General features: G+C 38.8%; 5 protein-coding genes and 2 long non-coding RNA genes across 8 annotated transcripts; 3 read left to right on the forward strand and 4 right to left on the reverse strand.

Moving 5' to 3' along the window:
- Nucleotides 1–8,307: 8,307 nt before the first annotated feature.
- On the reverse strand, nt 8,308–15,336 carry aqp3a (aquaporin 3a). The gene is made up of 6 exons (XM_008418918.3): nt 15,142–15,336; nt 11,478–11,604; nt 11,170–11,307; nt 10,923–11,038; nt 10,598–10,815; nt 8,308–9,774 (listed from the first exon to the last, which is right to left on the reverse strand). The coding sequence occupies exons 1-6, from the start codon at nt 15,247–15,249 to the stop codon at nt 9,567–9,569; spliced, it is 915 nt and encodes a 304-aa protein (XP_008417140.1). The 5' UTR covers nt 15,250–15,336; the 3' UTR covers nt 8,308–9,566.
- LOC145552783 (uncharacterized) lies at nt 14,074–22,824 on the forward strand. Its single transcript, XR_014088894.1, has 2 exons — nt 14,074–14,313; nt 15,084–22,824. It is a non-coding gene; the product is annotated as an uncharacterized LOC145552783 (long non-coding RNA).
- LOC145552782 (uncharacterized) lies at nt 21,052–23,820 on the reverse strand. The gene is made up of 2 exons (XR_014088893.1): nt 23,345–23,820; nt 21,052–23,253 (listed from the first exon to the last, which is right to left on the reverse strand). It is a non-coding gene; the product is annotated as an uncharacterized LOC145552782 (long non-coding RNA).
- A 1,569-nt stretch (nt 23,821–25,389) lies between these two features.
- On the reverse strand, nt 25,390–42,803 carry nol6 (nucleolar protein 6 (RNA-associated)). The gene is made up of 26 exons (XM_008418917.3): nt 42,634–42,803; nt 41,685–41,897; nt 40,768–40,884; nt 40,484–40,663; nt 40,200–40,368; nt 39,923–40,057; nt 39,161–39,324; nt 38,947–39,067; nt 38,790–38,848; nt 38,581–38,682; nt 38,375–38,490; nt 37,777–37,954; nt 37,571–37,693; nt 37,046–37,194; nt 32,649–32,724; nt 31,867–32,007; nt 31,646–31,763; nt 30,679–30,833; nt 30,328–30,491; nt 29,972–30,124; nt 29,769–29,866; nt 29,483–29,607; nt 27,153–27,242; nt 26,824–27,024; nt 25,916–26,017; nt 25,390–25,778 (listed from the first exon to the last, which is right to left on the reverse strand). Exons 1-26 carry the CDS (start codon nt 42,670–42,672, stop codon nt 25,629–25,631), a joined length of 3,438 nt encoding a protein of 1,145 aa, XP_008417139.2. The 5' UTR covers nt 42,673–42,803; the 3' UTR covers nt 25,390–25,628.
- On the forward strand, nt 32,732–35,294 carry LOC103470454 (E3 SUMO-protein ligase ZBED1-like). The gene is made up of 2 exons (XM_008418916.3): nt 32,732–34,361; nt 34,447–35,294. The coding sequence occupies exons 1-2, from the start codon at nt 32,898–32,900 to the stop codon at nt 34,993–34,995; spliced, it is 2,013 nt and encodes a 670-aa protein (XP_008417138.2). The 5' UTR covers nt 32,732–32,897; the 3' UTR covers nt 34,996–35,294.
- A 4,325-nt stretch (nt 42,804–47,128) lies between the features above and the next one.
- c20h2orf81 (chromosome 20 C2orf81 homolog) lies at nt 47,129–51,213 on the reverse strand. 2 transcript variants are annotated; one of them, XM_008418914.3, is made up of 4 exons: nt 51,102–51,213; nt 49,932–50,174; nt 49,280–49,456; nt 47,129–48,231 (listed from the first exon to the last, which is right to left on the reverse strand). In XM_008418914.3, exons 2-4 carry the CDS (start codon nt 50,157–50,159, stop codon nt 47,386–47,388), a joined length of 1,251 nt encoding a protein of 416 aa, XP_008417136.1. In that variant the 5' UTR covers nt 50,160–50,174; nt 51,102–51,213; the 3' UTR covers nt 47,129–47,385. The 2 variants fall into 2 exon arrangements, with proteins under 2 accessions (XP_008417136.1, XP_008417137.1); XM_008418915.3 differs by lacking the exon at nt 51,102–51,213 and adding an exon at nt 50,885–51,066.
- Nucleotides 51,203–56,396, forward strand: wdr54 (WD repeat domain 54). Its single transcript, XM_008418912.2, has 10 exons — nt 51,203–51,355; nt 51,553–51,816; nt 52,481–52,543; nt 52,657–52,723; nt 53,136–53,192; nt 53,264–53,391; nt 53,548–53,648; nt 53,939–54,101; nt 55,475–55,549; nt 55,995–56,396. The coding sequence occupies exons 2-10, from the start codon at nt 51,592–51,594 to the stop codon at nt 56,124–56,126; spliced, it is 1,011 nt and encodes a 336-aa protein (XP_008417134.2). The 5' UTR covers nt 51,203–51,355; nt 51,553–51,591; the 3' UTR covers nt 56,127–56,396.
- Nucleotides 56,397–67,280: the final 10,884 nt, after the last annotated feature.

Below are 67,280 nucleotides of genomic sequence, written 5' to 3' on the forward strand. Positions count from 1 at the left end.
TGGAGGAGGTTGTCAATTATGGAGCAAGTTGGGACCGCAGACACCGAAACCGCCTTTGGTAACACACGATGGAGGGAAATACTCCAGCCCAGGCCAGGCCAGGCCAGGCCAGTGAGCCTGGGCTGCAGTAAAGTTACTGACCACACCTTCCTGCATATTTGGAGTATACTGATTATTGATGTCAAAACTTTACATACGTAGCACATTAATGTTCCACAAAGATAATTCATCGGAATATGTTAAATTATGAATTGTTGGTGCATTTCCAGTTTTTGTTCCTGCGAAAAGAGGGACAGTGAGAGCCAATTTTACTGTGGATGTCAAGACAAAAATCTTTTAAAGTAACCTTAACCAGGAATGCAATGTTCCTCAAATCATTCCTGGTTAAAGTAATTATTTAATAGTTTGGTTAGGCTTTTGTTTGCAAGATTATTAGATTTGGAGGAAATGTGTATGCTCACAGTTATGATGACTCATTCATTTTTCACGCCTTGGGATTGTCTTTGGTCCAAAAACGTGGGAAAGATGCAGAGTAGGCTGAGCAGGCTAAAGCATGAATTTCCAAACAATTTCAGGACAACTAACTTGAATTTATTACTAAAACGTGGTTTTCTCACGTTTTTGTCACTATTTCAACAAAGTTTGTAAACTGGACAGAGGCAGTTGGATGATGTTATTTAGGGACATAAGTGTAAAGCGGGCTGATCACGAACACACAACATATTTTTCACATTTTAATTTGAATAACAATTTGAATATCATACGTAGACGTGTGGTAAATGCACGTTCCACATAAAATTCCAATAAAATATATTGAAGTGTGCGGATATAATGAGAGAAAATGTGAAAGAATTTCATTTCAGTATTTTCCAAAATGACCAGCCCTGAAACACATCCAGGTTATTTTACAGTACTGCACATTGTTCCGCCAGTGAATTTTTATCAAGTATGTTTTGATAACATGTGTCTAATTCCCTGTTTCGTTTTTTTTGTTATCTGATTTCTCCAAGACACCTAAGTGGTTTATGTAGCTGTCATTTTGTTTGGATTTGCTTGGATTTTTTAGCCTAAATATTTGGAAATCACACATGACCTGCACATGGTGCAAACTCTTCCCTCAAGTGTTTCCTGCTTTTTGTTACAAAACAGCCTACTAGCCTTCCGGTCTGTCCTTTCGGCTATGCGAGAAACTGTTTATTGCTCTATTAAAACAAAGAAAACATTTCATGGTGCTAAACAGTAAGGTCAATTGTAGTTTTCTTACTCGTTTTTCTGTGTTTGTCAGATTAGAAAATTATGTTTTGGGTTATTTTTAACCCTAATTTATCTGATTTCTTTTTCCATTTTGTGCTGGTTCTTTATGAAAATAAATTCAAACAGCCAGAGTGTCAGGGTTGAGGTTTTGGTGAGGTGAGGGAGGACGCAGGCAGGCCAGGATGAAGATGACGATGATGATTTTAATGACAATTATAGAATATTTCAGCAATCTTATTGTAACCTCAAAGAAGGCTTTCGTCACTATTTAGACAAATAAAGATGCGAACTATGCAGGACAACTTATTTCTTCACATATATGGAAGTAATGCATATTTTTTGTATGTATAAAAATATGTATTTTTATACATATTTTTATGTATAAAACATAAAAATATGTTTTTTTATTTTTATAGAAAAACATACCACGACGACACATGGAAACTGGCTGGTACACACAATGAGGATCTGACAAGAGACAAAGACAACAGGTGGGACTAAACACACTGGGAGGGTAATCAAAGAAACGAGACACAGCTGGGAACAATCAACAGAGAAGACAGAGACTCACAGGGGAACAGGCTAATAAACACAGAAAAACCTCAACATAAATACACAGAAAACACAGATCAGAACTGACATTTGGAAGAATCTTAACTACCTTAACTAAAAAAAATCAGTTTTATTTAGAGACAAGTAATGCCTCCACCACCATATTTACTTTTGGTATGGTGCATCTCTTTGTGCAGTGTTGTTTTTGTGCATAATCATCTTCTTTTTTTTTTTTGGCCACAGATTTTACAGAACATTATTTCTCAAGAAAGAAATATTTTTTGCCAGATCTTGGGGTTTGCGTTGGAAGAAAAGTCTTCTGTCGTTCCATCCAACCTACAAATTATTACAGATTACCACTTTACAGGAGAACGCCGACACATGACGAGCACAGCCTGCCAGAAATCCCTGCAGCTCATTTGATCTTGCTGTCTTGGATAATTTTATATTCCTCTCCTATCTTATTTATGTATAAGGAAGTCTTTTGAATCTTTGTAATCTGGAAACTGTTTCACCAGTAAACAAATGGATCTAAGGAAATATGAGTAAAATCCTTCCTCGACAGGTGGACTTTATTTGATGGTAGATTTGAACTTAAGACAAGATCCTGTAAAATAAATCTGAAAGTATTTCAGCTGTAATTAGTTTAAGATCACACACAGTAATGTAGCAAAGTTTGGCACACTTTTTTTTTTTTTTTTTACATTCTCTGCAGCATTTTACTTGGGTTGTGTACAATTTGAGAAGTCAGTCTGTGTAATTCACATTTCTTGATTAAAGAACGCTGGTTTTATTTTTACATTTGCATCAGCTTGTTTTTCCTCTAAAAACATGTTATGCAACACTAAAACCTGGCCAGGTGTAAATGCTTTAGACGATAGTTTGACACAAGTAATCTCAGCTGATAAACTGGAGGCTTCCAGCCTTCCAATGCCTAATAAGCCAGATAGGTAAGATTGTGTTTTAAATATATTATTTTTACAGACAAATGAATGTTTTCTGATGACATGATTCAGTCTTTTTTTTTTTTTTTTACAACCTGAACCCTTCATGGAGCAATAAATAAAAGCACAGGCATGTTGGCCTCGCCTATGTGAATAATATAAAGGAGTCGTATTTGTTGTTCTTGTAAAGCACCTGGACCTGCTGAAACAGGAATCACTTTCTTCTGTGTTAGTTTGCTAGAGCCAACTTGTTGGCCTGTCTTCACCCTAATATATAAAAAAATAAATAAATAAAGGCATGAACAAACAAACATTTGTTCTTCGCAGGAAAAACATAAAAAATAAAAATAAAATAAACATTATACATACAAAAAATATGGATTACTTCCATATATGTGAAGAAATAAGTAGTCCTGCATAGTTCACATCTTTATTTGTCTAAATAGCGACAAAAGCCTTCTTTGAGGTTACAATAAGATTGCTTATAAGATAGCTGAAATATTCTATAAAAAAGTGCTAAAGCCATAAAGTACCCCACATAGATTGCTATTTATGCTGGAATAAAAGTGAAAGTCCAAAGTTTATATGAGAAGAAGGCCTCACAAAAAATAGTTTTGGAGCAGTATGTTTCTGTTGATCTTTGTCCTTTCAGAGTACCTCAGAATAACTGTTCTGGCACGTTTTACCTTTACGTCTTTGGTAATGTTCGATTATCTGATACTACATGGAAGTTGTCCCTCCAGCCACTGCAGGAAGCTGTTGGTTTTTCCCCATTTACTTTGCATATAATATTAATTATGTTGCTTACTTCATAAAAACCAACAGACAGAAACCATTGCCTTTTATTCCATTTTCCAACAGCATAACAGTCAAGAAAAAAAAGTGCATCAATATAAAGTGTTACATCAATGTTCATCCACACCCAGAATATTCAAAAGGTTCACAGAGTCATACAAAAACGTTTTTTTCTTCTTTTGTTCCAGTAATAGTTTAAACAGGGTTTAGCAGTGTGGCTCATAAGAAGCCGTTTTGTCGTCTCAGTTCTTGCGCTCGGGGTCCTGAACCTGCCAGAAGGAAGCTTTGGGAATAAGGTGTGACCAGGGCGTGGCACCAGTTCCACCGCAGATCATTTAGGCTGGTCAGTGAGAAACCAACAATTCATTTGAAAGTCATGATTATTCCATGATGTCCTTTCTGGTCCCAAGCAGTTTTTTAAAAAAGATTATCTACACAAATTTTGTTGTGCAACAAGATTATGATTTTGAAAATGAGCTGGTGGATTTGATTTTGATGAGGTACGCCATGTTCAAGGTCCAACACAGATCTTTAACTCTCAAGAATTTGAAAGGACTGACATGTCCCTCCTCCTCTTCATCAGTGTTGTTTTCCAAAGGTCAATTACTGTTTATTTTTCTTTTTAAATCAGGGTGGTCGGTCATTGTTTCGACACCATGTTTAGGATGATGAGAACTTTCTATACTTCTGGTAAAACCCAGGATATGCCATAGATGCTGTCTGGGCTGTGGAGTTTGTCAAGCTTATATTTCTGCAAGACGATTAGACAGTGTGCTGAGGACACAACCCTGAGAAATGCCAGTGTTGAGTAGCTCTTTTGAAAATTTCGTTCAGGCGAATATCCAAAAGAAAGAAATTACAGGTCACATAAGTTCAAAAGAAATTCTACTTATGTCTACATTGTAAACATCCCTGCATGTAAATTCCACTGCTTGGTTAAGAACCACACAGAGGATGTCTGGGACATAAAAAGAAAATGTCAGTATTTTGCTGCTAAATCCTGTCCACTTCCAATACAGGCACAACTTCTAAACATAAAAAAAAAACTATTCATTGTCGTTCTTTGACAATAAGATTTATTTTTTTTTGCAGCCAAAACATTATTATCTGTAATTTCATTCCTTTTTAGGCAGTTAAAACATATACGCATATTGCTACATCTGTTTCTGAAGCTATTGGTTCACATATCTGTGCGACCTAACGTTCAGTTTGTCATGAAGCGCACTAAAATATAAAACCACAATCTGCCAAAACTCTGCGGTTTTACTTATCCAGCACATCCATAGTTTATGAGACTTGTCAGAAACTGAAATAGTTGAGCAAGACAACTGAAAATGTATGCATAAAACACCAAACGCACAGCATCTGGTTACTAATAATTATACTCTTGACGACTTGTTTACTTTCAGAGCTTCTTGCATAATGAAGCCCTCAGTAGAGGTTAAATCAGCTCAATATCCAAAAGCAAAATGTTGCTGAGAAGCACTTCTTTATATTAATCTCAAACGTGAAACAACAGAATTTTACCCACTGGTGTATAAGATGCTCTGTCCCCAGAACAGTAGCATTACCGGTACGCACGTCTTTGATTTTTTATTTTATTTCCTATTCTATATTACAGGATTTTTCTCCTCTATTTAAGTATCACACCAAAACCACACTAACTAAAATGAGCCTCAGGGGAAATGAGGCAATGACTCCCCCTTCCTTTTAGTTGTTTAAGTTGACGTCCCTTGTATCTTTCTATATAAGACCAACGCAAGTGTTGCCATTGCGTGTTTCAATGTGTGAACGGCTCTGAAACCACATGGGGTGAGGAGAAGGGGGGGGGGGGCTGCAGTGGAAGTGTCTGATAGGTTTACCCTGAGCGACTACTCTACTGCTTAATGCAGGTTATTCATGTTTTACAGGAATGTTGTTTTTTTTTCATGCCTACATTTATTTACAATTAGTTTAAGATCACACACAGTAATGTAGTGTGATTTTACACATTTTCACTTGGAAAGAAACCAAGTGAAACCCTGAACTTCTCACATTTTATGAATAAGCTTTAATGTATTTCAGTAGGATTTTTTGAACCAACCAACCAAGAAAAACAAACAACCAAAAATAAACATACTTAGGAAAGAAAATGTTTGGGGTTTTTTCAAGCTAATTTTTTTCACATTTATTATATAACAGCATAAAAACACTTTTGCTATGTTTTAGCTTTTCAATTTGTTATTATCTTGATTTTTGATTAAGAACAAAAAGCTCTGCTGGTCACAGATTCTTTTTTATTCGAAGCCCAAATAACTTTCTGGTTACGCAGTGTAATAAACAACGCTTGTATGCAAAATGGTAACCACTGTTACTGTTTTTAGATAACAGAAGTAATCTAAAAATTAAGGAATCCAGTCTTCAAGTCTTAATACTAGTAGTCACATAAAATATTAAAACACACTACTCTGGCTGAAGGATCTCTGTCTTTTTTAAAACTAGAAAAAAAAAAAAGTTTCGGCTCAAAGGGAATGCTGGTACGTTTTTCCAGATATGAAAACCGTTTATCATGTAGTTTGACTGACTGAAGCGGCTGTGACTGAGAGGAGTGCAAGCACAAACATGTTCAATCAGATGGGAAGAACATTTTAAATAAGGTGGTTGTTAGTAATTTGAACCCCAAAATATCCCTTACATTTTCCTGACAGCCTTTTCATGAAGTGTTGTTAGATATTGCTGCGGATTGAAGAGAATATTTTTGTAGAGAATATTTTTCCTAAAGCAAAGCAAAGCATGCTGGTAGGTTTCCACTAAAGCCTGGAGCAACGAGCCGTTCTCGGTCTAGATGGGAGCCACATGTTTACGGCCATAAGGTTGCAGAATGTTGTCTGCATAATGTCTTTAAAGAGTTATACTGGTGACGTTAGTGGTTCTGCTAACGTCACTACACACTGGAGAATGTTGCATTACTGCTGATGGAGAATCTCCACCATCAGTCAGTCAACTGGTTCACTTTTCTTTACGTGAAATCCTTCACGTAAGGAAATCAGGTCATTTGACCTGGTTTAACTTTTTGCAACCCACTTGTTTTGACTAGATTACCTTAGATTAATCCAAAGGAAAACGCATGAGAAAAGCTTTACAAGTTGGGAAAAGTACTCCCACCACACCCTCAGTTTTGGACTCCGCCCTCTCCTGTGGTAAATATCAGGTTTGTACATGGGTTCAAGAATTAATTGCTACCTCTGCCTGTCAATTATATGATATTGGGAGCTTGCGGATTAATTTGACACTGAGAACAGCTGTCTTCAGCGGGTATTAATACTTACTTACATGTCTTTCAGGAAGCTATACTATATATGTCATTAACCCTTTCAGGCATGAATTATGATCCTTTGTGTCAGAATTTTTTGGATTTTCTGAAGGCATAAAAAAATAGTAGGAAAGAAACCTTGTGAAAAAAACTTTATTTTATATTTTTTAGGTGTTCAATTGTAATTTTCTCCAAATACAAAATTGTTAGTTAAAAAATACATCAGTAGTATTGTTCTTTAGGGGTAATCTGATGTCACAATATGTTTTTTTACCTGCAAGAGTCGTCTATAGTAGAAAGAGGGACCGGGTCGGTCTGTCGGCCATATTGGATTTAGCTAAAATAATTTCTTGCATTTGCAGCTGATGGCTAGTAGTTGATAATGTATTTTATGATGCATTAGTGTCCACTGCAGTGCTCTGTGTGCATTTATAACATAAAAATCCACAAGAAGCACAAGAAAATGGCTTTTAGACAGCTGTCCACGGTAGTGAACACTATGCATGAAAGGGTTAATTCGCATGTATTGTGTATCGGAGCAAAATTCTCCTGGAAAGTGAAACCAGTAGCTTCATAAAGCGAGTCAGATAAACAAAGAATGAAATGCGGCATAAAATCTCTGTTAGATGGCCGATCTGACTCTGGAACTGATAAAACCCGGTGATCCACCATGAGCAGATGACACAACATCTCTGCAGACAAGCATCTTGGATTCTGTGCCTCTCCACTCTTCCTCTGAGCTTTTGGATATAGTTATTGAAATAAATGAAATTTCAATTATTTTCTAATTTAATGAGATGAATTTGTAAAAATGTAACAGATGAAACTATTTTTTTTTTTCCCTTGCAGAGACAAACATTCTGAAGCTACCTGTTTTAACAGTGATGTAAATTGAAAAGTAAATTGGGCATTGCTGGATTTTGGGATCTATACCAAACAGAAGGCTGACCTGCAAATACTCCCTTGAAGCTGGGGAGGATTTGCACTCATTTTCTTGTGTCTGTCGATACGGTATGCACATCAGCAGCTGGATAAAGGGCAAGGATGTTAAATCCCCAATATTGTTTTTCACAGATTTGGCAAGACATTTTTGCAAGAGGAATGTTTGGCATGGAGTGCCAAGGTCTGAGATGATTTGTGCATATGGAGAAAGCAGAGCTTGGAGATACTGCTGAGAAACAGCCATGAAATGGGAAGCTTAAAATACCGCAATGTCAGCTGTTTTTTACCCAGTGCCTGAAGGAGTTTATCCTTTGTTGATTTTCCTGTCTAGTCTTGCTGTTTGTTTCACTTCACTTCTGCAAAGGCATGTTTTATTTGTGGAATAATAAAGCTCTAAATATTTACTTGAGAAGTAAATTATGTCAAAGTGTAAATATGACCAAAATAATATAGTCTAACTACTGTGTCATCCACAAGAAAATCTTCCATGATTTGCAAAAAAAAAAAAAAGTGTACAGAATGGCACGGTAAGTTTATACTTTTTAAAGTTATTTTTATTTTATCGAATGTAATCTGACTACATGCACCACCTGATGCAAGCAAGAGAGTAATACAAGCTGCTTTCAGGCTACAGCATAAAAACAGAACTTCATTGTTTTGGTATCAAAGCATTTCCTCTCAGCCTTTGCACAAAACACAAACCAGAAACATTTTAGTTTTACACCCAACTGCAGTTGCACAATATGCGAAAACATCAACAGCTGTTAAAAAAAAAACAATAACAATAACAAAAACCCCATCAAAAGAAAACAAACAAAAAAAAACATTTATACAAACAATATGTTTAATAATTTCTGTATTAGCACCAAACATTCTTTAAAAGGGACAGTTTTAACCTTTTTCAAAAAATGCATTTGTTTCACATAGAAAAGGACACGTGGGGTTTTTTGTAAAGGATTTTTGGTGGACTGAACTTGCCTGAACACCAGCTGAAAATAGTTGTTTTAAAAGAGCAGTGGCTAACCTCAGAATGTAACCGGAAACCTGCTGTCTGCTCAGCTTAACACACATGATTTGTTAGCTGAGGTTTACGGGTTTCCGTCCTTTTTTTTGTTGTTGTAATGTTCTTCCAAATACATACTTTCATTGGTTGGCATTTTGCTAAATGTTATGTTGAATTCATCTTTTGAAACAACCAATACAAAAAAAAATAAAAATCTTAAATTGCCATATAAAGACTCTTTACAAGGAAACTTACTTGACAGACAAAAAAGTATAAAAAAAATATCAAGAAAAACAATGTCAAAGTATAAAATACTGCTGAAAAAAATGAAGTGCGATAAGACACGTTCATTCAGATTTACGTCTCTGAAGTGAAATAACGTCCATTAGAAATAGTGTCTCTACTCATACTGTACACAGAAATTCCTCTACAATGTAATACAGCTACACAACAATGTAAAGAAAATGTATTATTAGGACTGTCTCATAACATATAAGTGGCAGGAATAATATAGCTTTGCTATGTCGGTATTTACGCGTGTAGATTTTGGAGCCGCCGGTATAGTCAGAACACCGGCTGCATGTCTAACATTCAGGATAAATCTCTGTGAGCCTAGCTTTAGCAGTTAGCCTCTGTGAGTCTAGTTTAGCAGTTAGCCTCTGTGAGTCTACCTTTAGCAGTTAGCCTCTGTGAGCCTAGCTTTAGCAGTTAGCCTCTTTGAGTCTAGTTTAGCAGTTAGCCTCTGTGAGTCTACCTTTAGCAGTTAGCCTCTGTGAGCCTAGCTTTAGCAGTTAGCCTCTTTGCCGTTGGATTTAGATTTGGGGTTGGAGTTGACGGTGAGTTGTAGATTTTCCTCTTCGTTCTTGTTCTCTTTCTTGTCACGCACTTCGCCCTCCACATGGAAGCCGACCATTAGCTGGTAAATCATCGTGCCAATAATGGCACCAAGGAATGGGGCGAAAATCGGCACCAGAAACCAGCCATTTCCATACCTGAGGGGAAAAAGAGACGATAATGTCATTAGGAATGATATAAGAGATATGAAGAGGAAGAAATATAGCATTTCAGAGCAATAAAACCTACATTTTGAAAGTGTAAGACATAACCTTTTATTGTTTTTTCCTAATAGGGCAGAAAAATTACTTTAGAAGTTATTTTTGATGACAAACCCCTCTTGCCTGGTCTTTGCTTTGAAACAGAGAGTGAGCTCTCTATATGATAACATTTCTTCCAAATCCATGGAAAACAGAAATGAGACTTCTTTCATCATTTTTTTATTATGTTGACTGATACATAATAAAAAAATCATATATCAGTCCTGACAGACCAAAAGAGAATAGAGACAGAACACTTTGTGCCAGAGATAAATCTTGGTAGTGCTCCATGGAAGTGAACATGTGAAAATGTCACCAACTATAAAGAGTTTCTCATTTGAAACACCCTTTTCCAAAGATAATGGAGAAAAAAATATAGAAATATAAGATTTTAGGGATTTCTTTCTCATCACTTGTTAAAAAGCTAATAAAGTTCAGCTCAAGTGGCAGACTGCTATCGCCTATTTTTGACTTGGGTAGCCATTGTCTCTAAGCTTGGTGAGCCAAATGCCAACTTGTCAACTTTTGAATTGACACCGAAATGAACATAAATATTAAGAGAAACAATTCTTAGCACCTCTGAAAGGTAAAAGCTATGACCATTATGATCTACGCTGTGGGGTAAATGTAAGTCTAAAGGCTTCTAACATATCTAGATCTCACATGGAGGCCACTTTCCCCCTAATACTGGTCAAAAAGAAGCCAAGAATTTGTTCATTACGTGAAAACTTCAGATCCCCAGCCAGCGATAGCAGTGAAAAGACGTGGTCCGAGATCTCTGGCAGGATTGACAGCGTAACCAGAATTGAAGCCCATTGACAGTCCAATGACCAGAACCACAAATCCCACAGTGAAGGCCTCCAAGCCCTGCGGGATCGGGTTGTTGTATGGGTCCACAATCGCCAGAACGCAAACGATGAGGGCTGCCGTGCCAATAATCTGTGTCAAAAAATATAAATGAAAAATAGACGTGGGAATGAAAAAAATGTAGATTTCATGATGATATGAAGTTTTCTGTTAACACCTTTTTTTTTTTTTTAAAGTACCTGATCAAAGAATCCATTCACAATAGTGAGATGTTTTGCAGGATAGGTGGCAAAAATGCCAGCAGTGGAAGAATCGCTGGTGAGATTGAAACATCCTGGAAAGTCCCACAAGGCATCTAAAAGCAAAAGAAGGAAAAAACAATATTTACTGTGTTCCTGTATGATTGATGGTCAGCGCAGTCTGACACAGAAAGTTTTCTGAATGTGATAGGATAATTGTTGAATCCCCATAGGAGTCATTACTTACCGTAGTACATGGCAAAGATAACGGAAGCACCAAAAAAGGCTCCGATTGTCTGAAAGAGGAAGTACATGGGGAACTTTCTCCAGCGGTCTCTTCCAAGCAGGCAAAGTGAAAAGGTCACTGCAGGATTCAAATGTCCACCTACAGGGAGCATCATGCAAACATCGTGTGAACTACAATGCAGGCATGACATGATGTAAAAATTTATATTAAGTAAAATTGAACTGATCATATGGTCATCGACAAAAAAAGAGCAGGTTAAAGTGATTACAATTAGCAAGGAGTGTGGGAGTGTGCTTGAGTTTTCTTACCTGATACTTGGCCGCAGACCAGAATGCCTAATGTGGCAGCAAAGCCAAAGGCAAAGTTGACAGTGAGGAACCTGCCGTGGGTACCGTAGCTGAGCACACTTTGGGCCACGGCGCCGCAGCCAAACATCTAAAAGGCAGAAAATCAGGTTGACTTTAAATAATATCATATTGTTTTCATATGCTGAATCATATCTCGATGTAAACTCGATGTAAATATTTGCGAGGAGCAGTAATGAAAAAAACACAGTTGCTGTCAGTGGAAAAGAACAAAAATGCACTTTGTTAAAGTTGCTTCTGATAATGGATTTTTCAGTGTGGTCCCAGCACACAGCTGTCTTGTTGGTCATTTTAACACATGAACAACACTCCTTTTGTCATGCATCAAGGTCAAACTGAGAGATGAAAATGTTCCTGGACGATTGTTATCAGTGAACCCCGGTCAACAAAAAGCTATTGGAGCTGGAAAAAAATGAGCTCTATTGTGGTTCTGAAGTCACAGAGGACTAGAATGATCTGTATGTGTGAACAGGTCACTGAAGTTCCCTAATTTTGAGGGGAAATCTGCAAGAAAAGCTTCAAAAGGGGAACCAGAAGAGGGCTATTCTCATACATTGAAAGCACAAGTTACATAATCACTATATTAAAGTTTGTCTGTTCTGTTAAATAACATGTATACAACGACAACAAATAACTACAAATGAAAAGATGCACATTTAGAAAAATCAATGTAAGATATAAAATGGAATGTCTAAACTCACATAAATTATAGATGTAGAATTTATATACAAAATACATAGAATGGGAGCCAGTGGGGGCAAGAAAAGAATGTCTACCACTGTCTACTTCTTTGAAGACAGTGGTCAAAAAAGGATTTCACTGAGGAAAACATAAAGAAGAATTTACAGCTTTGTTGTTTTGTTTTTGGCCTTTTCAACTGTTTCTCCCCCTTTTTTTATTGCCATTCTTCTTTTCTTTTCTTTTTTTTAGATGCTTGGCTTAACAGATCTGTGTGATCCATGTTTAGGCTTTGACTTTGTGAGCCAAAGGATGAGCATGCTATTCAGCAAAACCACACCGCTCAGAAGTTGAGGTTAGGCTTGGGGCTAACCAAAGTGAGAACTGGCGCCTGAGTGGCCAAAGTCACTGAACTCGGTAGTCTGAACCACCAATCCTGCCTTTGTTTTCTTTTGCGCATAGGCTTTGATAAATTATATGTAAAAAAAACAAACTAACAACAACTTAAAAGTCTTTCCAGCTGTGGCCACTATGGCTGGGAGAATTATGTTTACAGCTTGGCCGAAAGCGTGTGCATTCCATTTCAGTAGCAGATGCATCTGAAGAAGACCTTCACTATTCACCAGGAGATCACTAAGGAGATTTAAGACTCACTCACTTGAACTTTCAAAATCCCTCATCAGATTTGACACTGTCAAAGCCCACAGTCATCACTGCCTCATGTTCATACCAGGATTCAACTGCATAACCATGTTGTTCATAATACCAATGTTAAATTATTTAACATTTAAAGGGAAATATAGTTACATCTGCAAATGTGTATTGTTCACAGATGAAGGACTAATTAGAAAACTCTGAGCTAAAGGATAAGAAAATCTTATTTAAGAAAAAAAAATGTACAGAAAAAAATCCTTTTTGTGAAATGGAGGAGATGCCCTCGAAAATAGCAAACACACCACTGTCATTATTGCTAAAACCATAAGTCAAGAAAAGAAGAAAAAAAAAAGAAAGAAAACTATGGGAAATGTGCCTGCAGACAAGTGTATGCAGCCCCAGCACTGCAGCGTTTCGTCCTTAATGTCAGGCGCATTAGATTACAAATGATGAACCTTCAGCTTGGAAGTGCATGCTTCCTTACTCAGATTGAATTCTGTTTAAAAGCTCTACATTTAATTGAACATAAGTGTGACAAAACATGATATTATCCTGCTGTGGTTCGCTTCGGAGAAGCAAACGAGAGTGAGCCAGCTTATGCATCTAATCACAGCTACTGTAGAACTTTGAACACAGTTGGGGAGCTTGTAAAAAAATCCTCTGCAGCCAGCCAACTGAGACACACACTTGGCAACTGTCTGAAGGAAAAAACCCTCCTGGCCAGATCCCTTTCTCTAAATCCCCACCTGTGTGGCATCTTTTCGAATTCAGCAGGAGGATCTCACAGGGCCGTGGCAATACTGCCACATGCTTTGATGGAAAATTCTGACCTGCTGCATTATAATAACAAAAGTCATTACCTTCCTGCATTTCACGTTTTCATCAAGATGAGTCAGTAATCAGTTCTGACACATTGACATGAAAATGTCTGGCAAAGGATGATTCCTTTTAGATTATTTCTCCTCACATGGACTGAAGTCATCGTGTTTGATGACGCAACAATTTAAAGAGACCAAACCAATGCAAGTATGCAGATACACACCCACACACTCACGCACACACACACACACACCCTAAAATGTAATTTATCACTATTAATTGTTCTGTATTTACCAAATAGTTTCATTTAAAATCTAAATAGTGAAAATTACCAAATCATATGAAATAAAATGAAATAAGTTCCTTTAGGAGAAGTAAAACCCTCATATGACATGTGTTGAATTTACTGAGGAAGTAAAATCCTGTCAAACATGTCATTGTTGTAAAACCTAGATATCTATTGTTACAGGTACGGACATGTGTCACCTATCAGGTAACTTCGACACACCCAGTTACATCACATCAGTCACAATTTAAGCTTTTTTACTTCAAAACTATTTCAGTTTGGAGCTGTTTTGCCTGAAGGATCATGAAAGGGAGACTGGGTGATACTGATACAAAGTAAATGGTAAGTCAATGATAAAACTCTGCGATCTCCTGCTTAACAGGATGTTGTAGCAACATTCAAATGAACAGCTTCAAAACTAATTTTATCCAAAGAATCAGTTAAACAGTGCCTGAAGTAAACCAGAACTCAGTGAGTTTTACACTGCTGTCGTGTTTGAAATAAAATAAATAAAAAATAAAGTTATTGTTGCACGGAAAGCCAATTTGAATCCCTAAATTATGACTTATGAAAAGCAGAACATAAAATGTATTTCCCATTGGATTTACTCTAGAGAAAAGTAAATATTTTGATATACATATTCTAATGCAAACACACACTTGTCACACGATGAAAAATAAAATGAGGTTTACTTTGTTTTTTTGTTTTTTTTGGCTCCATTAAGTTGATTAAACAAATAATGATTTTTTTTAACATGTGACCCTGAACAGGGTGTTACTTTGCCGTTTGACCTCAGTTCACTTTGACTGAGTAAGCAACATTCGTCAACCCTTTTTATCTCACTGTCATCCATCACTTTTCTACATTCAAAGATGTCAGATAAGAAGGACTGCTATGTTTACGATTTAGTGATTAGAAAGACAAAATTATTCTCTGGTGCAGAGTTCATGTCTTATCAGAAAATAGAGTTTACCTTTCATTAGATTAAATATGGGCTGCTCATATAATCGGTATAACGTGAGTGTATATATGACTTTTAAGGATTTACACTGAGTCCCTTTAAAGTACATAACATCTCTTAAGTGTTTTTTTTTTTTTATTGCATACCACAGTTCATCCCTCTAAGTGAGCATCTTAAGTAGCATCTGGACCACATGTACACCGACTTACCACAAGGATGAGAGTGCCAAGGCACTCTGCCAGGGCCTGGCGGAGCAGCAGGTTACGGATCTGAAAGAAGCGGGCCAGTTTGTCCAAATAAAACTTCTGTCGACCCATTTTGTTGAAGGCTGGTGAGCTGGTGAGTAGATACAAACAAATACACAGGATCTTCCTGAGTGGCTCTGAAGGTGGAGGGCCAGTTCTTCTTCTTAAATAGCAGAAATGGGCTTGGATATGCAGGACCTGCCCACTGCACCTCCCGTCATGTGTGACTCACAGACTGGTTTCTCTCACCAGGCTTTTTTTTTTTCTCCCCCTCCCTAAAAGTTACTAACATGCAATACATAAATGCTAGTTTTCCCCACTTCTAGGAACGCTTCCTTTAATCTTTTCCCACAGTGTGAGAAAATGAAATATGCATTTTGGTCTCTGTAAGAATGATCATACAAACCACAATTTATAGTTCTAGGTACAGCACTGGAAGAGCAGAAAACCTGTTGCAGATCTAAATCACTTCTCTAAAGTTATGGGTGAAGTGCAGCATTGGCCTCTGTAGCAAAAAACTAAACCGGTATAAATACCTAAACAAGCATAGTGTTCTGAAGTCGCAGAGTCCCTGTTCGGTGCTTCCTCTAACCTACAGAGAACCGGATGTTCAAGTTTAGATAAAAAGTGGGATGTAAATAATAAATTTTAAATGGACTTCAGCAATCACATTTATAAAAAGAAAGTTTAAATCACAACACTTGGTGTCAGACTCCACTGTCTAATGACACATGCCAGCCACGGTTTATAAACTGGTAACATGGAAATATCAAAACAAGGGTTGTTTTGATCCACTCATTGAAATCTGGTCCTTCATTAAGCTCAACTTTCACTATATCCTGTCAACCTACTGTGTGTGTTTATGTCAGTACTAGTGAGATATATGTAGCATTTTGCATACCTGGTAGTTACCAGACTTTTTTTTTTTGGCATGTCTGTCAAAACTGTATTGTTGTTTGTGCACATTATGCTTTATCAAATCTGTATTTTCTGGTTTTAACCTACAGCTTTTTATTCCTTTATAATGACAGAGTGGGTGACAAAGAGGTTTTCCATTGGTCCCCTGTAGCCTAGCTGTTATGTGAAGAGCTTTGCTAGCTGTGCTCACGTACACACAGATTGTGAGTCATCAATTTATGTGATTTTACGTTCTAAGCATAAACTTTTAAAGTAGGTGAACAACTTTTTCTGTAAGTTGTGGCAGCACAGAATTGAACAGAAAAGCAAATTATCAACAAGTCTGATCAAAACAGAGTATACAAGCAAGCAGCATGCAGCCTACCTACATGAAAATAGGGAGGCTGCATGCTGAAAATATTAACTGTAAATCTCCTTCCTCCTCAATTCTTAGTCTTCACCACCTGTAGAAGCCCAAGTGGATTGATTTGTGTTAAAGTAATGGAGCGAGTCCACCTGACAAAATGGTCAGTAAGCAAATACAAATGTCTGTATAAAGTTCCAAACATTTTTATTTGTAGGAGTTAAAGTTATAAGCATTCTTATACACTTTTGGTCGATAACTAAATTGAGTAACATTGTACCTAACATTAGTTGGTTCCTCCATCCCCAAAGCTATTTGGTTATAAGGTTAGACTATGATTAAATATTTTTTTCTAAATAGGGCAACACTTTTGTAATCCTAATATGGCACATCCTCAGTCAGCTTTGACTTGCTAAGTTTCTGAGCTCTTTGCAGTGATGCTCTAAAATCATCTGTAATGAAATTCATGCCTGTTTTATGCATTTGCATAACCATTGCCACTTGTTTTCTCTCCCAACATATTTATCGGATCAGTTCTTTTGAAAGCTCATCAGCCCCATGTTGTCTCATTCATAAGCAATGTGGTTCCAATTAAAACCAATCAGACATGCCCATGTCATTACTCACAGGCGTATCAGTACCTTTTCCGTATTTTTCCCATTCATTTTGCACCATTTTACTCAGTTGAACACTTGAGTTCCCTGACTCAAGTTTTCTGATCTTGCTAAAGGATGGTGTGAAAAAAAAATCTGGGAAAATTTTAAGTTCCGCTGCAACTTAAAAAAAAACACGATGCTGAGTCAGCGTGTCTGAGCATTTTCAATAATACTTCTGTTGGATTACATGGCGATACTGACATGGGGAGTCTTACCAAAAACATGTTCTTTCAATGAATTGTAAATTGACATGTTGTATTGCTGAATGGAGTTTGAGTCACGACACAACTGCCAGGCGTTTGTCATTAGAGTTGAAATTTCTTTTTCTTTTTTATTTTTTGAAAGAAAAAAAAATTCTGCTATGAAATTTAGCAGGAAATTGAAGTGAAGGGGTAAATCAAAACTCCACACACCCCATTTATTGCCATAACATGTAATTTGAACTGATTGCACAAGTAGATTTTACCAACAAAAAAAAACGATTGGAGTTACATGGAAGGTCCCCCAATATTCGGGAAAATATATTATTATTGTGCTAACAATTTAGTGAAGCAGATTTGATCTTTGAGCTTACACAATTTAAGACTTATTGCTATAATGTTGGATTTAAGCTTACATTTCACAGATGTAACCGCTAGAGCGTAAGACACTGCATACGCTGTTGCCCTCACGTGACCCTGCTTCCGCAGATTTTTTACTCCTTTGTATTTATATCCAAATATCTTTCATTGGGCAATGAGTTACTAAACACTGTATAGCTGATTTAGTTTTAACTTCAACAAACATATTTTGGCGGTTGCTTCTTAATCTTAAACCAACAACTAAAGTTTTTTTTTCTTACCCATAAGAAAAAAAACAAAGAAAAACACTTTTCTTCAGTGTTTTTCTCCCTGCAGCATACTGCCACCTTCTGTAAAGGACACTTAGTGTTTGTTTGTGAAGTTTAATTTCTTTATTTGAATAAATATTCTCTTTGCTTTCTAGATTTTTGTTGTGTTCTTATTTCATATTCAATTCTCCACAACTTAAACCTGAGGCATAAAATTTGGCCCAGATTGGTCTCTCTAGATCAGTGTTTCCCAACCCTGGTCCTCAAGGCACACCGATCTGCATGTTTTAGATGTTCCCCTGCTTCAACACACCCCATTCGGATGATTGCAATTCAGCAAAACTCTGTTAATCAGCCATCAATTGAAATCATGTGTAAACATGCAGGTCAGTGTGCCTTGAAGACCAGGGTTGGGAAACACTGCTCTAGATGATAAGTGCATTTTCTTAAAGGTGAGGGGGACCTCAAAGCGTTAAAGGTACATTTAGGTTCTGGTTCTGACTTGTCCACGTGGTTTTACTTTGTGAGTCCATATTTTTCGGCTTCTAGAGTGATGTCAAAATTAAAGCAAGAGTTGCATTTTTGAGCCACATGTTTCTAGGTATCTTTTTCCTGGAATAGCTTGGCTCACCAGAAAAAAAAAAAAAAGATACTAGGAAAGAAATGGTACACAAATTCCCAAAGAGACTTCTGCCACCTTCCTTCCAAAATAATGAGTCATTAGAATAACAAAGCCTCCATCTTGTCTTTTCCTTGTATCTTGTGTCTTCCATCTTTAAAGGTTGTTATGGGTGATCCAGTAAACAATGTGTCTACCAGATGTGTACGACTGTTACTGAGAGCGCCAGTGTGCATGTTGTTTTCCATCATGGAAGACCTAACAGGCGATGAAAGGTAATGGAAGATTTATTGAGGGATGGGGTCATAACTTTTAGTCAGATGTGTCTCTAAAACTGTTCGCTAACATGATACACGATCTGGTTGTTTACAGCATCTGCACATTTCATCAGGATGACAAAGGAAAAAGTAACATGTTACTTCTTCCTTTGTCAATCTAGGAAAATTAAGACTTTGGGAATCATATAGTGTTATTACAAAGTGATCAGCCTTTACTGTTTGCTACATTACAACTACCAGCTTCACACATTTTGTAAGAATTGCATGTGATAGACCAAGACAAAGTACCAAAGATAATTCAAACCTTTCAGTGATAAGTAAAATAAACAACACAAAATGTTTATATTACTATGCCGTAGCAGGTTACAGATTCCACAGAGGTCTTGTGTCCGTGGGAGTTGCAAGAATACCAAGCGGTTCTCTTGGGACATTTATAGAAGGTTCCTGCCCGTTCCATCAAAGTCAACTAGTTACAACATTCATTTCACAACAAACAAGTGCAAACAGTAGGTCACAGAGCAGTTTAAATACTAACCAAGGCAAGGGAAATTGATTTAAATAGCATCTTTCAGCTACAGATGCCTCAAAGAAGTTAAAAACAACACACATTATGAAAAAAGCACAAGCAGGTTAGGATTAATCAGATTCAAAAAAGCTTAAGACAAACAAAAAGCTTTTTAGCCTTGTTTTAAATGAGATCAGGGTGGGTGCAGTCCTACAGTGAGTCCTACAGGAAGATTGTTCCAGATTTTTCATGCATTAAAAACTAAATGCTGTTTTAGCACGTTTAGTTCTAAAGTCTGACAAAACTATCGTATTATATAAAAAGGCACACATCATTATATATTTATTAAGTTATTTTTCAGTTTTAATAAATTAATGACATTAAAAAAATTTTTTTATATAGATTTAATTATTGTAATTTGGCACTCTTCCCTCTCCATAGTCTTTCGAGATTGGCCTGTGTTTAGTTCCATCTATTTTTCCATCAACATCCCCGTATCATAATGCTGGTTCGGTGGGGTCAGGTAAAAAAAAATTGACCTTTGTTTTTTTTGGCTTTTTTGTCAGCAGCAATTGGGAAATGCATAGTGGAACTGCAAGTCTGATGAGCTTATCATAAAAAACACTTCTCAGTGCAACGCTCCTGAGGACAGCTGTAAATGGCACAATGAGAGGCATTGTTGTGATGAAGTGCTGAAGGCAGTATGTCGGAAAAAGTAGGAGCTTCTTAAAGAGACAAGGCATCAAATGTTTGATACAAGGATTTTATAACAACTGAAGGTGTCGTATACAATGCCAATGTTCCTGGAAAATACATAATACCGCCCCTTTAATCAAGAGGTTTTTCCTGCCTGGCCTGCTGGATTTCTCAGCCTTCCTGATGCCGTTTGTTTACTGATGTTCTCTAACAAACCTGTAAAGCATTAACGGACCAGGTGTAAAAGATTAGATAAATCACACACAAAATGGATACTAATTACCATTATGGAGGCAGTTGCTTGTCCTGGATATAATTTAGGGGCACCCAAATAAAGGGGCTGAGCACATTTGCAAATCATACTTTTCAAACATTAAGTTTTATGAAAATGTGAAAACCGTGAGTCCTTGTCTTTCATGTTTACAATTTCGTGTTTGGTCACATTTCCATTCAAATACATGATTGTAATATGACAAAGAAATCAAAATGCTTGTGAATTCATATTTGGGGTGTGGGGGAGGAGGGTTGGGGGGACTCGACTGTTAAAAGATAAAAACGGACTGTCTTCACTCAAAACAAAGAAACTGCTGTGTTGTACCTGAATGTAGATCTGCACCAGCAACATGCATTTGAAATAGATCTTACCCTTCTAATATTCGGGGTCACCTGAAGTTGATTTAGTTTTCTAGAAAGGAGAATTAAACAAAAGCCTCGCTGTTCAGGGCTCCAAAACCTCACAAACAAAGGTTTCTGTCATGATCTAATCACTACCTGTGGTGCATATAGGATTGTTTATCCTTTCACTCAAATGTGGAACCAGCCCAACTGAAATCCTAGATAAATCTCTGCAAGACCCCGACAGGCAGATTGTCGTTCTTCACGGATTCCAAAACACACAAAAAATAAGGCTGAATCCCAAAACATGGGGCACGCTCATTAGCATAAAGGCAAAGTCCAAGTAATAAGCAAGTTGTAAATTTATTCCTCCCATAAAGAACATCAAGAATTCAGGCAAAATGACACAGGCGAGTTATCTCTTTGCATATGTTGCATATTTATTGCAGGTGTGATAATAGTCCAGAGCCACATTTTCTGCACAGTCTCAGTTCTTGGAAAAAGCAAGTTCAGGCAGCAAGGAGTGGGATTGGACGCTGACATCTAGTCTTAGCAAGAAAGAATACAAACACACGTCAGTTCTTGGAACGTCAACGGAACAAATTCTCGGAACTGTGTACAACTGAGGATAGACAACAACGATAAGGATACATTAAGTACGACCATGTCTTGTTCTCCAGCAAAGCATCTCAGTGCCATCGCATTGATTTGTTTAGGTTACAATTTCGTGGTCAAATTTGTACTGTAAAATAATATATATATAAATCCTTATTTGAAGAAAAACCGCCAATTTTGGTAAAATAAAGAAAAAAACAACAAAACAAAACAAAAAATTGCTATGTACAATTTTAAAGAAAACAAAAACAACAAAAAAAACATTTGCACATTGAATAGTTACAGTAGTTGGAACCTCACATTGTGAAATACTGGTGAAATTCAGTTAGTTGATATCAGTAAAACATAAATACCTTTACTTAAAGTTTTAGTACACACTAACAAAATGAGTAAGGACTTTTTATTATTTCTAATATGGCGGCTCTTTGAAGCTGGGTAAGACATTTCTTTGGTCTATTTTGAGCCTTGTTTCATTTGGGAAACGTCCAGAATGTGTCCTGATGAAATATTGGAACCCATTTAGATGACCTTTTACAAAGCAGAACACCGACTGTCATTTGATTCCCTTTTCAGATAACAAGATCACTCTCGCACCAGAAGGTGTTTCCAGGCGTGCTGTGAACTCCCCTCTCCTGTTTTTCCAAGTGTTGTTGTTCAGATCTTTAGTTATTCTATAATTAACTAGTCATTCTCCTACCAATTTCTTCATGAATGGGGGCCAAAACACATCTCTTGACGGTGTACGTAATTTATTCTAAGTTGGGAGTTACCAAACTCACCTTATAAGGGACAACAGCCTCAGGCTTGGACTTGCTGATTCGCATCCTGGTAGCAAATTGCGCTTGTGCCTGCTGGAGTTTTCCACTGGATGGGGCACAAAAGCAAACACAGAACCTCATAATCTGTGATGTTACAAAACATACTTACCTGGTCTTAGCTCTAACCTTCAAAATTTGAGTCTGAGTGGTGAATCAAGCCCTCACTGTCTGTAGATTGCTCCCGCATTCTAGGACAATGAAAAGCCCATTGCTTCAAGCTGGCAGACCCTACTGTAGCGCACCGCTGGCTGCAGGAAACGTCCAAGAGACACTAAGAAGTGACCCACCAGCATTTTGTCTCACCAGCTGTCACAACAGCCATTTTCAGAAACCAAACACCACACTGCTTAGACCTTTGCCTAAGACCATTGCTCAGTCCACATATTTGAGTCCAATGTTCATGTGAGACACAACAATTCTCGCACCTGTTCAACACTCAGCAGAATAAATTCTCCTAATACGATTAATGTTCAAAGTTTAAGAAGGAATGTGGTCGTTTGTTTACATGTGGTACATTCCAGAGTCCTCCTGCTGTAGAGGAATGTTCTGGATTATGCGAATGTGTGTGAATCGTCTAGATCACCGTTGCATTTTCTCCCCGGGGAGAAATCTCTTTTGAGACTATTAAAAACAGACCTTATAACACATGTCTGGGTAATTCTTCAGTATTGTTAAGAGCTTCAAACCCTCATTGTGGGAAAATTCTGTTGGAAATCAAAGTTGAAATAAAAAACAACCAAAAAACAAAAAACAAACAAACAAAAAAAAGAAGTCTAGAATAATCCATGTCAGTCTCTGTTAGGAACTTTTAACCTCTCCGATTTACTCCTAATCTTTGCCGCCAGTCATGTCACACCAGACAAATGGGAGGTGCTGCTTTGATTAGCTGAGCAACACACATGGACAAAAAAGTTAGTACCCCTCTGTTACTGACAGAAAAGCCCACAATAGTCAATGAAATAACCTAAAATGCAAAGAAATGATAAAAATGCAGTAAGAAAATAAAAACAGCATATCCTCTCTACACTGCTTTACAGCTATGCTGACTTTTGTGGTGGTGTATCAGCATATGTACATATTGCATATGTACAACTTGTGAGACCAACTTTACCCAGGTTTCGACTCCCTCTGTCTCCAGTCTTCAAATACAACAACGGGGTTGTTCTGTAAAGGTGACGTCTCTCCTTTCAAACAGCAGCAAAACGAGTTCAGTTTAAAAAGTTGACAAGCTTTCATCTGACCGTGCTTGAAAAAAACCTGCAGCAGCATTTTTACCTGTCTCAACCAAAAACACGTTAATCAGGTCCAGATGGTGAGGAGCTCAAGGTAGAGTTTTTTTTTTTTTAGCCAAGGAGCCAGGAGATGTTGCTTTTATTTTAGTCTGTTCACTCTGGTTCCAACAGTGTCTCAGAATCAATTTTCCACACGGAAAGCCTCACTCCAGAGTAAGGCTCTCCATGGCCCTTCTCGGCTCTGACTCCTTAATGCTGCACATGAACATACTTTGCAAGCTGCGTCCAGGAGTTTGATCCATTTCTCAGAGGTCAGCTAAAGGGTTGAGAGTGTGAAGTCTGAACCCTCAGGGTTTGAGATGATGAAGCCCATTTAAGCAGAGACCCTCCTTGGGTCCCTTCTCAAAACCCACCTTTATTGGAAATCCCAATAAAGGGCTTAGTTTAGTATTAATTTCCTTTGAATCTTCCCCCCCTTTTGTCTAAATCATCTGTGTCCTGTTAAAACTTTATTTAGGCTTTCAGTCTTTGTGATACACCTATTTAGTTTTTAATAAGATATTTAACCCCCCCCCCCCCAAAAAAAACTAAACGTAAACATTTCCCCCAAGAAGAAACCCAGCCTTATTATTCACAAGTCAGCATGATTTTGTAGGATGAATAATATGATGGTTGCACGATCCTCTGCCACATTTAGAGTCATTTCTTGGAAATGCTTGTCAAACTTAATCAGTCTAAAGCCAAAATAGATCTTTCGAAGTTTCATTCATAAGGGCATTAAAGCCGTCTTGTGCTTAAAGATTAAAGCTAATGACCCAGAATGATAGCTGTGCCTCGAGGGCTGTGGCTGTTATCTACCTTGATATTTTTCCGAGAAAGCATGCAGAGGGAGCAGCCCTTTCCACGAATCCCATACAGCAACAGACATCTAAAACCGCCATCTACACATGTCTCTGCTTGACGGTGTGTTGACTACAGTTTCTGATTGAAACGACGTGTATCAAAAACAATGCTCAACATAATGCATCACCAAACAGAAACAAAAACCAGTTCGAGTTAGAAAATTACACGCTTCACAGTGAGCACAAGACTTGCAACTCAGTTGACTAAAGGTCAGCAGGGTGTTTGCTGCCTTACTACATGCTCTTTTTTTACAGTTAACTGAATCTAAACAATAATGTTAATAATAAAATGACAGTCTTTATAAATTAGATTTTTGATGTAAAATGATTCCATAGTCTCACAATGAGAAATGCTCCAAATAAGTTGGATAAAGATCAAAACTGGCCACATTTCTCTCAATTGGCTTTTATTATTGCTTGGTATATGAAACAATAAAAAAAGCTAAAAATCAAAGAAGGTCTGAAACCGTCGAGGTTTGTCTCTGAATGTACGTTTAACGGGCCTATCGACATAAAGTTAGCACCATATGCATGTAATAAATGATCTACTCTAAGAAATCCACACAAGAACCGACTTGTGTGATTAATAAAGTGGAATGACAGGGAACAGATGTTGAACGCTTTAAGCAAAGAATGTGCAAAAGTCTTCACAAGGTGGAAATTGAAATAAATAAATTAAAAATCTGCTCCCCATCAGCTTTTGGTCAATAATTGCCAAGGAACTGCACAAGAAATGCAGCATGATGGGTAAAAACAATGAGCTCTCTGAAGTTCTTACAATCATACTGGCGCAAAACATGTACAGATGCATTTCTAAACTTCCCAGTATTGCACCGAGCCTCGTCAGGGTCATAATCTGCTCAGATAAATCAAGGGAGTGATCAGAAGAGGCGTTCAAGGTCTACTTGTAAAGAACATTAGGAATGTAGGTGGAATTAGCACATAAGGTTCTCCCCACGTAAACATTGAGTAATGAAACTGCATTGGTCTGGGCACTTCTTGCATAAGACTCCACCCTGGAAGAAAAAGCCTGGATGTCAATGTCAACATCAAGCTTGGAGGACAAATTGTCCTGCATATTACCCTAAAAACACCACACAAACAAAGCTGCTAGGATGGCCCCGACCAATCCCTCAACTTGAATCTGAAAGAAAAGCCAATGTTTGAAATGGTGACAAGAGTCTCATTTAAAGCCAAAAGATTGACATACATTTATTAAAACATGAAACAGCCTTACAAAAAACAAACATGTAGGTTGTCTTTCTGAGAAACGGAATTACTACGTCGGCTGCTAAGGAGACAAAGTTCACTCGCGTGTTGCTGGGATGGCTCTAAATCTCATTGGGAAGTAAGAATTTTGTGAAAAACGCCATGTTTAGAAAAGATATTCAAAAAGAAACAAAGAAAAAAAGGTGGCACTTCAGTCTAAAACATCCATTTCTCAGTTCTTGCTTCCACTGATTTCACCAAGCCCTTTCCCATCACACGGAAGTCTTCCAGGATCGCCTCCACATTCGGAATGGTTTTCACTTCCTCCCCTGTCACCTCCACGCTGCGGGCAGTCATGTGCGACGTCTGAGAGGAGATGTCAAAACATCAGGCAGTCAGGAATGATACAAATTTTAACACAAAGATGACTGCAAAAAAAGCTTTTCCAACAGTTGAAAACAATGCTACTCGTTAGTGGGAGATATGAAGGGCAGGGTTCTTACTTTGAAAGGTGCAGGGACAAAAGCCTTAGGTTTCCATAAGACTGAGATCACTGTTCCACCATATGGATCACAGAAGAAGAGGACCAGGTCTCCAAACGCCTCCTGGAAAAGCAGAATGGAATAGATGAAGAAATGTGGTCATATTTTCCACAAAACTAAAACAACATGTTAAAACATGTTTGTTTCTCTTTTATTTTTAATACGAGGAAAGGTGTAATGCATGCAGTCTGAGAAGCATGACTGAAAAATCACCCTCGGGTTTCTGGAAACAACGGCAAAAAAGTATTCATACCCAAATTTGGACAAAATGTAACTAAAAAATTATTCATTAGGATTTTATATTTAACATTTATGGCCTTGGTGGAATCTGTTACATTTAATTGCTGTGAATAAACAAAAATTGTAAGTGTGGTGTGTTTTCGATCGCTCTACTTGGATCCCCTAAGATATGTTCTAGTGAAACTAAATACCTTCAGAAGGTACCTAGTTAGAGTAAGCCAAGCTGACGTGTGTAATTTAATCTCAGCATAAACACGGCCGTGTTTATGCTGCTCAATCAATTGTTAAGGGCAAAGGTTGTTCACCACAGGAGAACCTAAAATGTTAAACCGATAAGCTGTGAAGGAACAGTATAGATAACGGAAACAGGCAAGAGGCTCATGATGACTCTGGAGGAGCTGCAGAGATCCACAGCTCAGGTGGAAAAGTCTACTGACGACACAACTTTTAATCAAAAACTCCACAAATACAGTTTCTATTGAAGAGAAAGAGGAAGAAAGTCATCGTGTTTCTACAAAAAGCACCTTTTACTTGAACTATTTTGTTTTGATCAATCCCATAATATCTCTGGGTTTTCCCATCAAAGTCAAAGGGGAATAAATATGTCTGCAGGGCAGTTTAGGACTCACTCTGAGCTCTGTCAGGTAGAGAGACACAGGGTTGTAGTCGACGACAGGGAACGCTCCTCCAGCCTGATCGGCAGCGTTACTCATCACTCCCCTGCTGAACGTGACAGCAGGAGGGTCCACAGCATGTCTGAGCAGAGGAACATGCTTCGGGTTCAGGTAAATCAGGACATCATAGGCATGAAGTGGAGGACGCATAATAACCTAAAGCACAAGGGAGAACGAGAACAAAAAGAAAAAAGCATTAAGAGGGTGTGCGTCTCTAGTCAGAACTCATCCATTTTAATAACCATCTATGAGGAGTGTGTTTGTGATGGAATCCAGGCACCCACCCTGACATCTTGGATCTGGCTGCCGTCCATTAGCTGATGTTCCAGGACTTTTAGGCTTTCAGCCGCCACCGTCATCACACGCTGAAGCATCTGAACTCACATGAAACAAAGACGTTCTAGACTGAAAAGAACTTCTACTGAAATACATCTTTTATCAGTTTCCATAAGAGTTGATTAGCACTCAGATTTACAACTGTGCAAAACTCACACAGAATGATAGATAATTGGACACTAAAAAGCAACACAAGCAAAAAAAAATCATCACATTCTACTTTACTGCTGTTCTAGACTGTGCGACTCTTAATAAATGCAAAATGTCCCTTTAATAAAACATATGTATACATTTTGAAATTAAAATATAATTATTTATCAAACCAAACGATACAAACAAGCTTAATGCTTCCATTCCACCTCAGCAGAATATTTCTCCCTCAAAAATAATTTTTTTAAACACTACAAAGCAAGATTTACAAAAAAAATCAATCAGCTTTGAAGACAGAAATTCTGTCTAGGTGAATATTTTAGGTTCCGATATCTATGGTATGTTTAAAACTAATGAGCCATTTAAACATTTCTGGATTACTGAATAATTTGTTCATGAGCTCCCCCTAGTGGTGTTTTAGAAAAACTGCAGAAACCTCTGGGTATCAAAGAGTTTTTCTAGTTTTGAATGAAGTCACATGGGCATGTGTAAATCAGTTTGGGAGTAAACAGGCTGCTCAGTCTGTTTGTTTTTTTTTTGGAAATCTGCAACAGCGTGGCTTTTAATAAATAGACTTAGAATCTCACTTTTTTGTTTAAAAGCTGCATCACTTTTGAGAAACTCTGTAGTATATATGCTCTCTATTACTAACAAAGATGTAAACCTACAGTCACAGGCTTGGACCTGCACTTTAAGCATGCATGTTGCAGCATATCCTTTCCACATTTGTGACTTTAATGTATAGAAATGTTTCTATACACATTTCTACCACAACAATGGAGTTCAATATCAAAATTCTAACTGCCAGACACCACTTCCAGAAAACTGTAAAACAGCTGAAACACGGGGTGCTTTTAAATCTCAACTTAAAACTCACCTGTTTAGAGTTGCTTATGGCTAAATTAGGATTAGAGTGCGGGTTTTGATGTCTTCCATCTTTTTATGTCTTTAATGTTTTTAATTTCTTCTTCTTTCTTTTCGACGTTTTAATGATGTAATGTTTTTTGTTTTATTTTTATTTTTTTAAATCTCTCTTTCTCACTGATTATTTCCGTTTTTATTTTAATTATGTAAAGCACTTTGAAATGCCTTGCTGCTGAAATGTGCTATACAAATAAAATTTGATTGATTGATTGAATAAACATGTAAATAAAACTGCAGTACCAGGGAAATGGCTAGGCAGTCTATCTAAAATGATCAGTGTCATACCATACTAAAGGGATATTCTGCAAACCTCTTTGTGAGACTAGATGAGGATACCTCACGATGACGTCACTGTAAACACGTCACAGCTCTAAGATCCTGCTCTTTTTTGCCAGCGGTATAAAAGAGAAGCTCACTTATTAAGACTGCATTTGTTGGAGGGTCAAGGTTGGAGAGCAACAGGAAACCTATCTGGGTCACTATGGGAGGCTGCTGGGCGCTTTTCTTTTATGTGCAACTTTGTGCCACTGGACTCGTCGCTCAGACTCGAGCACAGGAGTACAAAACGAAATATTTAACTCACTTCACTACGACAGAGGATGGCAACGAAAGGCAACTGGTGAGCTACAAGTTTTGCTTTCGCCTTTATTTGATGCTCGTTACTTTGGCATAGGTTCATGCCATTACGAAGAGGGAAGTAATCTTACAGCTTAAATGATTAAATGATTCAATTCTGGTTTTGCAGATCAATGACTTGCATCAGGTTTTGGAAAGACTTCAACACAATCAATTCCCAGCTCTAAGAAAAAAACACAGCTATCTGCCAGCGGTAAGAAATGCAACAATTCAGTCTTATTAAAAAGCATTTACTAATGATTCATGTTTCCCCTTGAGGATCAATAAAGTATATTCTATTCTAACTTGTGTTGCTTTATTTACAGTGTGATCCGGGAGAACAGTGCGCTTTAAGAAAAGGATCCAGGATTGGAAAACTATGTGACTGCTCACTTCCCAGGACGTGCAACTCCTTTCTCCACCGCTGTTTATAATTCTCAGCATATTAAAAAGTCTAATGAAGAAGTTGTACACTGTAAAAAATGTGAAAAATAACTAAAATATATACATGCATTTTAAGTATCCAGCCTGGCCTGACTCATTTCTTTTCAAGAAACCTATTAAATGTTGCAGTAGTGTTTTAGCTGACCTGCACGCTGGGTGCCCGTCTGGTCCACAAAGACGTCTTTTTGTCTTTAGGCGTTGCTATAAACATGACGGGCAGAGACTCTCTGGAGGCCATGAAGTCATTCTTGATCTCTGTGTACTCTGCGGCTGCACGTGACAGAGAGGCCAACAACAATTCAACTTGACATAGAAATATCGGCTCATATAGGCAGGATGTGAAAGCATGCCGGGAGTGTAAACAGAAAGAGGTCGGCCGGGGGTTTGTTTTGTGGTTGAGAAACGGGGGGGGGGGGTGAGGGAGAACCTGCCTGTGAGCTGCTTGTTGAGGTTGACTACCAGCGGGTTGTTCCTCCAGTCAAAGGCAGAGAGCAAACGAAGGAATCGGAGGAAACCCGCCTGCGGAGAGCTGCGGAAGAGGGAGAAATTCATTCACATGACCTACTAAATAAAGCAGGCCAACTGCTGGGAGACAGACTTAGACCAATGATTAAAAAGTAGTACTAGCATTTACCCTGGAGGAGTAAAGGGGGCAGGCTGCAGGAAAAGCGATGCCACCAGCAGATCCGCCGTGTCCTCTGTGATGTCTTCGCTGAAGAGCTGAGCCGCGAGCCAGCGCTTAGCCAGGCGACACACGGCTCCAAAACATGGCTGCTGCTGCTGGAGACTTCAAACAACGACAACAACAAAAGAGATGAAAAGCAGATACACGTGAGCATGTAGGACAATAGTGAAGAAACTGGAAGGAGAAATGACCTACAACAACCACATAACCAATTCAAGAGACATTTAAATAATAATAATTTAAAAAAAAAACACACATGAAAGATCTCTAAACTCGAGTTTCTAATGCAAACTCAACGAACGTACCCATGCAACGTGCTTGTAAGGAGGGGCTTGTGAATAGTGGTCATCTCCAGAACCTGAGCCTCCTCATTGTCCCTGACAACCAGCAGGCCTTCAGCATTCACACTCTCCCTCAGCATCTGAGGCTCACGGTGGTACGCCACCTGGATCCGGAACACCAAACCATCCTGGAAGCAAAAAAAAAGATTAAAAAATGCTTAAAAACAAAATTATGCCACTTATTAAACAACTCGACAGACAAATTATGATATCCAGCCAGCAATTTTAATCAGATATAATAACTTTGGAAGCAAACTCTACATAACTCCAAATTGCAAAACTTCAATAAAACTTCAAAATGGCAGCAGTATATACCTTCCACACATCTAAGTGAGTGGGACAGGGCGAGCAGGTATAGTTGTGGTGCTTCTTAAGCATCTCTGCCAGGCTGATGTGGAAAGCAGCTCGAATGTGGCGGATTGCAGTTCGGTCATGAGGCCATTTGCCACTCCCCTCCATGTGACAAATAACTGCAAAAAATGCAAGGAGTATTCAAGTATACACATCCCTTATGTTGTTTTTTTTTACATTCTGCCACATTACAACCCCAAACTTTGGTGTGTTTTACTTGAGTTTTATGAGTTCAACACAAAATAGCACATAGGAAAACAATGCTGGGTTACAAATACGTTCTTACAATGAAAAATCAAAACAGTGTAGTGTATTTATACTCAGTTCTCTTGAGTAAATACATTGTAAAACCACCCTTGATTGCAATTACAACTTCTAGACACTTGGGGTCGCTGTGCAGGGTCTGCTACTCCAGAGTCATCATGGCCCTCTTGGTTGGTTCTCTGATAAATGTGCTCATATATTCTGAGATTAAAAATTGCACACTAGCAGACTATCTACCCATTAGATAGTCTTATGTAACCCATTACCCATTTGAAGGTAATGGGTTACACCACCTTTCATTTGGGTGTAACAGATGAGGGCCTGGGTACAAAGATAAGCTACAATATTAGACGCTTATTACAGACAAAAATTAGCGTGAAAACCAGTAAAATCCTTTCTTTCCACTTCACACACAAATTATATTTTTTGCTGACCTATCCCAATAAAATACATTAAAGAGAAAAAGTTGGGGACATGTACACTTTAAGGAACTGTGCATTTTGGGAAGAATTTTAACTAAGGTAAAACTCATGTTTAATTAGAAGAAATCAAGTTATGCCTATGTTTGAAAAAGAGTCATAACTAACAAGTAAGGCCCAGGTTAAATTAAACGACCATCTGACAACAGAAAACTTCTTCATCAACTGCTGGATGTCTCTGCACCAACCTGTTATGGGGGTGAGATAATGTGGGCAGGGTTTGCATTCCTTTGGGACCAAGAACCTACAAGTCTTTTCTCGCTCAAAGAAGGAATAGTCCAGCCTCACTGGCTCTGGAGGAAAGACCTGGAAAGCAAAGCTCAAGAGTTAGAACTACAGAAGAAGCAAAGTTCATCTAAAGGTTAAAAAAAAAGAAGAGATGTTTGCTATTATAGATGACAAGTATTACCTGTGTGTATCTAAGGGCAGGGTGGGCCCCCTGGACTGCAGTAATAGAAAGTGGCAGACCTTCCAGTTTCCACAATTTCCTGCTCAGATCATCGTACGACTGCACAACAACTAAACTTTCCTCTTCCCCAGTACTAGGCACCTAAAAAAGCACAACAATGAGCAGACTTTAAAAAATCTGATCTGAATAAATCTAATAAAGCAAACCACTGGAAATTGTTCTAAAAAGCAGATTCAAGCGCAAATATTCTTGTTACATATGTTTTATCTTTCTTTAGGTATTTTCTTGAGCTAAGATATATACTGGATTTCCAGCTGGACGAATCTAAACGCAAATAGCCAACAAGAAGGCTTATTCACACAAATATTTTATTGTGAATAATATACACAAAGAAAATCCAATTGAACTAACATGCATTGGCAGCAAGTGCTACATAACGAAAGCAATATCATTGGTCAGTAGGAAGCTCTTATACTAAGAACAACAAAAAATTAACCTTAAAACAAAATAATTAAAACATTACCAATATTGTCAATCATTTAAAAAAGCAGCAATTCGTCAGTGCTGCAAAAATAATAGGACATTATTGGTATTAATGATATCTATGTAATCGTTATTTAATGTAATCTGCAACATTCAGAGCCATTTTGATAAACATATCTGCATAGCACTGTGAAATGTGCGCTACAAATAAATTTCACAGCACAACAAACAGACTCGAGTTAAGATGAGGCTTTGCAGCTTTTGTAATGAAAAAAAAAGGTTCAATCTCAAATATTTACCTCATTTCCTGTTGTGATGACGTCATCCACCATGGTCCCGACAAAACGCACACAGGACTCTGGGATACCTGCGTGTCTGATAGAAAAACAAAAAGGCTTTGTGTTTCATTTTTAAAATACAACCTGTAAACAGAAGATTTGCTAAAAAAGGCTTTGGACGTTTTACTCCTTAGTTTGCCAGAGCCGTCTAAAGCAGCAAGAGGGGGCGTCACCACGGCGAGTTTGGCTTTTAAATTCTGATTTAAAAGGATGAAGCGCACGGTGAGGAGACGGAGCTCCGCGTGGAGCTACTTTGAACAAGTGGGCGCGAACTTCGTCCGCTGCAAGAAATGTGACGCCGAACTCAAGTATTGCGGCGGAGCCACCAGCACCATGATATCCCACATGGCCGCGAAGCACCACGTGTCCATTCCGTTGCGGTCCGCAGCCAGGGGCTCTTGGGGCGAGACGCCGCCGAGCTGGAGGGCTCCGGACACCGAGGAGGAGAGCGCATTTAACCCGGAGCGGGAGCCCTCGGAGAGGAGGAGAAACAAGCGGAGCTCCGTGTGGGACGTTTTCGTCAAAGTGGACGAGGAGGTCCACTGCAAACTATGCGACACTAAGCTGAAATACATGAGCAGCACCACCAGCATGATGTACCACATTAAAAACAAGCACACGGAGAACCCGCAGAACAACAGCGTGGCCATGCCCACGCAGGCACAGGTAACTAAACTCGTCACTAACATGATAGAGAAGGACATGTTTCCCATCAGCGTGGTGGACGGGGACGGCTTCAGGGAGCTGCTGGCGGATATTGTGCATAGCTATAACGTGCCCTCTGCTGATGAGATCACGCGCAGTATTGAATGCCATTATCACGAGAAGGCAGCAGACCTCAGGATGCGGCTGGCTGCAGTGGAGAAAGTGGCTCTCACTGCTGATATTTGGACAGCCATGCCATCTCAGAAGTACATCACAGTGTCCTGTTCATTCATAACAGAGGACTGGCAGGGAAAGTCAGCTGTGCTCCACACACACAAGCTGCCTTCAGGAGGCCAGCTCACCGCAGAGTGTGTCGCAGAGAAGCTGTTCAGTACAACACAATCCTGGATGATTGCAGGAAAAGTTCCTGCATGTGTGCATAACAACAAAGAAAACATCCAATTAACCCAGGGCGTTGCCCAGGTGACCTGGAAATACGTCTCTTGCTTCGCCACAACGCTGCATCTCGCCGTCTCTGATGGCCTGAGCGAGGACGTTCTCCAGATCATCTCCGCCGCAGGGAGACTGGTCCGGCACTTCAGCCACAGCTCGCTGGCGGCCGAAGCCCTGAAGGAGAAGCAAGCGCAGATGTGCCTACCGCAGCACAAGCTCATTAGGTCCAACAGAGCCAGGTGGGACACGGTCTGCGACATGTTCCAGTGCTTGCTGGAGCAACGATGGGCGATTAAAGCCGTCCTCTCAGACCGCACAGTCACCAGCAAGCACGAGGCCCAGACCCTGGAGATTGGAGACGACTGCTGGCAAGTAATAGAGAACTTCACGCCCGTCCTGGCGACTCTGAAATGGGCCACGACGGTCATATCTGCCGAGACGGAGGTGTCCATTTCAAACATCTACCCAATAACGTTCAGCCTCATCCAGACGCATCTCGTTCCAAAAGAAAACGACGTTGAACAAGTCTCGAGTTTCAAACTCGCAGTGCAGAAATCTCTAAGAGATCACATGGAGGTAGTCTGTCTTTAAAGCACAATTTTTACCTTAAACTACAAAAATTCCTTGCACAATTATTGAAAGTGATTTTTACTATTTGCAGGTGGACTCCAGTGATTTGGCTTCCAACCCGGCTCTGATCGCCTCCATGCTGGATCCTCGCCACAAGCACCTCAATTTCCTGATGCCAGCAGGGAGGCTGGCTGCCAAGGTGAAGCTGCATGAGCTCGTCTCGAAGCTGGATGCCAGTGCAGCTAGCCCCAAAGACGAACAACTGGAGACCGAGGTGACGCCTGACCTCAGCCAGACGGCCACAGCCAGAAAACCACCAAGCGACACCAAAAACACCATGATGTTGCTTCTAGGGGACAACTACAGCTCGTCTTATGCCACGGACTCTGAAGCTCAGGTAGATTACTACCTGAGAGACATCGCTCCCTCGCTCGACATAAACCCCCTCGACTGGTGGAGGCTGAATGGACCGAGGTTCCCAAAACTGGCTAGTCTGGCGAGAGAGTATCTGTGCATACCGGGCGTGTCGCTGCCGTCTTTGTTATCGGATGCGGGGCAGAGCTTTGCGGCGATGCGAACAAGGCTCAACCCAGAGCATGTAAACATGATGGTCTTTCTGAACAGAAATGCATCAATATAGCAAGGCAGGGACACACTGAATGGCCGTTGCAAAATTTAGAAGCAAAAAGCAGAGATGTAATGAAAGTATTAAGTTAGTTTCTGCATGCAAACTATGACAATTCATTTTTTGAAGTTGTAATTTTTATGAAAATGCTACATATGAGCTCATAGTCTGGGTTTAGAATATTTTTTTCCAACAATCAAAAACAGGCTGCACTGTTTTCTTGCAGCAGTGGACTAATGGTGTAAGAAAACGGATGGCTGGTCAAAAACAATTTTCTTGTCCCCTTATCAAATAAATTCATGTTCAGAAGATAAGTTTTGGCTGCTGAAAACTCAATGTGATTGTGTTTAAAAATAAAGTGCAAGAACTGTTGAACAAAGATCAAAGTCTGCAACTGAACCTGTTTCAACAAGACAACATGAGTATAGTTAATAAAGCAGCACCATTTTTTTTTAAAGAGAGGCAAATTAAAATCTCAACTTTTTCATAGAAGTCATTGCAAGGTGAAAACAACAGTATATGAAATTCATTGGTTTGACTCCAATGTTGCATTTCAAGTATTTCCACATGAACATTTCTCTGGTTTCAGCCTGTCTGAAGTCATTGGATGAAGCTAAAAATTAACTTGGTGGAATTTTGGTTCTCCGCTGCAAAAAAAAGAATCGGCTGGTTAAACGATGACGAGATGAACAACATATGAAGTCAGCTGCCTAGTAATTCTGCAATCCTATTTTTGCTTTGCCTTCAACTTAAACAGCTTATTTTCACTAAAATTACAGGAACTGGTATCTGTGACTGAACATGAATGATCTGATCAAAGGGCCAATTTTATTTTGAGGTTTTGTGGAGCTACCAGAAATGATTCCGTTACCTGCAGAAGATGTACGACACGTCACAGTGAGGTTGTAGACACGTTAATTCTCAGAGTTGTGAAAAGCCGATGGCTAACAAATAAAAGAATTATATAATTTGCATACAATCCAAAATAAGCCAAGATTAACCATTTACCGTCTTTAAAAGAAACCGTCCTTAAGTCTGTTGCCATTTTATCTGCATCCATCTACTCCAAAAAAACCTTCATAAAAAACCTCTCGTGTTTGCATCAAGCTGTCAAAAGCATTGAAACAGTCCTGTTTCAATGCAAGTCTCGAGTTTTACAGGTAGTAGTCGGATAGAAATGAGGGCCTAAAGTGATGCAATTTCATTTAACTGACGTCGTTTCGCTAAGAAAACAGCAACAATCTTCATGTCATCCTCCACTGGAAATGTAAATTGTCATCCATTAATGTAGTTCTATATGTCATTTCTATGCACATTTTCAGGTTGAGTTTATAAAAATCAACCTGTTCCACAGCTAGACCCTGTTCGCCTAGCTGTGGAACTTCTACCATTCTGGGGATTTTACTTTTTGAAAGAAAACTCACTGTGGTGTAGAACCTTTCAATCGAAAGAAAACTAAATCTCGTTACAAAGTGGATAAGACAGCACACTATAAATTGGAATAAAAACCACAGGAAAAAAATTACATGGCCTATTTTTAGAATTGTAACAGTTATGCTGAAAGTTATTCCTACACCTGGCAGATTCAGATTTAATTCTTTCAGCCAAGAAGTTGGTTTCTGAAAGGAAGTGAGACGTGTATGTCTTAAAAGACTGGAAAACTGTGAAAATTTAAATTAAAAGTATGTACTATTCTCAATTAATCAAAAAAAACTTTATTGGCAATATAATGACCGGATCCTTCCTATAATTGCTGCCCAGCTTTATGCACGTTTCCACTGGGATTTTTGTTAACACTGATCATCAGCTCCTAGTCTTTGAGGTTGGAAGACCTCCTTGCCATCAACCTAATCTTTTAATTCCCTCCAGTTTCAGGTCTCTGGCTTGGCTACTCCAAAATGCAAAATATCCCTTCCAGTCATAAGAAACATAGTAAAATAAATATAAATCTGCTAGAAGTATGAATTACTTTGGCCTTATTAACATGAAGAAATGTGTGAACCAAACTAAAGAACCACATTTCTACTAGTGATTACCATCAACCCTGTTAAAGTTGAATACATACAGCTGCAGTAAGTGTGTGACGATCTGTTTGGGGACCAGCCTCCTTTGGGACGTGCTCTTTCCATCCCACAGCACTGCCTCTATGATGGCGCCATCCTGGAAGCGACGCAGCTCGGAGCGAGAACCCCACAGCTGACGGAACTCGGCCGCCTGGCGGAGAGACGGCACACCGGTTTCTTCTTTTTAAAGTTGAAACATCAGATTTTATTTATTTAGAAAGGGAACTAACTAACCACACCTAAAGAATTTACACAAATTCCTCTAAAAAAAAGTTTTAGCATTGATGTAAAATAATGACAAATAATGTTTATTATAAGGTTTTTATGCAATCTGAAATCTTAATCGTTAGAAATTCAAAATTTTATCAATATAACTCAAGCACAGAAAAACATATATATATATATATATATATATTTTTTTTTTTTTTACATACGAGTGTTGCAACATCTACACTCTCCTTAATAGTGACAAAATGACCATAACTCTTTAGCCTCGGTAAGGAATAAATGATTACTTCCTTAACTACCTTGGGGCTGTCTGCAGGTGGGCCTTTTTCCAAGACAGAAGCTGCTAGCTCTGGATTCAAGAGCAAACCAAAGGAAAGGGGAGGCTGAGCCTTGTACTTTGGGGCTTCGGTCTCCACAGACCACTTTAAGAAAAGAGAGAAAAAAGATATATAAGCTCATATGTTAGCCTGTATTTTACTCGACTAGGTTTAGAAAATTGTCCAACCTCTGGGTCAGGAGACAGGGAGTGGGTGAGGAGGTGAATCCTTTGGTCGAGTCCTTGTTGGAGCAGCGCCAGAAGAAACGGCAGCACAGTCTGGACATAATTCCCACTGTGGTCCATTAACTCACTGAGCAGGTTCTGTTTCTTACAAGTAGCCTGGAGCTTCACCAAGTCACATAACCTGAGTGTGGGTTTAATAGAGCAGTTCTTTTCTTAGGTCCAGTAAAAAATAAAAAATAAAAATTATATATAACTGCAGGATACAGTTATACTCTGAAGAGAATAACTGTATCCTGCAGTCATTCACGTCAGGATACATTAGCAGTTATCCTGAAGTGAATAATTGCTAATGTACTATTTATCCAAAATGCAAGACAACACAAAAAAAGTTTAAATGTGTGGCACACATTTGTATTCAGAGCTTTCACTCACAATATTTAGGTGGTGAACTCTGAATTCATTCATATTTTCAATGAATTAATTCATTTTAACCCAGCTGAATTAATGGTAGTCGTGGTTGAAATTTAACAAAATAGGGGGGAAAAAAGGCCACTTTTGCTGGGCACTGTAGATGGATTGTGCTGGAGGAGCTCAAACGTACTGGAAGACGCAGTCGCTCGTCCTGATCATTGGTTTGGGAGTCATGAGGAGGCAGTGGAAGCCGTCCACCGTTGGGTCGTCCCAGAACTGCATCGAAACGGACGCCTCGAGCTGCAGCTGGACACCAAAAACGTCAAGCCAGGTCACTTAACGTCACTGGGTACAAACACTGTAACTTAACCAGCTTTTGGTATTAGAAGTACTTGCCTGTTTATAGGTGGAAGCGGTCATGTCTGCACACATGTTAAGATGTCCTGACGGGTCAACAAACACAACCTGGAAAGCGTTGTGGAACTCGGCAAGAGACGGCTGCAGGGAAAAAAAAAAAAAGACAAAGAAGAAACAAAAAATATTAGATTTTGAAAAGTAAAAGACTGGACAAGTGAAGCGTTTCACATTTGAGTTAGTTCTCTCACAGCTATGGAGTCGGGATCCTTGGCCAGGCTTATCCCGCTCACAGTCAGGTCCGTGGAGGCTAAAAGGTGAAGAAGAATTGAGCACTCCCAACAACCACACAGTGGAATTTAAGTCTCAGAAACCAAAATGGCAGATCTAGGCTGCTACTAACTTTACCTAGGAAATTCAAGCTGTTTCGAAGCAGCTGATAGGCCGTCATGGTGTTGCTGATCCGGTGATTCATCAACAGGTACGCCAAGAGCATGGAGGCGAGGAATCCATTGAAGCAACCAGCACCCTAAGAAGACATTTTGACAAAAATGCAGCTGTCATATCTTGAATAGATGAGCAATATGAAAAGCGTGTAAACAACGTAGTGCAAGCTGCCAACCTGGTCCAGCTCTCTTTGATGAAGCCAGACTTTCAGCAACGCTACACCATCAGAAAAAGCTGAGCACTGGGAGCCGATGGCAGACAGAAACTGGAGGTGAGCCCTGGGCAATAAATCTCCCAAAACAGAGCCGTTGTAGTGTGGAGTCGGAGGTTCGCTGTTTTCTGAAACACAAGCAAATGAGAAACATTTGACAATCAGAAAAATCCTAACGAAGTTGAGGAAAACTACCTGCTCACCGTCAGAATCAAATTTCTGGCAAAATACAGATTTTTGACCATTCACATGAAAATGGTAAGAGTTCATTCCAGAAGCTTCATGTAAATCTGCATTATCAGTTCCAAAATTAGTTTTAACACATGATTTGGATCTTTATCCTGTTGGAGAAGCCAACCGTGTCAAAGTTTCAATCATCTGACCCAAAACGTCACTTTTGAATGAAAACAATATGGAAATTTTTGGCCAGAACAGTAGTGAAAGCATGGCGAGTGATACATACTGCCAGTGGTACTAGTGAGGATTTGACCAGAAAAGCATCAATCTGACCCTCATAGAAAATATTCTGCAATAAATTCAAACTTGTATAGCCATTTTAGGTTAAAATGCCCTGAAATTGTATTATTGTCAAACCTGACACAAAAATGGATGGACAGATCAGAACCTATTAGTCAAATTACTGATAATCAGGGGGGAAAGTTGTGGTTATTAGATGAAATAGATGGGAAATAATTGAATTTAAATTTAAATAAATGGCATTTCTACCATCGTTGGAAGCCTGCAGTCCAGTATACCACTCTGTCCTGATGTTATTCCTCTGGGGGTGGAAACGACTGGGCTTGAAGAACCCAGGAGGCGGGCAGACATGAACACAGACAGTGAAGCTCGAAGAATCTTTGCCTGAAACCCCCCCCCAAAAAACAAACAAAACAAAAGGTCACCAAAACACATCTGATCTCAGGTAACATATTCAACACAATATAAGCAACATCATTAAAATCTTGAAGAATTTCATATTGTAGGTTCATTTAAAATCATTTACCAGGGGGACTCAGCAGCAGGACCGGTTTGAGTCTGTTCCCATGGAGACAGGAATAACGCAACTCCCCGACGGCAGAGGAAGATTTCAGGTGTTGGGCAAGTCCTGCAAGATAGAGCGCCCTTTTCCTGGGATACCTCTGGTTTAAGAAATCTTTTGGGTGCAAAACATCCTAACAGGAAAGAATAAAATGAACTGTTGTCAATAAATCAAGATTTATTTATTTTTTTACAACTATAATCAAGTCAAGGCTCAAACAAACATTGAAGCTTTAAGGGATGGCTTACAGCTGGGATTGTAGCAGTGAGGTCCACCTTGATGTGTGGCTTAATGCAGGTGCCCAGAGGGTAGCTCCCGATCAGATCAACGGAAGCTGGAGGGGCCATGTGAAACTTTCCCTTTGTGGCTTTGGGCACCAGGAGAAAAGGAACCTTGACTGTAGCAGACAGCCACGACAAATCGCTTACCTGAGCACAGAGTGAGAAATTGTGTGACAAACCTAAGTCGTGCAACAGAGATAATACTCTGTGTCTTACTGTGACGCCTGTTCACTTCTCACAACAATACACACCTCAACCTTTGGTGACACCGGCACAGTTTCGAGCAGCTCGGTGACGGTCTTAACGAAAGAGTCGATTTGCTGTTTCCTCCGTTCACTCAGGGAAACCTCCTTCAGCAGCTCCTCCATCTGTTATTAATGAAAGGTGTAAGATAGTGTTTATTTATTTAAAAAATATATATTTTATGCATTCAAACAGTGAAAGGTGCTACACAAAATAGACACCGACATAGTCATTCAAATGGAATGTACACCTTTGCAATAAGTTGGAATTAGTTCAAACTGTTCAAAACTGCAATAAATATATTTAAATAAATATAAAAATGCATAATTAAAGCAAAAATAGAAGTAAAATAACAGGAATATCATAAGTTGATGTTTAATATGTAGACCTAAAAAATGACATAAATGACTATCTAAAACTTATTTTTTTCTTAAAAGTATACATTAAACTAATTGCATCAAATGCTGCTTTTCCACATATAATTACATCAGCCCACATGTGTTCACATAATTAAGCAATATAAAGTAGCATATCATTAATAATTAATGTTTACTAACATTAATTATTAAAACGTCATTCCTTGGTGATTTAAATCCCTACTTAGACTGGGATCTACAAGCAGAATCAGCATCCTGAAGCAAACATAATTTGTAACCTGGAGCAAAATGAAAAAAACAAAACAAAAAAAACAAAACATACAGCACATGAGCAGTGAATTAGAAAGTGGAGTGGGGGTGAGATTCAAAAGCTATCCATCGCGGTCAGTTGACTGGTAGGATGAAGACAGACTTGACTGGTCGCCAGTCAGGTTAAGACATTTTAATGAGGTTTATGAAGAGCCTGGCTCAATCAAAACAGAAATACAAAAACAATCTGATCTTCCAGGCTGATTGAGAGTGAGAGAAACGGGACAGAAGCCTCTCACCTGCATCTTCAGAAGGCTGCAGTGGAACAGGCTTTCGGCTTCTTTTAGGTGATTTAGCTCCTCAGCTGTTGGTGGCCTGTATAAATCATTCCGGGATAGTTTCACCGGATGGTAGACCACCTCCTCCTCTTCACTGGATTTCACCCGTTTGGGTTTTTTCGGAGCACCGAGCTGCTCCTCTTCATCACCAAGGGAGAAATCAGACGGATGCATCTGGAGAATAAACGACAATGGATCAACTTCAACGTGCTTCAACACGGATGCATCTCAATAAATTTGAGTACCATGAAAATGTTTTACTTCAGTAAAAAACTTTGATGTCTCTCACACACAAATATTTATACAATTGAAAGAAATTTTTTAATATAGAAATTTTATATTATGGCCAGGGAAGACCACTGACTTGAAAGTTGTCCAGCAAACGGCCATTCACATCTTTATTAACCCATAAAACGCAATAGCTAAAGAAGCTATTTATTCAGAGATTCAAAGTATAATAATGGGGAGTTGAGCGGAAAGAAAAAACTGGTTTAAAAAGCTGTCCAATTAACAAGGACAGTTGGAGCCTTGAGAGCAATGGATAGTATTCCAACTTGCTGAGACACTAAATTCTGCATTATATTTTCCTGTAATGTAAGCCCTAATTATACACGTTAACAGAACTAAAGGCTCAGTCTGTGTGTATTCAATCTATTCATTGCGAGTTTTACATACTGAAACAACTTAAGTTTCCAAAATATTCCAATTAAAACGAGGTAATGCTAGATATCAATCTAGCATTTAAAAACTACTCCAGTAAGAAAGTAAAGGTTTTCACTGGACAAAAATGTCAATCAAATTATATGCTACAAGTTATCGCAGGAAAAATCAAGCTCTCAGCAACAGCACAGCACTGACAATATGCTCTCGCACTACTAAATTGAATATCTCCGAATCAGACAACTCTTACCTCTACAGGCTCTTCTGTTACTGTCTGCTTCTTTTTCATGTTGTAAAATGTTTTTCGCAATAATGATGTAAACACGTCTTTAAGAAATACAGCTTAAAACAGCTTCCTCTTCATCATGGTCTCACATGTGCCAAGGGAGCGTCTAACTTGCTATATGTGAAACTAGTTCTCCGATTGGTTCAGAGAGACGGCGGGGAGTGGCGATTGGCTTTTGCCTATCAGCTTTCACGCCTACGTCAGCAAGATAGGTTGCACGAGCACCGCTCTTGTGTCAGAGTATCTAGTCATGAAACTGACGGAATGTGGCCTTTATTTCGGTCAACAAAATGTTTTTATCTTTTCCAAATTTAATTATGATTGCTAAGAATTTCATTTGTGTAACATAAGGTTGTTTCTATTTTCCAACCGAATAAAACATCTTATTTTCCGCTTAATTGTTCACTTATTTATACTCGTTCTATAATTGTTAGATTATCTGGGGTGTTTCACACTTTCTGACTTGTCATTTAATCACTAGTATGGTTCCCAGTCTAGTCACAGTCCCGGCCTATTTCTACACAGTCTAGTTTAAGCATGCATTGTTTCTGTTGACTATCACATCATAGTATTTTTTTAATTTATTTATTTTTGTCAGAGATTGATGTTTAATGTCAACTAAATATAATTTGTATTATGGTTGGTTTCTGTCATTCCTCCTTGAGGCATGTTAATACGTTCTGGGCTCTTAGGCACCATCATCAGTTTTTATATGCGGGTCTGAAGTTGTATTTTTTGTTTCCGGAAGCAGAGAAATGAATGTGCTAAAGCCAGACTTTAAGTCTAAAAGCAAATAAAAGTATTTCAAAAGAGATGAACAATACAACCATCATTCAGCCAGGATGGTCACACTAAAACACAACATCTCTTCATATGGGATTTCTGGTGAAGATGGCGGCATAAATGTTTTGGGCAGCTGGAAAAAACTGAACATAATCATTTGCAAAGGTCTCAACTTTGTCTTATGCAGTGTTTTTCAACCATTTTTGAGTCAAGGTACACTGTTTTAATTGAAAAAATCCCGAGGCACACCACCAACTAAAAATGGAAATAAAGATACTCTGTAGCCGCCTATATATAGTCATTCTCATCAAAGTCTCTTGAATAGGAATCAAATAAACACAAAAATGTATTATCACATTTTACATTTCTTATTTCAAATTACACTTAACATATCCACTTCAAAAATACACCTGAACAGTGTCACAACACTGTGGTGTTAAATTTAAAGAAGTTGTAGAAAACGTCAAAGTGTTTTACAAACTAATCCACAAGCATCTTATAGCCAGAATACAGAAAATAATTTTTATTCTGAAAGAAGCAATAATATTTGGGAAACATTTCACTTCATATTCACTGTTACAATATGAAGAGTTGCATGTACAAAATGTCAATATCTGTATATTTTACCCACCTAGTGTGAAACTTGTGCATGTTTGGATGAAAACAGTTGATTTCCTGGCAGAAATTGAAGAAAGACAAAGCTCTTCCTCAACATCTCTGTCTCTCTGTTTTTAGTTTTTATAGTAACCAGGCTTAAGAAACTCACTTCACACAGATATGTTGTGGGAAATGGACTCATGCTCTTTCCAACTACTGCTGAGCTTCACTGTCTTTTCCATCACTGTCATCACAGTCTGTCTAGATTCAGTGCTCTCACAGCTACCTGTAACATTCATGCATCACTAATTCTCGTTTTAATGTAAAATGCTCTGTACCTACTGCCATCTAGTGGTAAGAACATTACATGATTACGCCGCTGCTACTACTACAGCAGATACTCGAAGATGGCATTATTTGCAGACAATTCATCTTCAAAAAATCTTTTAAAACCAATTACCGTATTTTTCGGACTATAGAGCGCACCATACTGGCACCCTCAATTAAAAAAATAAAATAAAAATAAAATAAAAAACTGGAAGCTGCTCTCGGTTTTCCATTAGGACCCAGCAGAATGCCTCGTCCTAATAAATCTGCTGGACGCATCACTCCGTCTCCAAAGTCAAACCATGGTTTCGTTCACACCGAGCTTAAATGCAGCGGCTCTATTTCCCTCTTGTAGTGCCAGATCGACAACCCTCAACTTAAAAGCTGCATGATATGAGTTTGAAAACATTTCTCCGTCATGCCTGCTGCCAGCATGTGCTTGTTCTAAATTAGCGGTTCTCAACGTGGGCGGTACAAGCACATGCTAGCCTGCTGCTAGCATGTGCGACGGAGCGACGAGCCTGCTGCTAGCATGTGCTTGTTCTAAATTAGCGGTTCTCAACGTGGGCGGTACCGCCCCCCAGGGGGTGTTCAGAGGACGGCAGGGGGCGCTGGCGGACATTTTTACAAAAGGGGGGCGCTGGGATGCCTTTGGGGGGCGTTTGGTCGAAGGTAAACTTTACACCTCAAATGCACAACAATACCAGTTCAGACTTTGAGCAACTTGGTAAAACTGTATTGTGTAACATTAAAACATGCTTGGCTGCAGCTGTATCGATGGCAGCTCTTCTTCTATTCAGTGTTTGTAGCTTCATGGCGCAGCTCCGCTCCGCATCAGTTCAGCGTTACACCGGCTGATGACGCTGCTGTGATTCACTTTGTCTGGTATTTATGTAGGCTACATAGGTTTGGGCAGTTCTGTGATCATGTCAAAGCAGCAACTTATATTAAAAAGTGTTTTTTTTTTTTCGTTTGAAAGCTGCCTGCTACCATGGAAGGACAACAGAAAATCGCTTTTATAAACATGTAATTATTAAAATCACGATATCCTGACTTTGTATCCCTCTGAAAAACGAACCCATTTAAATAAAGAAATCCCTCCATGGTGATACCACGATAGAGAGCGTTCATTTTATAGCGTTAACACGGAGCTGTAAGTGGTCCGACGTGAAACGGGTTTGATGGAACAACGGTACCACAGCACTTTTAAATTTCAATAATCAGAACACCGAAATTGTTTCCGTTGTTTTAAAAGTCTGCCTTTTCCCCATCGATATGTTTCCCGACCGCCCTGCATCTTAGGGAGTTAAAAAAAAAACAAAAAACGCCGCGCACATTGCGCAAAACTCTGAAACACGAGAAGCGGGCAAAACGGAGCGACGAACTAGATGTGAATTATGGCATAAAAACAGAGAATCCGACGCAGAACAGTGAAAAAATCAACACATGATGTGAAACACATGACAATTAGGTGGCGCAGCAGGTGATGAGTGAAAATTACTGATGGTCAATAAACGATCAAATAAATCTAGCAACAGGAAAGAAACTAAAGTGGACATAGCAATAAACCGAGAGAGGATAATACTAATCAAATGAAACTAAATGGAAATGAATGAAGAACAAAATGCAAGAATAAACTAAGAAACTAAAGTAAATTCGGAGGAATAAACTGTTATGGCAAGACCTTTATGGCAAGAGCAATAATTAATACAGAGGACTTTATGGCAAGAATAAACAGACACTATTAAAAGGTAAAATAATATTGTTGAAGTGCCATGGGTAGGGGCGCAACTACACATTATTCAGGTGGATGCGAAAACATAAATCGGCGCCCCCCACGAAGAAACGTACGCTCCCCCCCGCGCGCTACATTTACCCCGTTATGTGCGCGAGGTGAAGCAGCGTAAGGCGCGCTGAAGTGTACGGGAAAGCATAATCGGTGTGCCGATTCAAAACATCTTCAATAATGGTAACATCCATCCATTTTCTTGCACCCTTTTTCCCTCAGTGGGGTCGGGAGGGGTGCTGGTGCCCATCTCCAGCCAACGTTTCGGGCGAGAGGCGGGGTTCACCCTGGACAGGTCGCCAGTCTGTCACAGGGCAACACAGAGACACACAACCATGCACACACACACACACACTCACACCTAGGGGCAATTTGGAGAGGCCAATTAACCTGACATGTTTTTGGACTGTGGGAGGAAACCGGAGTACCCGGAGAAAACCCACGCACGCACAGGGAGAACATGCAAACTCCATGCAGAGAGACCCCAGGCCGGGAATTGAACCCAGAACCTTCTTGCTGCAAGGCAACAGCTCTACCAACTGCGCCACTGTGCAGCCCAATGATAGTAACATTAATAATAAAATAATTGTCAGTGCAAAGTAGCCTACAAATTTTTTGGTGGGGGGCGGTGAAGGACCTGGATAAGGACTAGGGGGGCGCTGGCCCGAAAAAGGTTGAGAAACACTGTTCTAAATGGAAATTAGCCGTTCTTCTTTGATTTACAATTTTGACTTCTAATGATTCACTTCCTGCTATAGAGCCCCCTGGTGGTTGAAGAAAAATCCACAGAAAAGCCACAGCGGGCTACAATCCGCATGGTTTTTCGGAAAAAAGTAGCAGGTTTTTATCCGGAAAATACGGTACCGTAGTGAAATTGAATAATTTCCACGGCACACCTGACGATCACTCACGACAGTGGTTGAAAAACACTGGTCTTATGGATACCAGCCATTTATAGATATTTGCAAACACCAGAGCGTTTGTGGTTTATTATTTCTTTATTTCACACAGAGAAAATCTTTTTAGAACACTGCCAATGAGAAAGGAAATTCTGATTACATGTATAACTTAAAATGTATGATTTAAAAACTAAACTTTTATTACTACTATCTCATAAAGAACAAAATATAACTTTCTTGCATTGCATTGAGCTTTTTTTTCTTGTCATTAAGATATAGATCATCTTTCTCCTTAAGCAGCGACAGTCATGTTAACTCTTTCAATCAGGTGTCACAGTTCTTGGTCTGCGTTATTGGTGTGACTCGAGGTGTTGGACCAGCAGCAACCTTGTCAACTGAATATATCGGCACAGCAACATCACTCGGTATCGGCTTCAGATTGGTAGTCTGCGAAGGATAGCTCATTTTGGGAGGAATATTTTCAGCAGCTTGAGAATCCAAGAGAGAAACACCTTTGGCCAAAATCATTGTGTCGAGCCTCAGCGGGCCAAAGAGTTTATGCCGTTCCTTGTCCTGCTTATGCAGATGGAAGTTGTCGTAATGTCTTTGCTGAAACCTTTCTGGTGGTTCTTTGGAGTTGGTCTTTGACGGTGTCTCTGCCCTTTTAGATTTCTGCATAGTCAGTTTTGGCTCCAATCTGGGTAATACACAAGATTTTTGGAGGCTAGGTTTTGCGAAGTCATCATTGACGATCTCATACTCTGGGCAAATGCAATGTTGAGGCAATCGCTTAGGATCCAGCTTTGGTATCAGCGTGAGATCTTTGCGGCGATATGCCAGTGGGGTCTTGGAAGCGATGCTGTCTTTGTCTTCACCCTCTACCTCTACCTCCACCTCCACATCCTTTTTCTCTGACGAACCGGAGAGAGGTGGCAGTAGTTTCCTCCTAGTATCTTTGAGGGGTTTTCTCACCTGAATGATCTTCTTTCTGTCACTGCTTTCTGGGGCACAAGTACTAGAAACATTAGATGAGAGGTCACTTTCATCCTTGTGCTTTTCTTCAATGTGCTTTTCATCATGCTTAAAACCCAAGATTTTTAAGGAACCACGCCTAGATCGCCTTCGGCCACTTGACTCTGTGTGTAATGACTCTTGGTCACTTCCAACATCCTGTGAGAAAGACATAGAAACATTTAGACAGTGACTTGCAAAGGTTTTCATACCCCTGGAATAATTTTACATTTTGACACAATATTGCTCCAAACCTTAATCTACTGTAGTTTACTGGGATTTTATGCGATAAGTCAAGATAAAGTAGTAGATAACAGTAAATTGGAAGAAAAGTGGCACATGGATCTCAGCATGTGTAAAAGATAAAAATAAAAAACCGTGGAACATTTTGTCTTTGCAGGACAACTCAAGCTCCATCAGATCGGATGGAGAGTCTCTAAGAACATTACCTATTTCATCTTGCCACAGATTTTTAGATTTAGGTTTCAACTTTCTAAAATATGAATTTGCTTTGATTTAAATTATTCTGTAGTAGCCCTGGCTATAGGTTTAGAGCTGTTTTACTGCTGGATTGTAAACATCCTTAAGTTTTTTGTGGCCTCAAACCTCCAGGATTGCCCTGTGTTTAGGCCCAACCAACTTTGGGCCTAAACACAAAGGCCCAAATTTTTTGGGGAAACTTTGCTCAGTTTTCCCATCCCTCTTAAACACAAAATACTACCACCATCTTCCACTATAAGGACGGTGTGCTCAGTGGCATTTACAGTGCCAGTTTTCTGCCAAACACAGCTCTACGCGTGTAAGCCACGGCATTTCATTTTGAGCTCACCTCGCTGTATTTATAATGAAATTAATCTCAACACATTCCAGGTCTATTCACTAGGATACTTTTGAAGGAAATGTGTAGCAAGACACTTTATGAAGGGGCATCAGAGTAAAGTCAATTAAAAATGAACAGGGTGAACATCATACCTTTCTAATTATTTTTGTGCAAATACATTTGAAAACCAGGTATCATTCTCTTTGTTCTGCCCCATCAAAGAAAAACACTCAGATCTTTGGCTATACTGTTAGAAAACGTTAAAAGTGAGTAGGAATGCTCCTGCAATGTCAAAGATTTGAACACAAATGTATTTTCAAAACAAGATTTAAATAAGAGTTACACAGCCAAGTGTACCTGTTGTGAAGTGCAATGAGACCGACTTACAGTATGGATTGTAGGCACACATCCTTGGGCCCAACAATCTGGAATAGCCGTCAAAGGCTCAAGGTCTTCTGTTGAAGCTAATTCTTCTGGTTCCTCTCCTTGATCCAGGCACAAGATTTGGCACTCCACAGTCTTAGTGAGGTAGTTCTTGACCCAGGACAAACTGTATGGTACAAGCTTGAATGCAAAGACCAGCAATATACAGTCATATTCAACAAATTAAAATGTGATTCGATGAGGCTTGTTGGTCATATTAAAAGCAACTTTAAAAAAATAACCGTTAGCCAGGTATTAAATATATGTTTTCATTAAGCCTCCTTTACTCTGTTAAAAGGTACTTTGTAATTGCTGTGATGTAATATTCTAATTGTTTTGTTTTCATTTGCTGTGGGTAAAAAAAATCCTCATAATTAACAGAAATACAAGGTTGAAAACATCAGTCTGTGAGTAATTAATGTAGAAAATGTGTGCCACATAAGTGAACTGAGTTAATAAAATAAATTACTTTTTAAATAGTATTCTAATTTTTTTGTGTGAAAATGATAGTATGGAGCAAAAACAGATAATATAAAAAAATGCAATCTTTTGTCCAATGTGTGGCAGTTAACATTAAGTTGCTGATGAGTTAAATTTAGACAATATGAAGTTTAACCTGTTTTTCAATGTGTGATTTATAACAGCCATCCATGACTTGGCCTTGCAGTTCATCCATTATGCCCCCCACTATTTCATCTGCATGGCTCAACATTTCTGTCCATTGGGGTCGACTGACTTGACTGGGGTTAACAACTTCTTCCTCCTGCTCCGGCACTGGGACCTCCTTGACATTTGCCTTTCCTTTTTGCTTATCCTTCTTGCGGACCTGAGAGGGACGTTTCATCTTGGCTTAGAGGCTCTGTAAAAATGAAATACAATCAGCAGAAAACAGTTGGAAATCATCCAATCAAATATTGCAATTTAAACTCACTGTAGCGACATCGAACATCTTGAAAGCAATATAATTAACAAATTATCCTGGCGCGTCAAAGTCAGTGTCTAGTTGTGTGGAATTGCACATCATCTCTTCCAAGTCTTGATTCAAGACTTAACAGACGTTTCTGGTTCTCTTTTTGTTTCGTTTGCAAGAAAATTGAATAATTTTGCTTCAACTATTGAACCAAATTCCTGTATAAGAACAACATAATGGAGACTTCTACCTGTCTACCAAAGTAAGCAATAAAACCGCCTTTTGTAGTCCTAAACACCTAATATTCCTGAGATGAGTGTCTAATGGATGAATCTAAGTTTCTTCAGTCATTAGAGATGGTAATGGCTGTGGGAAGGAAATATTTCCTACACCTGATATGTATTAAAGTGCATCTGAAGTATTCTCTGACTGAAAATATTCAGTTGCCACATCACACTTTTGTTAAAATCATAGTAATGGTTGTGAATTATCTCCTTCATTTGATAAAGAAGCAGTGTTCTCTGTCCTGTGGTATAGAGCGGTTCACTTTAAATTCTCCAGGCCAGTCTGTTGTCTTAGTGAACACAGATGTATTTATGCTCCTTTACCACCTCCAATTTTTATGCATGTGTGCACCTTCTGACGGTTCTTTTACTCACATGTTGCTTGTGAACAAGCGGTTTAAACACGATTATGCCGATTAGGTCTGACAGTTGTTAAATGAAGGAACGCCATTTTGTTAAGTGGTGAATTAGCATCGTTTTATAATGACTAAGTATGTCTAATTAAAAAGAAAAAGAAAGTAATACGATACTTCGCCCAATAAAAATGAATTTCAACAGATGGAACATTAGTAAAAGAGTATTTGAGACGTACCTCACTAATTTATACACGGAAAAGCTTTCTAATGCGCTCTGGTACTCGTCACCCACACAATCTACGGTTACTTAGCAACCCCCATGACGTAGCACGCAGAGGTGCGTTGTCTCTATGGCTGCGGAGGACGCATTAGTAATCCTGTAGCTTGCTTGAAAGCTGTTCTGTCTTTTGTATGCAATGTTTTATGAGAAAATACTCCATGATGACAGCTGAATACAAATACAAGATTTGAGTGATCATCAGAAACAAGGGTATGAGCAGTGCGTTTCGTAAAAATGTAAATAATAGTCTTAATTCATAGTATTTAATAGCAATCCTTGCTAACATAATTAGCATGCTAGACATAGCATCCACATTCCCTTCTAAGAAGCAACAGTTTTCGTGTATGTATCCTAAATTTACACCACCTGTTGTCTTCTGATTATTGATTATTTTCTTCTATCTTCAGCGAACGTCAGTGAACGCAGTTGTTATAGTATCTTGTACCATGTTTCACAAGGAAAAGAGCATCCAGCTTAAAAACAGCGCATCGGCGCTGTACAACAACCTGAGCGTGCTTCGCATCGCTCCGAGGCGCCTTACCTATTTCACAGTCGTCCATGCAAACGTTGTGAACATGGTAAGCACGTCATGGGACGGCCTCAACTACTCCCACCGCCAGCTGCAGTCCAAAGAACCCAATGTTGCCACAAGCACATCGCTCATCATGCAGGTTAGGCCGTAGAGCAATCACATCTGTGTGTCTCCATATCTGTTTTACCATCTACTCACAGTGATCTGTTTCTTATGTTACATATATGGTTTGTGTGAACAGAATAAAAGGCATCTCAAAGTTTTCTTAACCATTTTGTAATGGCTTGGCAAATCAACGGACATCACTGGCAAAGTTAAACATTAACATTTAGTGGGCTGAAAAATTGGCTCAAGAGAAATTGTCCACATGGTAACTGGTCTTATAAGATTTTTATAACAACTATGTCAGCACAAGACCCACATACTCAGTTCAACATGAGTGGCTCCTGTACTAGTATCACATTCTGAGCCCAGGCCCACTTAGTTCACATTTGATGTGAATAACAATATTTTTGGGACTAACATAAGATATTGGCTCTGATATTTAGTAAGCTGTTTCTCTTAAAATTTTATGTAGGCCTTGTTACCGCCAGTTGTGTGCATGATGCATCGACACTTGATGATGCTCAGCCACTCATAACAGATTATGTCTGTTATGAGTCTGTTGTGAATAATGCTTAGTTAGAAAGTTTTTTTTGGCAGTAATAATAATAATAACAATAATAATAATAATAATAATTAATAGAGAGGGTAAAGGTAAGTCTTATTTACTGTGACTCAGACTTTTCAATTTCTCACTACAGGCTGCTTTCTGTGCTTTACCCTCTCGTGATCTGCTGGTGGTGTCTTCTCAAAAAGGCATCCAGGTAAAGTCATTCTCCGTCACTGGCAGGAAATTCTTTTACACAACATGTTAGTTATACTTCTCAAAAAAATTGTAATCTTAACATATTTTCTCCATAACAAATCTGTTGTGTAGATGTATGAATCTGACGGCTCAATCATGGTGTACTGGCATGCTCTGGACACGCCGGAAGCACCTACAGGTAAAACTTAAATAATACGCAGTCTGTTTGTCCATTCACCCACTGATCATTTACTATGTGAATATGTAAGCGGATATAACACAAGCACACATTTTAATTATTGAAAATGGATTAAAACTTGATGCATTTTCAAACTACAAAAACAACTAAAACCTGGGGGTGCACTGACAATTTGGCCCCCCATTTCCATAATTTTGTGACATACTTAAATGTGAAGCTGAACTTCTCCGCCGATCCTGTCTACCTCCGCAAACGTCCACAAAGGTCTAAAATTCAATCCGTGTCCTCTATTGCTCTGCCGTGGACTGACAGAACCAGCCAGCAGGCCATGTCTGCACGTTTGCAGTGACTTTCTTTTAGTGCTACATTTATATCAGATCAAGTGTACTAACCCGGCTGAATTCTGTTCCAGCACATGCAGTGTTTGCTCGAGGAATATCAGCCGTCTCTGACAATTACGTATGTGTTGGTGAGTACAAAATAAATATATATTTTAGCATAAATGACCAAACTACTTAAACGGGTTATGTTGGTATCCAGGGGTTTCATCGGGGGCAGTTCTGGTGTTTGATGTTCCCTCTAAAGGGAGCAACATTACCCTGTCTGAGGTACTGGAGGAGCACAAAGAGGCCATCACTGATATTGCTTCAGAGTGTTCTGGCAGCCAGGTACATTGTGTATTTTTTTTTTTACTTTGCAATTGTGTTAGTTAGGAGTTGTTTCCACAAGTAATATTACATAAAATAATTATATAGTACTATACGAACTATTTAAGACGGCACAGATTGCATAATCCGCCCCATTTACTGTCTTTATCCATTTAGGAGTGCTTAGCTAATCTGGTCACTGCAGATGACGGCGGGAACATGTGTGTGTGGAAGTCTGGAGAGGAATTTCAACTGCTTAACAAGATCCCTGGTTTGGAGTAATACCCTAACTGCTTTTGTAATCCAAATTTCTTATACAAACGTTAGCTAAATTAAAGTCTTGTAATGAAAACCCAACTGTAAGAATTTATAACTTATCTTTCATTGCTTTTTTCCTCCCCTCTTTCTCTCTCTCTTTTTTTTTTTTAAACTGATGTATTGTTTGTTACTTTTGGTCTTCAGTTATTTTAGCCTGTCCACTTTCTTTTGCTTTTATGCCATAATATCTGCTTGCTTTGCTTTTCATTTCTGAATAATACCGATCCTTTGTTTTCCACTCGTCCCTCAGCATGACCTGCTCGTCTGTCAAGCTGTGGAAAGGTACAGTGTTGGCGGGCTACAGCACAGGTCAGATCCGTCTGTACGAAGCGGTGACGGGAATTCTTCACGCTGAGGTCAACGCTCACGCTCGCTGGATCTACTCTCTGGACATCGCTCCTTTTTCTGGTCTGGTAAGTTGTTATCAACCAAATATCCCGCATGAGATGCAAACTTGAAATAAAATATAACAAAACAGAACCAGCAATATGAACACCTTTAAAAGTTCATGTTTTCTTGTGCATGAATTTGGCACGGGCCAGTATAAGATTCCACTTGTTGATAACCTTGAGTAAAAGCAACATCGTGCTACAGTATTTAAAGGAAAACGTAACACAAAAACGTATTAAGCAAGTTATTCCTGCTAATTTATTTATTACAGTTATGATAGCTTATTGAATTTAATGTAAACAGACTTTAGAAAAACATTTGAATTAACGTTAGCTTTTTTAAAGTAAACTTGCCTACGATGACGGAGATTTGTCACGCTGAGGTCAGCAGAACATTTCTGCTGTTCTGCTTTGTATAGTGTAACACAAGTTTGACATCTGATATTGGCTGGTTGTTCGGTCGGGTTATCTGCAGAGATCGATCCTACAGTCGGGAGCCTAACAGAGATGCTGATTGTAGCTAAGCTGCTACTGTGGCGCTGTACTTGCATAAGAATAGTGATTACTATGAGTTTCCACTACACAACTGCATTTGTCGGCCATTATCAAACAGCTGAATTAATCTTTCTGTTAAGTAAGCACAAAGTGCAGTAGCCTTCTTTCAGCCAAATAACTGCCAGAGTGCAGCAACGGGTGGGGGAGGGGCAGTGCTGCTAGAATCTATCCTTTGTACAGCTGGAGAAAACCTTGATCGCTGTGGCACTTTCTGAAGGAGCTACTTTATTTGCATTTTTGTAACATTTCAAACATTAAGTTTGCCTGGTTTCAATTAAGTGAAGTATCTCCAGTCTCAGCTTGTAACCAAGAAAATTATAAAGACAGTTAATCTTTAAATTATCTTTAAGTGGTTAAAATACCCTTTAGGGTTTGTCGGTAATCCAAGTGATCATATTTCAGCTGTGAATGGTACAGGTGTTACACACTAAAGCTGTAATCAATCATTTTAAATTCATGCTCTCAGAAATCATTCTAATCTTTGCATGCTAGAAACGAATCCATTCAAATCACACAGAAGCTCTTATTATTTGTAGATGGCTTTTTGCTAATGTGAGTTAGAGCTTAAATTGCAAATACTACATTCTTACTCGCTTGACGTTCTTGCCGAGTAAAAATATTTTTAGAAAATTCTGATGTTTTATTTTCTTTATTTAAAAGGAAGACTGTTTCCAATACATGACTAACTAAAAGTACTAATTCAAACACAACATGGTTAATTGTAATTTTTTTTTTCATTTTAAATTCCTTTTCAACATGTCATGCTTGTGTGGGGGGGGGGCAGTAAAAGTTCAGAAGCCATTGCACCTGCTTTACTCAAGCATCCTCTGCCTTTGGTTTAGCTCCTGTCTGCTGCTGAGGATTCCTTTGTCAGGGTTTGGCACCTGTCTATTACACCGGAAACCAACAGTGTGGAGGTAACTGATCAGTATGCAAACTACACTACTTTAATATACATATAGTGAGGGGTTTTTATTTATTCAACATTGGGCATTAATGTCTTCGATTTTGGGCTTTTTAACATTGCATTTTCACTGTTCTTTTTTTTTTAAAGGTTTTAATCTGCTTCAGTCCACACAAGATAAAATTTAGACACACAAGCTCAGATAGACATGCGCACATCACAGACGTTTGCTTACAAGTTTCACCTTTGACACACTGCAGGTTTTGTGTAGTGGATGGATCATTAAAAGCCCAAAACAAATATGACGCTTATGCTCATTTTGACGCTATATAAACTTCTGTGCAGAACTGTAAATAAAAACCATTTTAATTTACTGTTCACTTGGTTAAATCTGTTCTCCTGTATTTTCCCGCCTCTGTGAACCAGAACCTAACTTTGTTTTTCTAACATCTTTGCAGATCGCCCACTTGCACAATGAATGTGTGACAGATACACAGATTTGTGGCGCTAAGTTCTGTGATGGAGATGGTTATGCTTTTGCAGTGACAGGTTATGATCTGAGTGAAATCATACGGTATGTACAGTCGTAGTTCTTTGTCATGTGTAAGGCTAAGGGCATGAATGTGAATTTGGTATTTAGTACTTTTATATAAAGTGTATATTAAACATAGGCTTGTCAAAAGGGAGCATTTTGTGATTTTTCTTTCTGGGTTTGCCTTTATAAATATTTGAACCAGATTTTAAATGACTAAGTAATGTAAAGAATCTTAACTTTTTCTGCGTCTATTTTATGTAGAAAGTTATATAAGTGTAGTTTTGTTTATTGTTTACAAAGGCAACATTAAACACTTGAAGATTGATTTTGTGTTTTGGCTTTAGTCTATTTGAGCATGTAAGCAGTAGATGGCGCTCTGGAGCAAACATATGTAGAAGGCCAGCGTTCGTGTAGTTCATACAAAGTCCACTAGAGGGCACGGTAGAGTTGCATAAAAAATCTACTTTAGCCATATGAGAGACTCTACATTGGGGCTGGCTAGTGTTGCATGTGTGCAGATCTCAGTAGACACACTTCAGACATCAGTAAGTGTGGACAGATCACAAAGGAAGGGTGGGGGGTTCATGCTCTTTCTTTTCATTTTGCACTTTCATTTGTGAACCAAATATATTAAAATATTTAAATATATTTAATATATGTGGTCTCTGCCATGTTCAATATTGTTATTATGGTACATTAATTTTATGACTATTTTAATAATGATACCTCTCAATCAGTTATATAATCAAATTACAAATGTAGATTTTTCATTCAGAATTCCTTGATGTTTGAGAAAAAGCCTCTCTACTCATGTAGTTCCACTTTAAGCTTGGGTCCTATATCACATGACTGCTGCAAAGGATCGTAGCTGTTCCTAGGACTGCACTCTAGGAACAGCCAAGATCTTAGTGTTTGTTCCTAGAATCTGCTGTAGCCAGTTCTCATGTTTGGGTTTACAGCTCAAATGATCACCAATGACCACTGTCTGTACTAGGCCTCGACTTTCCATTAGGTATTTCTCAAGCTTCTCCTGTTTCTCCTTCATAGTACTTTTGTTTAGGACTGGTACATTTGTCACTATTGCATTCTTTGCATGCACACTTTACTTGACAGTATTTTGGACCCAGTTTTTATGTGCTGTACTATTTCAGGGGCATCTTTGCATAGCTTGCATCCTGTCTGGCATGGTAGACCTCGATCTATTGCTCTTGTGCTGAAGACTTGTTCTTGTGACGCCATCTTGTGACGTGTATTGTCCTTCAAGCCGTTGATAAGACTCTTTGATATCAGCCACATCTTAACTTGTCATTAGTATGCACCATGTAGGGGCTTGTGGTCCTAAATTGGATTCCTGCTGCCTGAGTCATTCACTTAGCAGTTCATCACTGGGAGTCATCTTGGTGATGTATTCTAAAATCTTTGTTGATTCATCCTGGATGGTGCTTTTAATGTCCACTAGACCTCTGTCTAACTCTTTGCCTTGATATCAGTCCATATCTTAAAATTGAGTGACCGACATATAAATGATGCCATGTTGGCTCAGACATTACCCGGATTGCCGGACAGTCTGACAGGAAGTGAGCTACTTTACCAGGACACACATGGACTTCTGGATTGCTACTAAAAGAGAATACTATGGAAGAGAATACTTCTGTAACCTTAGATAAGGATTGGCTTTGATGTCATCGCAGTGCTTCATCAGGTAACAAGGCATCACCATCTCTTCTCGTTGAGACAAGATAAGAATCGGGTCAGGTAGGTGTCCTGTTGAGTACGCATTAAATCCCAGAGTTCTAGTCTTTTCTGGTTTGCAGTCAACACTGGGCACAAAACATCAGCTGACGGGGCTGTTTTGAACCCACACACATGGCAAGTTATGTAACCTACATTTTGTAGGCGCCAAGTGACTGTCATGCTAACGATTTGTCCAGGCCAAACGCAAACATTAACCACTGCGACATTGACACACATGCCTTTTATGGAGTCAATAATTTTGAGTTTGTAATGTGTCGAGCTGACCGGAGAGGACGAAAGTGTCGATGTGCTGGTCCCAATCGGATTGACACTGATATTACATAACTAACTGGAACAGTGGAGAGCGGCACAAAGATAGGTAAAAATAAAATAAATAACAGGAAGCAAATAACTAAGATAGCTGTCCTGAAGCGTATGCGAAGACACGTTGGAATGGCAAGAAATTAGAACTAAGTTTCTCAGATTGAGAGCATAGACAGACAACAGCGGTCATGTAACCCTCGTTAACTGTGTCAACAGTGCTGTCCGGCTCTCTGGTCCGATACACAGCCTCAGGGCCACTCATGCTAGGCACTGCCACAGAAGATGTCAATAGCTGGCTCTTAGGTGTTTGACAGAGCTGAGGACACAACAGTGGGAAGATCAAACCTCAGTACAGGCTGTTCTCAGATGTGTTTTTTTTTTTTTTTGTGAAACTTTGTTAACTGTATATGCTCATGTTTCAAATTAAAATGAAACCTAACAAATATTCTCACAACAAATTTAATCGCATTATATTGGAATTTATGTGACTTTTTTTCTGACAAGTAAATAGTAATGATAATGCAAGCAATACCATTTTAAATGCAACTTGATTAGTAAATAAAGCCCACTTGTTTGAATCCAAATACAGAACTAATCTTGAAAGACTTCATATGTTTGACAGAGAACATTAACGAACGACAAGCATCATGAAGACTCAGAAACGGAGCAGACGGGTCAGGGATGAAGTTGTGAAGAAAATTTATGCAAAAGAGCGCTGTTCAATCCATAATATGAATGCGGAACTTGTACTGCAAAAAGGAGACCCCACTGAAGGGTCAAGCAAGGACATCAATAAGGGAAGCTCTCAAGAGACCCACAGTTACGAACGAGGAACTGAAGCAAACCGCAGCTCAGCTGAGAAAACCTTTTGACAGAACAATTATTAGTTGTAAATTCCAAAAATCTGACTATTACAGAACATTAAGAAGAAAGCAATGATTGAAAGAAACACACAGCAATTCTCTTCTGCAATTTTCCATCGACCAAGTAACTAACACCATCAACATTCTGCTGGAATGTGTTCAGGACCGATAAAGTCTAAATTGTTTTTGGCGTACAAACAAAAAACACTTACATGTCTGTTTGGGGACGCCAACCCAAGCAGACAATCTCCACAGTAAAACATGGTGGTGCAGGTGTCATGCTTTGAGGATGTTTTTTTTCAGCTTTGACAGAAAAAGTGCGCAGAGTTGATGAAATGATGCATAAAGATAAATAGAGGGCAAAACTGGAAGAAAAGTTGTAAAAGGTGGTTCTTGGATTTTTAAGTTTTTGTAATTGCTCAATCTATCCCATAAGAAAAAGCCCAGGGAAGGTCTTGCTATGCACAAAGCTCATTTAGCTTTACACAAGACATATTGGAACCAGGACATTAGTCATCTTGTTAGGGTGTCTGTGTTTGCATGTTGTCTTAGTTTCTTACATTTCTTTTCATTTTTCAATTTTTTTTTTTTAAAGCAAACATCCAACTAGACAAGTTTGTTCAGTGAGATAAGTTTGTCACTACGTTTCGACCTAACCTGCAGAGTTAAATTCCACAACTGAAAACCAGTTTATCCATCCAGACCAATTAAGATCACACTGATTCTCAGGTATGGTAGCAACATTTTCCTGTGCCTTAATATGTGTTAACTATGACATGGCTTTCCTATAATAAGTGTGTGTGCGTGTGTGTGTGTGTGTGTAAGTTTTTTTATCCTTCCTGTGGAGAAAGACCACTCCTTTGTCTACCCGGCTTTGTTGCAGCTGCCTGGGCCTTTGCCTGTAAGCCTGTCGGGTTAGAAAATTGACAAGTGGGATAATCAAGCCAAAGCTTCTCCAGCTTGCAGTTACAGACACACCACCAGTCTGACAAAGTAATTGGTGAACAAGTGGCTGAACAATATCTTACATAAGTAGATGTTCTATTTGAGACACATCGAAAATCCAAAGGGGAACTACGTAAAACTGACAGAGAAAAAAAAAAATTGCTGTCTAATGGACCTTCAGACAGTATAAGAGAAATAATAAATGCAATAAAATCCAAATCTTCACCAAATTACATTTGCTTAATTGTTTTTGTCTAGTATATTATTATATCAGCAAGATTTTTAGGCTTTTTAAATGTACTCCAGTCAGAACGCAATGACTGGAGTACATCCGAGGTTTAAAAGTATCATGATCACTGCATTGAAAAATGACGACGGTGTCATGTAAAACCTTCTTCTGCATTTCATTTACAACTTTGGGATTTTAAGTCGTATAGACCAACTGACGTGGCAATCGATTGGGACGTGGAAGGAAAATGATACATGGTTTTAAAAAATTGAAAATTCAAGGAAAATGAATGTTTCTTTTTAGAAGAAACTAAACATTAATTAAACATTGATTAAGACAATGCAACCTCCTAATATTTTCTGCTGATACGGTATTCTTTGTTACACATTTTTTTTGTACTACTTTTAGATTATATTTTAGGTCCAGCATCTTCACAGTTTTCATTAACTGTGAAGATTATTTAAGAAATTACTCAACTTTTTCTCTGTTTTGTTTCTGACTGGTGATTGACAAAGTACTGATACACTTTGTAGGACTATGTAAAAGTACTTCAACAGAGAACCTAAAAAAAAAAAAATCACTTTTCAGGTTCAGTTATTATGTAATAATAGGGTAAGCTACAGTAATTTAAAATATTTTCAGCGGTGTAGAAATTGTCCAACAGTAAGCGGTACAAAATGGAGAAATACACCACATCCTAAGAAGAATGAAAAGCATGAACATAAGATCATGCAAACATGATTTCTTTTGTGGATTTACATTTACTGGAATGTGGAATGACTTGAGAGACCCGTTCAATTTGAATTCTCACAAAGGTAGACTATTTACAAAAATGGGTGGAGACAAGGCGCAACTGAGTAGTTTTGTTTTACTGCAATAGGCCGGATTATAGCGGAGCTGAGGTAACCTGTGCTGCTGCACCACCTGCGTCCCAAGGATGTGTCACTGGAAGCCACATCCATGTGTCCTGTTCTATCCTGTCACACTTTTAATTTACTGACTTTGGTAATATGGAGCCCATCAGGTACTACAGTTCCCATAAGTCTTGTTGTTTCAGAAATAATGAATTATTTCAATATTGTACATTTTTTAATCTGAAGAAATGGTCCAACAGTTTTTGTTCTGCAAGTATCCCCTAAATAAAATAAATGAAATTCTAAAATACCCAAAATCCAGAGACGAATGAAACATGAAATGGGCTCACATCTGTAGAATATTTCTTTACAAAGAAATTGACTTTTGCAGTTTTAAATTATAGCTATCAAAGCAAAGTGTAGCAAAAACATGAATGTACACCAAACATTGTAGATTTTTAGTTACACTAAAGGAAAGTAGCAAACTATGCTGAAAACAATGTGTTATTTTGCATCCGCTTCACAAATATCAGATTCTTTGCAATACAATCCCAATATATTTTATTGATATTTGTGATTATTACATGGCAAATGGGGTATGCATTCTTCTGCAAGTCGCCATCTGTGGCAAGGCAAGCTTCCAGGAGGTAATGAATACAAACAAAGAGCAGTCATTTTAAATACATGAAAAAAAATGAACATAGAGTACACAATAAACCAATATTCAGCTATGATTGATAGGTCTGTCAAGACCTTTCCACATAACCACCTACTCCCCAACACACATACACACACATAGATCCACACGTACCTCGCATAAACCCAGCATCATCATTTAGACAGCATGGATAGGCAATGAGACTTAACGGCATTAGATTAAAGTAAAATAAACATGATCAGACATTGCCATCTGCCCTGGAAAGACATGGTTGCCTAGCGCAGGACACTGTTTGATTTGACTGATGATGGTGGAGTGTGGGTTACTCTTTGTGTGTCCAGTAAGTACAGATGACACAAAACACATAGTGATGGATTCATTTTCCTGACCGACTTCCGAATAGTCGGATCTAGATGAATCTGATGCCGCCCCTGTTTGTATCTGCTATTGTGCTCACATGCTTTCCTAGAAGTGCAGTTGAGAACAATTGTTTTCTGTTTTGTAACTGAATTAAATAAGTCATATGTGAGATTAATACACAACATCAATCAATTCCCTCATATCTTTTCAAACTTTTGTAAACAAAACCTTTAATTTAGCAAAAAAACATTTGCACTGTTATTCTTCCGTTCAAGTTTAGAAGTGTTGTAATATGTATAAAGCTTTATCTTAGATGAAAGATCTATTGTTTATTTTCTTTTTCTCGCATTTGTAACGCATCTGTTGGGGTGAGACAGTCAGCGAGGATCAAAATGGAGTCAGAACAATAATAACAGCAATATCCTGCAAGCCTTATCACGGTGCTCTGTCAGTGAGACTGCTAATTTAGCTAATATGAAAGAGATGAATGGGCATCTTCAGGGCACAACATGATTTCAAAGCGCAAAAACATTTCTGTCAAACGCCAGCCTGTGTTTTTTTCTTGCATTTGTACATGCTAGAAAAAACAGTTGTTACAGCAGTATGCATGTTTCTCCTGGTCGTTGTGTTTATGCGCATGTTATCTGTTGAGTGAGCGTATAATATGTTCACACTACAGTATCAACCTGAGACCATTGGGCAGCAAAATGTCAGCGCATATTTAAAAAAAAAAAAAAAAAGAAAAAAAAAAAGACCTTTGACATACCATGGTATGTGGAGTGGGTAAGAATGAGCTAAGTGTAGAGCAAACTGAAAAGCAACCTCACAGAAGCCGGTGTCACGTTTTAAACCTGGCAAGGTTTGGTCTCTAAAGAACACTTTTGAGCCAAAGGCATCCTCAGGAAAAACTCCAGTCGGCCATTTTAGGAGGCATACCAGTTCAATCGCCTGTTGAAGCTAACAATAAATTACTGAATGACACGACAGGATCACATGAGTGCATTTAGGCTTCTAGCCTGGGTGAAATTCAAACTGAGCATCAGAACGAGGAAGAAATGCGATTTAAGTTTCTTTGTACATGGCCTGGTTGTTGATGCCAGACAGGTTGGTCTAGGTATTTTTAAAACTGCTGATCCACTGGGATTTTGAAACACAGTCGTTCCTTGAATTTACTCAGGACTGTTTTACAAGAGAAAATATTTACTAAATGACAAGTCATTTGTATGAAAATGCCTTGTTTAGATGCAACCACAGTTCAGTAAAACTTTATTTTATAAGAAAGACCAAAGCTTCTACAGGGACCAGAAAACATTTCAAAACTCTTAAAAATAACAAAGTTTTACATAGTTGTATAAAAATTTGAAACTCATAAAACAGGTTCAAGTGTCAGAGGACATTTTAAAGGTAAAAAAAACAACAGACAATTAGGCAGAGGAAGCAGCTGCTGTGAATCTCCTGTCTTTAGTCTTGTTTATTAACTTAAGACATGTCCCTTCCAGCTGGACTGTCAGCCAGGACACAGTAAATGATATGTGATTAAACACAAACTGGGAAATGGAGCGAAAGAACAAACACAGCGATCCATCCATTTGTCCTGAGAAAACTATGCGCTGTCAGAGAAAAATGCTGTGACCCACACACCCGTCCATTAAGGATGGTCACTCTCTGACTGCATGTCTGCTTGAATGTACTGAGGAAAAAAAGAGAAAGGAGTCTAGCTATTAGAAAAAGTCAAAGAGAACAGTGACACGGAGGTCCCCATGTACCTGGATGACCCATAGAGGGTTGTTGTTTTTGTCACTTACAGTGGGAAAAACAACAACAAAAACAAAAAAACATGAGCATAGCCAGACTGTTTTATTTATAAGCACTTTAAAGTAACCAAAGTGCTGAACAGATGTCATATGTGAGATACGTTCCTTTTCAGCATATACAAATGAGCATATACAGGGCTCTGATATCGTCTAAAGTGCATCGTAATTGTACTCCACATGTCGTTCATAAGAAAGAGAAGAACAACCTATTCATTAGTGTTAAACCGAGGAACTGGAAGCCCTCTGGATCAAGTTCCAAACCTCCCGTTCCCTGCTCAGCGTCATAAGTTGCGTAAACAAGAGCCACACGGAGAGATGAGGGAAGAAGGACTGGAAGAAGTTGAGAAAGACATCAGAGTTTGTCTGGAAAATGCGGCCAAAAGATGGCAGGGCAGAGGTAGCTGTGTTTCCATGGCGACCCAAATGTGCAGTTGGTGAAGTGACGCCGCTCGGGAGTATTACGTGGCATCCGTGCTGACATGAGGCCTGTGTGCCAAAGCCCAGCCAACAGCATGGAGCACACGCCCGTGTCTATTCATAGCACCTAAGAGGCACCCTGGGGGGGCCACAGGGAGCCCTGATAGTGGGCCAGAGGGCCAAAGAGCCCAACTGGCCACAGTCTGCATAGCATCCCTTGATTGAGTCTATGGATGCTTGGAGAGATTAAGGGATTAGCTCTTGGAAGAGCTTATATGACAGTTTCTTTGATCTTTGTCCATTTTGACAAATTGTCACCTGGCCCCTCAGTCATCAGAGTGAATTGCATAAATTCTAGTATCTATAGTCTCAAATTAAGCAAATACATAAATAAAATGTTCATATATGCATGGGCATTCAATTTAAGACAAGTAAGCGTTCTCCCTTTTAAAAAATAAAAATAAAAAATCTCAGTGCCTCGCAGTGCGTTTTATGACCGCACCTTAGCACAGAAAATGCATTGTTAAAGTATTTAAATGACAAACATCTTTTCATTGGCTACAACCGTCTTACTTGGGCTGAGGGCAAAAAGGACAAAGAGAAAACTTATTCAAACTCTGACCCATACGCATGCTTGTTGTGGAGTCGAGGGAAACAGGGAACTGAAACCATGCTGCATCATTATTCTTCTCAGAGATATAATTTAACTTAGTATCAAACTTTAATAATAGATCGACTTTATCATAAGCATTCAAAACATCATTGCTATTTATGCCTGGTGATCCAAAGCTGACTATAAGGTTCTTAAAAAAACCCCACAATTCTATAAGCCACCTTAAATCTTAATTAAAGTTCACACATTTTAAAGTTTTCTCACCATCACATTCCTCTCCAAGGACAACCAGAAGGGAAAGTTTACATTTGGAAATCAAGTTCCAGAGTCTGAAGGGAGAGCTGAGAGGGACAGAATCCATGTTGCTTTAAGTCCAGTGTGAGGTTTAAAAGTCAGTGCTGAAAAAGTCAGTGTTGCCAAATCACAGTCCACAGTCAAAGCAGACATTTACTAAGAAACTTTTCAGTCTCTTTGTTCTTTCTTCTGTGGAAAAGCTTTGTGAATATACCAATTTTATATTCCAACAAGACTTGGCACATACTCAAACTGGCAATGGTGACCAAAAGCTGATTTAGTCACCCTGGTGTTACTGTTAGCTGTATTGGCCAGCATGCTCTCCTGACCTGAACCCCATGAAGAGGCTATGGTGTACTGTCAAGAGGACGATAATACACCAGACCAGGCAACTTGGATGACCTGAAGCAACCTGGGCATGCCCCTCCATAGAATCACAGATGATGAAGTAATTCATACAAAAGTAGGCCCACCCAGGTACTGATCGCATAGAAATTAACATACTTCATATATATGATTTTTTTTTTTTTATTGACATAATGTAATATTTAAATTCCCTGAAACACTGAATGTTGGGTTTTCATTATCTATAAGTCATAAATATAAAATTTACAAAAAATAAAGGCTTACCTATTTTTTTTTTAATCTATGCGCAATGATGAATGTACAAAATAAATGATTGTCAGCTTCTGAAATAAGTGGCAACATTTTCAGGATTGTCTAGATATTCCTGTATAGACGTTTGCTGTAGGTGTTGCCAGTCTCTGGGTGGATGCCAGTTAAAGCTGTTAAGCAAAAACACCATTGTGAACGGCAGAAAGGAGAAACTATTAGTCACTAGTCACTATTTAGCAGCATGTCGGGACTCTATCAATGATTCGTCTAGCAGGTTTGTTAGGCTGTGCTTGACCTCTTTAATTTAGACAGTCTGTCTAGAAAGTAGAAGATAAGATATTGGAAGAAAAACGTTCTTCCAATAGCTTTTTGCTGGGATAATATGCAATCTCCTGTGGAACTCCTTCGTCACTGATATCATTAAAGCGTGATTAGGACGACAGAGCTGTCCTATGGATTTACTTATCTTTTAGCTGTATTGACCTCAAGTAAAGCTACCAGTCAGACCAGACAAGACGAAACCCCTTTACCTTAACAACCACGGCAATATTAAAAGAAATAGAAAATAATTTAACTGGTGTTTCTACCAGTTGGTGTCTACATGGTGCCTAACTGCAATAATAAAGAGTTGGTGACCCAAAGAGGCCACTCGTCGCTACAGCTCTCTGACTGTGAGAGAATATAATATGAAAGTTTATTTGTAATAGTTGTTGAGCTGAAGAGGTGAAGTTATTTTTTATTTGATGAGAGCCTTTTGCTCTTTGATTTAAAATTGGAATTAAAAATTACTTTTTGGAGATTACGTTATTGCAGTAAAAGCTCACAGATTCTCCTTTCCAGTCTTTCAGTGTGGATTATTTCCTACAGTAAATCAACTGCGTGCTAGTAATTTTAGTACATAAAACCTGGCAACTTAATATCAACATCCCATATTTTTATTGAATTATTGTTGTTGTTAAAGCAAGCTTCACGTGGACATTTCACAATTATGGTTCTTCGTGATTAGCAAATAAAAATATAAGAGAAAATTTACAACCCAACTTTTATGTCGGTTTACTGTCACCACAATGTCCAGAGGGTGGTAAAGTCGGCGAGAAGGCTTGAACCGTCAGGTCAGAGACTCTTTTGTGCCTGACTGTTCAAGCTCAATTGGTGCAACAATAATACAGCTTTGTTTGGGAGATGAGGCAGAAGAAAAATAGAGGCTCCATGGCAAAAAGAGACCCATTGTAGTGTGTCAGCACCCTAAGTTAGACAGCATTGTGGTCATTTAATGGCCTGTGTCAAAGGCCATTGTGGCTCGCCACAGTGGAGGTTCAGATTTTCTGAGTGAAAATTGATCTGAGCTGGTCAAAGATTGGATTTATCTGTGCAGTCTGTGATCGGTTTGTTTGACTGCAGGTTATTTGTTTCTGCACATTTGGTTGAGCTGGAAGTGCAACACCTAGATCCAGCCATATTCATCCGTATAAATTTAGCTGATATGGGC

The sequence above is a fragment of the Poecilia reticulata genome, chromosome 9 (genome assembly GCF_904066995.2).
Source record: "Poecilia reticulata chromosome 9, P_reticulata-male-v2, whole genome shotgun sequence".
In the NCBI taxonomy this organism is placed as follows: domain Eukaryota; kingdom Metazoa; phylum Chordata; class Actinopteri; order Cyprinodontiformes; family Poeciliidae; genus Poecilia; species Poecilia reticulata.

Excerpts from the sequence above, each read along its gene's own strand:
- aqp3a (XM_008418918.3), bottom strand. The coding sequence starts at position 15,249 with ATGGGTCGACAGAAGTTTTATTTGGACAAACTGGCCCGCTTCTTTCAG. Across the intron at positions 11,605-15,141 it reads TTGGCACTCTCATCCTTGTG|ATGTTTGGCTGCGGCGCCGT; the intron begins GTAAGTCGGTGT and ends TCTGCCTTTTAG. Across the intron at positions 10,816-10,922 it reads TGAATGGATTCTTTGATCAG|ATTATTGGCACGGCAGCCCT; the intron begins GTACTTTAAAAA and ends TTTTTGACACAG.
- LOC103470454 (XM_008418916.3), top strand. The coding sequence starts at position 32,898 with ATGAAGCGCACGGTGAGGAGACGGAGCTCCGCGTGGAGCTACTTTGAA. Across the intron at positions 34,362-34,446 it reads CTCTAAGAGATCACATGGAG|GTGGACTCCAGTGATTTGGC; the intron begins GTAGTCTGTCTT and ends TACTATTTGCAG.
- nol6 (XM_008418917.3), bottom strand. The coding sequence starts at position 42,672 with ATGAAAAAGAAGCAGACAGTAACAGAAGAGCCTGTAGAG. Across the intron at positions 40,885-41,684 it reads GCAGCCTTCTGAAGATGCAG|ATGGAGGAGCTGCTGAAGGA; the intron begins GTGAGAGGCTTC and ends CATTAATAACAG. Across the intron at positions 40,058-40,199 it reads CCTGCTGCTGAGTCCCCCTG|GCAAAGATTCTTCGAGCTTC; the intron begins GTAAATGATTTT and ends GGGGGGTTTCAG.
- c20h2orf81 (XM_008418914.3), bottom strand. The coding sequence starts at position 50,159 with ATGAAACGTCCCTCTCAGGTCCGCAAGAAGGATAAGCAAAAAGGAAAG. Across the intron at positions 49,457-49,931 it reads AATCACACATTGAAAAACAG|CTTGTACCATACAGTTTGTC; the intron begins GTTAAACTTCAT and ends TTTGCATTCAAG. Across the intron at positions 48,232-49,279 it reads GTGTGCCTACAATCCATACT|GATGTTGGAAGTGACCAAGA; the intron begins GTAAGTCGGTCT and ends TCTTTCTCACAG.
- wdr54 (XM_008418912.2), top strand. The coding sequence starts at position 51,592 with ATGTTTCACAAGGAAAAGAGCATCCAGCTTAAAAACAGCGCATCGGCG. Across the intron at positions 52,544-52,656 it reads CTTCTCAAAAAGGCATCCAG|ATGTATGAATCTGACGGCTC; the intron begins GTAAAGTCATTC and ends TCTGTTGTGTAG. Across the intron at positions 53,193-53,263 it reads TGACAATTACGTATGTGTTG|GGGTTTCATCGGGGGCAGTT; the intron begins GTGAGTACAAAA and ends GTTGGTATCCAG.